This window comes from Crocuta crocuta, unplaced genomic scaffold (assembly GCF_008692635.1).
Source record: "Crocuta crocuta isolate KB4526 unplaced genomic scaffold, BGI_CrCroc_1.0 scaffold271, whole genome shotgun sequence".
NCBI lineage: Eukaryota > Metazoa > Chordata > Mammalia > Carnivora > Hyaenidae > Crocuta > Crocuta crocuta.
The window spans coordinates 5652093-5722383 of NW_027527824.1; the positions used below are offsets into that span (position 1 = coordinate 5652093).

The 70291-nt window shown below is 51.2% G+C and overlaps 1 protein-coding gene across 1 annotated transcript; it reads right to left on the reverse strand.

Annotated features, from left to right (window-relative positions):
* Positions 1 to 1398: 1398 nt before the first annotated feature.
* Positions 1399 to 20044, reverse strand: TMPRSS4 (transmembrane serine protease 4). Its single transcript, XM_077777871.1, has 13 exons — positions 19940 to 20044; positions 18524 to 18557; positions 15008 to 15121; positions 13156 to 13308; positions 11944 to 12073; positions 8990 to 9091; positions 7843 to 7883; positions 5698 to 5857; positions 4434 to 4600; positions 3552 to 3650; positions 3222 to 3364; positions 1969 to 2118; positions 1399 to 1422 (listed from the first exon to the last, which is right to left on the reverse strand). Exons 1-13 carry the CDS (start codon positions 20042 to 20044, stop codon positions 1399 to 1401), a joined length of 1422 nt encoding a protein of 473 aa, XP_077633997.1.
* Positions 20045 to 70291: the final 50247 nt, after the last annotated feature.

Sequence of the window (70291 nt, forward strand, 5' to 3'; positions counted from 1 at the left end):
ACACAGAATCTGAAACAGGCTCCAGGCTCTGAGCTGTCGGAACAGAGCCCAACACAGGGCTCAAACTCAGGAATGGCGAAATGTTGACGTAGGCTGAAGCCAGACGCTTAACTGACTGAGCCACCCAGGCACCCCTCATGGGGTTTTCTTTTTCAAAAATCTTGGCTGATCTTTGATTGTGAGCGCTGGCTCTGGGCTGAGTTCTCATCATCTCAACTTTCATGTGGGTCCTGGTTGCCAGGACAAACCAAGATTTTAGTTAGTTGTTGCTCCCCAATCTCTACCATCGTTTCAGCTCATGATTCTGATGGTTTTGTTTATTTCTTTATGCATTTATTTGGCCTTTGGGGATTTCTATTACTCCTGAGAGCCTAGTGAAGCGTTAACAAGTGTATTTATCTAAGATCTGACGAGGAGGGCCGTCAGATGCCTGGGCCTTCATACAGTGGCCAGAGAAGTCCATGGGGCTTAATTCTCTGACCATTTGAGTGCTTATGGTCATGCTTAGGGTCCCTTAGAAACCCATTGAGGGACCACCTCAGACTTTGCAGGTGATAAATGTCTTTTTTTTTTTTTTTTTAAAGAATGCAAGCAGCCACACCCAGGGCTCTCCAGGGAGGACTCAGAGGTGCAGTACCTCCTTCCAGCCACTGGGGGTGCCATGATTTACTATCAGCCTTGAATCCCTAAATCACCTCCCTCCCAAGTCGTGGGTGTTATCTCTGGCCCATGGTTGGGTATGGTAGGCAGGAGAAATGGGAAGAGGCCTTGTGTGGGGTGGAGCCGTGCTCACCCTGGCTTCCCTAGTCTGCAAGTTCACTGTTGCCATCACTCAGAAGCTCCAGTCTTGGGTCTCCTTTTTCCTTCTTTGAGAATCAGTGGGCTCCCAGGACCTTTCCCCGCCCGGGCCCAGGAATGATGCAGTGGTGGTGCAGCAATCCTAGCTCAGTTCTTATCACGCAGTGCAGTCAGCATGTGTCCAAGGCTTCACAAGCCTCTTTAATAGCAGCAGACACAGGGCTCACCATGACGACAGTAAGTAACAGTAGTTGTGTCAGTAGCAGGACAGTGCATTTACGTTACATTTGGTTTCTTGCTCTGAGTGTGCTTGGGGATGGGTGGGGGAGGGGAGGGCTGGCTCAGACCCTCTCCTCCTTCCATTCCAGCCCTTGGTGATCTGGGCTCTCACCGGAGAGTCTATGTCCATTCAGTAGAGGAGGAATGTTCCTTCCTGGCTTAGCAATGCCTTCTGAGACTTTGGTGGGAAGGGCGGCCTATTCAGTGGGCTGTGTTGTTCTGCTTGGGATGCTTGGAGCCCCAGGGGTGGTGGAGTGGGGGCTGCTGGCTTTCTTCTGGGGGCCTGCGGCCTGTGAGGTCTTTTGTAGGAATGGAGGCCCTTTACTGCACCAAGAAATGTTGAGGCTGTGGGCAGAGAGGGGTGCCTAAGGGGGCTCTTGCTCTGTCTGACTTCTGGGGGATCCCCAGGTGGGTAGGACGGGGGAAGCAGCTCCCAGCAGTACGGAGGGGCGGAAGCATCATGGCCTAGACTACAACAAAAGACCAACAAAGAGTCAGATGATTTGAAACTGGACAAGGTGGTGACGTGTGCAAAATTAGCCTGCCTTTTCTGAAGCCCTTTGCTCCCCTCTCTCTTTTCTAGGGAAGTTTCTCAAGCCTTTCCACCTCCTTCTCAACAGAATCTGTTCTCTGGAAAGTCTCTGATAGTCTCATTCTGCCAGGAAATAGAGAGTGATGAAGCTGGGTGTGTTCCATACCCTAAGCCATTTGCATTTAAGGGGATTGTCTGATCTAGGGACTTTCAGTTCTTAATGGTGGACTCTCTGTCGCTGGTAGGGAAAATTATTTAGGATGTAAGGGGTTATCTCTGAGCCATTTAAGTCAAATCTAAGCAAAGTTTGGTACCTTTAGGGTAGAGTAAGGGAAGGGTAGGCACAACGGGAAGCTCACCTTCCGGACATTGTAGATCCAGTTGAGATAGCCTGTGACCTTGGTGTATACTCCTGGGGTACTCGGGCTCCCACAGCCATGGCCCCAGCTCACGATGCCCACCACTTGCCACTTGTCAGAGTGATACATCAGGGGTCCACCGCTGTCACCCTGTGAGACACCAGAAGGGGCTGCCGGAGAGGGCACGCAGGGGTGGGGTGGAGGAAGGGGCTTCTCTTCCTTGGCCTCCCACCCCTGCATTAACCCATCTATCCTGTGCCTCCCAGTGCTCTGTGCTGTTCTGCCTTCACTGCCTCTGCCCATGCTGTTCCTGCAGCTTGGAATGACCTCCCACTTGCGGCAAAAGGGTTCTGTTTGTGGTCAAGGACGTTGTTGGCTGCCGTTAGCCTTCTCGCAGGGATTCACAACACACACTAGCAAACCGAAGGCTCTAAGGGGTTCTGCGGTGAGAAGCCTGACTGTCTTTGTTTAACCTGGCATTTCCCAAATTGATTTAGCTACTCATGGGGTGCCTACTGCATGCCACCTACTGTTCTGGGACAATGTCCTTGGGGAGCTTAGAGTCAAATGGAGAAGAGAGCAAGAAGAACAAGCAAACAACAAGACAGATTAAGAATATGTCAGATAACAAGAAGTGTACTGTTTGGGTGTCTGTCCCAGATCCTATAGCCCCCCAAGACTCCCTCCCTCCCGATAACACCGTAGACTGACTGCCCCCACCCCCACCACTGTGAGATCCTTGAGGGAAGAAGACACTGTCCTCCAAACCACTCTTTATCTGGCATTCAAGAGATGACTAAGAGACACCTCTTGAGTGGAGGAATTTAATGACCGAGAATGGGGACAGGAGATCCTCTGGGAGCGGAGGGAGTGAGGATGCATCCCGGGACCCATCAGTGCGGTGGGTGGGGAGGCCTTGCGCCAGGGCTTAACCAGCATTAGATTGTTTTCTCTAGTGCAGTTCAGCATCTTGACAGTTCTAGAGAAAATAGACCTGGTGTTCTGCCCTCAAGTGACAGGGAGTAAGATGAAGGGAATCTTTGTATGTGAAATACGCATTTGAAATCTTCCTGCTTGTTTCCATCCTTCCGTCTTTGACCTTGACCTTGACCCTTGACCCTTGCCTTCTCTCTCTCCCTTCCTCACACATGGAGTGCCCACCACATACAAGACTTCAGGTGGGGCAGTCCCCCTCTGGGCTTTGCCTCTCCGAGACTAACCTCCCTAGCCAAGGAACTCCCTCATGATCCCACCTGGCAGGTGTCCACGCCGCCCTCCAGGACGCCCGCGCACAGCATCTTTTCAGTAACCTCCCCCTGGTATGCATCCTCCGCGTTGCACCGAGTGCGGTCAATGACCTGCACGGATGCCTGCAGCAGCGTGTCCGACATCTTTCCTGGGAGGTTGAAAACACACTCACATTCCCAGTTTTGCCTTCTACCCCCAGCCCGGGATAATTCTCAGGGTTGCCTGGCACCTTGGTGCTTGGACTTCCAGGATGGGTTTTTCTGAAGCATGGTCGTCCTTCCCGTCACTTCCGAGAGCTGCTCCCTCAGCCCTGTGGTCCTGAGCTTGGGACTTACCTCCACCCTGCTCCGTAAAGCCCCATCCGATGATCCAGAGTGGGGTGGCTGGAGTGAGCTCCTCATCGAAGAAGGGCAGGCAGATGGGTCTGACGGTGCCTGCCAGGAGCAGAGAGAAAGAGGGAGAGCCTGGTGGTTAAGCCCTCCGAAAAGGTTGACGGCAGGGTTTGTGGGATCTATTTTCTATGGGACCTCAACGAAAGTGGCATGAGAAAAAAAATTCTGTGGTCAAATAAATCGAGGAGCTAGGTGTTAAACATAAGAAAACAAATTAAAAATTTTTTAAACCGTATCTTTAATATACTCGTATGGCCCAAGACGAGAGCTCTACTATAAAAATGTTTCCCAAACTTACTTGGGAATAGAACCCTCATTTCTCCAAGGGACTAGAGTCCTGCACGAGTGGCAGTTGGAAATGCTATCCATAGATATAAATACTATCCAAACATGAGTCCTCTACCAGAGCTGTTCAAAGATTCCGTGGGCTTCCCTAAAAGTAATGAGCAGCCGGTCCCTGGAGGAGACCAGATGGGCACAACCCCTTGGCAGAGATATTGTGCAGGCTCTTGGCATCGGTTGGGGGTGGAGGATGGACTAGATGATCTTTCAGGTCCCTCCCAACTCCAAGATTGGACGCATCTACAATTCTCACTTGAGGCGCTGCGCATGGAGAAAACAGATTTCCCAAGAATCCAGCAGGAGCTGACAGCTCAAGGGGGCCTCATGGCATCACTGACGTTAGGCTGGTAAATTCACTGGAGACAAACGTACAGCCAAGGGCTTGAGAGGACAAATGATGTGCCCGAGGCCACTTAGTGAGCTCGTGGAAGAATGGGAGAATAAGCTGATCCACGGGGTCTATTCCCAGATGCCGCCTCTCACCGGAGAACGTGAGCGGAAACTGAAGCTTCACGAGGGCAATGTCCTTCTCTTTGGGGTACGTGGTGTTGAACTCCATGACGGAGATGCTGGCCACAGGCAGGGATGGGAAGTTGCCCATTTTGTCTGAGCCAGCCCTCACCTTCCAGTTGGATACATCGAGATGCTTCCTAGGGGCAGAGGCAGAGTTGAGACCTGAACCAAGCATGAGGAGACCTTGTCAAAAGCTGGGTCCCCAGGGATCTGGAGACTGGGGTGCTGAATGTCCCCACTTGAGGAGGTAATGATGGTGGGGGCAGGAGTGGCAGAGAAGGAACAGGTCTGAGGAATCCCCTACCAAAGGCCCAATTGCAAAAGGGGATTTGATCCTTTCCCCCGGTGCAATCTATCCAAGGAAGCTTCTAATTGGAGGGCTGAGGAAGGGGCTGTACCCAGTGCCTGAGCTCTGGGGTCCTGGCCCTCTCTCCTACAATGCTTTTTATCCTCTGTGTTACTCATGTGGTACTCGCTCGTGTTGCCAGTTATGTTACATACTTGTCTCTCTTCCCCTTGACTCCAGACATTTCTGCTTGCTTAGTGTGCAGGGCTCGTTCTCCAGGAAAGAACTTAGAGCTTTGTAAGATCCCAGAAAAGGTTAAGACTCACTGGCCGACACCATGAGTTCCTCTAAGGCAATGATGGGATCTAACACACATGGGCACATAATATAGTTCTCATCATCTGAGGACTATATTGAATGAAAGGAAGGAAGGGAACAAAGAAAGGAAAGGAAATAAGTGAAGAGGGCCAAGGAGTAATCCTTCCCCAGAGGTTGGGGCAGGCCTCTCTCCGCTAACCTGTAAGGGAATCTATGCTTTTTTAAAGTTTTTAGCCATGACAAAGGAGTGGCAATGACTCTGGATCCTGGAACCAGTCCGTAGAAGACTGACAGAGGGGGAGTGTTCTCAGGACTGCAGGGAGATGGAGGGGAAGAGCTGTGGCGTGATTGATATGGAGCCAGACTGAGGACACTGGGTATCTGATGGCTTCCCAAATGGAAGGGACCAAGCTGGGTGACCCGCGCCCTCTGCTCAGACCCGGAGTGTCCTAACCAAGGACATCGTGTCCAGCGTCTCCTTGAGGTGGCCACACCCTGGCACACAGTCTGTAGAGGGAAGACAAAGAGGGGCGAGAGCATCGAGACACAGGTTGGGAGACGGGGGAGCCAGGCGCTCCGGTCCCTCCAAGGCTTTGATCCCCCAGGGCTTCTGTGCAGCGCGGGCCTTACCTGAAGCAGTGGGCTGCCGTGAGGATCCAGTAGGGGTCCAGGATGCTCCCTCCGCAGATGTGTTGTTGGTTGTACTGGATGCTGACCTGCCAAGGCCAAGAATCCACGGAGGCCTTCTCCCCGCCCACCACCCGAGGGGCCTTCAGGCTCTCCCCACAGGCTGGAGTCAGGAGGAAGGAGGGAGAAATCAGGAGTCTGGCGCCAGAGGGGATGGCCTTCCCTTGGAGCCCAGAGTCCATCCCCTTAGAGCAGGGGCCTGGAGGGGTGGGGAGGACCAGGCCAGTTTTGAGCTATTTATAGGAAGACCTTGAATATCCCAGACCGTAGGCTTTCCCGCAATCTCCCCCTCCTTTGTTCAGCCTTGGGTGTGTTAGAGTTTCTGTTGTGAATGTGGGTGTGTCCATTGTGCCGGGAATTCATGACCTTCAAGCCAAACAGTGATGCAGAATTATGAAAGTCCTGCCCAAGCAGAGTGTCCCCGGCCATTCCGCTGAGTACTGGCAAGCAGACGCCCACAAACTGCTCTGGGGGAGTGGGAAGAAAGTTCCACAAACTGGATCTTCCTATCTTAAACTCCCCTTTCTCCGATTCCCCCCTCCCCCTCTGTGTGAGTCTCCCTGATTGACAACTTTCTTTCCCATGCTACTGTCCTTGGCTTTTCCATCATGACCCTCAAGCTCTTGTAAAAGCCTCCGTTCCCACCTCCCTGCCCTGCTCTCTGCCTCTCCAGTCCTGGAGGTCACTGCCACAGTGGTGTTTCTCAGAGGAAAAGGCTGCCCTTACCCCCTCAGAGCCCCGAGGTATCTCTCTTTCTAGAGTAGAGTTTAAAGTCCTCCTTCTGGCAGCTGCCTGCAGTCTTCTATCAGGTTTCTGTCTAGCCGAATCGATCTGCTTGTAGCTCCCTAAAAAGTCCTCCTCTTTTTGCTCAAGGAAGTCCCTGTCCCTGAGATGCTATCCGCTGTGCTGTTTATCTAAACCACTGATTCATTCAGCACATTTGAATCAAGTGCCTACTGTGATCAAGGATGCAGGAAAGAGAGCAGAGGACAAGACAGACCAGCAGATGTGATCTCTCCTTTCCGGGAGCCTAAGGCTCGCGATTTAGCCTGGGCACCACCTCCAGGCCACCCAACCCCTGGGGATTTTTCTGGTCTTGGAATTTCCATAGCCTGTCCTGGGTGCTGGCCAGCCGTTCATTTTGGTTGTGCTTCAGTCTTCTCAGTGAGCCTCAGCCTTCTCAGTGAGACTCCGGGGAGGGTCTGTGACCACGTGTTGGCGTCCCCCTCCCAGGAATTGTGGGTGTCACCTGATGGTGACAAAAAGTCTTAACATCCGATGAGGAAGCATATCTACTGCAAAGGCAGTGATGATGACCTCGTTCTACTCAGCCCGTCCAGTTTCTGGCCATCCTTCCAGGCTCTGCTCAGGTCTACCATGGGGCTGGTTGCGTGAGCTGGACCACAGTGCTTGTTTTCTCTTCTCATCTCCTCTATAAGAGCAGGGAGTCTCCCAGAATCCTCTTGGGCAGCTGGACGAAAGGCTTTCTAGGGAAGTGGAACCTCAGAGAGATCAAGTGCATTATTCAAGGTCACGCTGGAAGCCAGGGAGTCTCCTGGCCTCTGAAGATCTCTCTCTGCCATGTCAGCTGTGGCCACTGCTCAGTTTGCACCACACATAGAGCCTTGCGTCTCGCTCCTCAGCTCAGTCATAAGCTCCCGAGGACAGTGGCTGATTCTTTCCCTTGTCGGGTATTTTCTATTGCTAAGCAGCACCTGACTGTGCTAGACACAGTCTAACTGTTCAGTGTCTTTTGGCTAAACTGAACATGGATAATTTGATCTTGGATAACGGGGCAGACTGTGACCCAGTGATGGGGGAGGGAGGGTGTGGAGGCCCAGATCTGTCCTTTCCAGTTTTCTGTTCCCTGTTCTCTGCTTAGGCTGTGGGGCTGTGTGTGGATGGTATGGAAGGGGTCTTAATGTCACCCACTTGAAGGAGCATTGACCTACAAACCCAAGGCCCAAAGAAGGAAGTTTGGGACAAAACAGAAGGAAACTTAGTCTGAGAGATTTAAGAGTGAGGATGAAGGTCTCCCTGCTCATCGCTGGCCCAGGGCCCGCACCCTCAGAGATGAGGCGTACTCACCAAGGCAGTGCAGGGAAACCAGGGAGCCTGAGAGGCAGGGCCTGGAAGGGAGACACAGAGCCTTGTGGTTTCTGAGAGGCAAGGATGCCGGTCCTCTGGCACGGTTGACCCCAGCCCCCTGCCAATACTTGGGAAATCTGGGACCCACATTCTATGGGACTGCATGGAAATGACCTGACCACTCAGCACAGTTCTGCCTGTGTCTGAGCCCCTCTTGGCAGCCTAGAGCGGAAGAGCAGAGTCTGGAACAGTGTCCGTTGTACTGTGGGCTTTCCAAGTGGGGCGGGGTGGGGGCGGGGGGAAGGATTTGACTGGAATTAGAGGCAAACCATCATTCTGCTACCATCTTGGTCCTTTTCAAGATTCACTCTTGGATGAATAGCAGCCCTGAGTGGCACCCCTGAAGGCTAAGAAGCCAGCGTCCTCTCTGAGGCTCTCTGCTCCAATGTGACAGTTTTTCTCTAGCTGCCGGGCTCTATTGCAGGACTGTGACACATAGGAACAGGCCACTGCCAAGGGCCACGCAACCTTTTCCCTGGGGCGCTGGGAGTGTGGAGCCTTCTTCCTCTGGCCTGGGTGAGTGGCTGGGAAGGACAAAGTGGCCTTTGGAGTCTTGCCTATTGGGTTTTTTGTTTTTAATTTTTTAAAAATGTTTTATTTATTTCTAGGAGAGAGAGACAGTGCGAGCAGGGGAGGGTCAGAGAGAGAGAGGGAGTGACAGACTCTGAAACAGGCTCCAGGCTCTGAGCTGGCAGTCAGCACAGAGCCCGACGCGGGGCTCGAACCCACGAACCGCGAGATCATGACCTAAGCAAAAGTCGGACGCTTAACCGACTAAGCCACCCAGGCGCCCCTTGCCTATTGGGTTTAATTGGGAACATAAAGCAGCAGGAAAAATTTTGGTTTTAGCCACCGACACGTGGACCACTGTCCAGCTGTCTGTTATATATCTAAAAAATGGAGTCAACCCAGAAAACCTCTCAGAAATCTGATAATCTGATTCTCTAGCCCTTGGTATCTGACAACCCTCATGGCATGGAGTTCTTCCCGTTGTCTGGCTTACATCCCCCTTGCTGCACCTGTTCAGGGAGGCAGCCAGCCTCGGCACGTGAGCCTCTTACAGGCCAGAAGGCATTTCCTCACTTACCCACTTAGATTTCGCACCTGAAGCTCCTGGCTGTTCTCTGTGATTCCAACAACATCCAGGTCTTGGTCTGGGCCAATCCTCACGGCTTTGAAGGTGGGTTTGCTGTTCATGTCGGGAAGGGGAGACAGAGAGATGTGAGCGGGGGTGGGAGGTTAGAAGAAGATACTGGGGGTAGCCCCCACTGCCAGGACACGGGGGTTAAAGAATCCATCCCAGGACTCGGCTCTGGGCATAGCACGGATATGGTCTTGCTTCTCTGGTAGCGAGGTCTGGTCTAGATCCCGGAGCTCTGGACGAAGGTTAGAGACATGATTTCCTAACGCCCAGCTGTAGCCCTATTTCAAATGTCCTAGCATTTTTTTTTTCCTGGTTCACAGCCAGGAGAACAAGGGGGCAAAGGTTAGCTCCCTCCTCACCTCGAGGGCAACTGGAATGTGGATACTTGATCTTCCAAATAAGGCATTTGGCCTGAATTTGGTAGTGGGGGTACACTTATGGGTCCCGTGGAGATGGGGCAGGATGAGATCAATCTTTATATAAGTCCAGACAAACGCTCTTCCCACCTGGGCCACCCTTACCCTTTCTCTCCGCTAATCTGTTTGCCTTCTTTCAAATGTTGGGTTTAAGTCTTTGCTCCTCCAGGCAGTCTCCCCTGATTAATCCCGTTGTTCTGATTGTTCCTTACAGAATCTCTCCCATCCTTCCCCATCCAGTCCTGCCAGTACTGGCTCTGTGTGCAGGGCTCAGGTTGACGGAGGCACTGGCTGACTGGTCACTGGTGTTCTCACATTCCCAGGCGGGAATCACCCACTCCCTGGTGTGGCCCGATGCTGCACCTGGCTGGACTGGAGTCTGACAGTTCTGGGTTTTTTCTTTTTAATGTTTATTTATTTATTTTGAGAGAGAGAGAGAGCGCACAAGCAGGGGAGGGGCAGAGAGAGAGAGAGAGACAGACAGACAGAATATCCCAAGCAGGCTCTGAGCTGCCAGCACAGAGCCTGAAGTGAGGCTCAGACTCACATACTTGTGGGATCGTGACCTGAGCCAAAATCAAGAGTCGGACATACTTAATTGACTGAGCTACCCAAGTGCCTTGGTGCTGGATTTAAGAGCCCTGGAGATGGAGGTTTTTGTCCTGGCTCCGACACTAGCTTGATGTGTAACCTTGGCAGGTCACACCCTTCTCCGGGTTTCCTTACGCCTCAGTTTCTCCTTCTGTAAAATGATAGGTGGACCTGATGATCTCCAGAGCCCCTCCCCCTTTGAACCCTGTAGGCTCTTATGGCCCTGGGACGAGTCGGGCTTCCTGTCTAGGCGGGGGAAGGAAAGTAGAGAAACCTCGACCCAGAAGGAGGGACAGGGGTGGAAATGGACAGTTCCAGGAAAGTTAACCTCTGGTCACCACTTATATCCTCAAAAAAATATAATATCCTATTATGGTATCAGAATAACTCTGACCAGCTTTGACTTGGTAGCTGGTTTGGTGTGTTAGTGAACTCTGGAAGGACAGAAGCTGCAGGAACCTATGACCTTAAGAAGGCCTGGGGACACCTTGGTTGCATAACCGAGCTGCGGCCCTCCCGCAGGCGGGGCGAGGCGGCGGCGGCTGCTGCGGCGGCTACCATCGCCCCGCTGCGGCTGGGCTGGGCTGCAGGGGGAGGAGGGGCTGGCTGCGGGGGAGGCTGCGCTGGGCGGCTGCTGGGGAAGAGCAGGGGCAGGGTGTGCCTTCCTGGCTCTCCTCAAGCATGAAGGTGGCGGAGGTGTCCAGTCTGGGGTTGTACCCTGTGGGGAGCAGGGAGCAGAGGGGGCGAAAGGGTCTGATGGCGCAGTGATGTTGCCTGGAGCGTTTCTCGAAGAAGGACCCTGAGGCTGCTTTAGGGCTCCACGGGAGAGGGGTTCTGTGATTGATTGATGATGTCTGCTTGGCATTTCTCATTTCAGCCTATACTCTGGGTCTAGTTTCTTAGACTCCTTGGGGCTTTCCGGGGAGGAGGTACCCCACTCTGCAGCTGATTAAATGGGTTCTTCTTCCTCCTCTCTAGTTAGGCTCTCTGAGTGATCGATGGCCTCACCTCTCCTCCCTTTACAGGGAGAGCCTTGGGAGAGGAGAGAATGACCCAACCTAGACACAGATGCTGCTAGAATTCCTGATGCACAGGAATGAAGGGGTCTGGGGCACAAATTTCAGGCCTCTCCCTCCCAGCTCCTACCCAAGCAAGTTACTCATCTTCGCTGAACCTATTTCTAAAACAGATACTGTAAAAACGACCTTTTTGGCTTTTGCCGAGATCAGATGAATATACACACATTGTGCAGGCACCCTTACTATGATTACATAACTCTTCATCCACTGAAGATTTGAAATTGCTTTTGAAATTTGCTGAGACCATGAGAGACTCTTGAATGCTGAGAACAAACTGAAGACTGATGGAGGTGGGGGGGAGGGGAAGGGTGGTGATGGGCATGGAGGGGAGGGTACTTGTGGGGATGAGCACTGGGTGTTATATGGAAACCAACTTGACAATAAACTATTAAAAAAAAATTTTGCTGAGAGAGCCGGGATTGCTGATGGAGCTCAATGAAATCAGGATTGTCTACACCTAGATGTTAACTGATGGGACATTGAATAAGTGAATTATATTCTGGGGCAGGGTGGCTTCCCGCAAAGCCAAGAAGGAAGGAAGCTTGTAAGGAGCCAGAACTGTTGGGGGTCATGGTGGGGCTTATGTTCTCTTGCTGCACCTCACAGCCATCCTATGAAGTTGCTAGTACTTTACCCAATTGACTCCTGGGGAAACTGAGGCTTAGGAGATTGAACTTCATGTTGCTTGTACATGAAAGTGCTTAAATTCAGGAATGGTTCTGACTCCAGAATCTATATTTTTGGGAAAGGAGGAGGAAGGGGGGAGGTCATAGGGGTGAGGGGACAGCCTCTGGAGGCTTGGGCTGGGTACCTGTCGTAGCCCATCTGCCCACAGGCTATCTTGGCCAGAGCTTCTGTAAAGTTGTCGAAACAGACAGAGGCCCAGCTCCTCGTGGCCAGGTCCAGCACCTGCAGAGTGGATCGGTCCCTGGAGAGGCGGACTGAGAAGGGAAGAACCAGGGTCAGCTGCACGTCAGGGGCCCGTCTGGCCCATCTTCCTCAGAATTCATGAGGCTGGCACAGCCTCCCTACACCCAGACCCTGGCACATCACAGAACCCCAACCCTTTCAGCCCCAAGGGAAGTCCTTCCATTTGGCTCCACCCAAGTGAGCCTCATTTTGATGGTAGCTAGGGTGACCAGATGTCTTGGGAACAACCGCCATGTTGCCTGTTGCCCTGGGACAATTACTAAGAACTTTGTCTTTTGCTGCTATAGATACCAGTTTTGGTGATACATGGGGACTCTACCCATGCCCCCACACAGCTTGCCCAGCCTAGGGAACTTCTTAGTGAGGAACCTAGCTCCTTTTCCACATGAGGTCAGAGGGAGGAGGTTGAGAGGGAAATACTATTGGCAGTAGAATTGCAGGTGCCCATAGGCATTTGACTTCTGATTTAAAAAAAGGAGATATGCAAGAAGTCACTTAGTCCTGCGCCTCGAAAGCCCCAACACCCATCTCCTGGGCTATCCTTTCTTTCCAGAGCCCACGTACTAGGTGGAGGAAGCTGGGCGGCCCCATCCAAGAGGGAATACAAGTTTTTGTTTGAAACGTCCCCTATTCCTTTGAAGGACCTAGCTCAGTCTTGTTACATAGCGTGTTACAGTGAGCACTTAACCTAATGGACAGAGGGATCAACAGCTAGTCAGTGGCCATGGCTATTGGCCTTACTTTTCTAGTCCCCTTGAAGGAACAGATTTCCTAGAAAGGAGAGAACTCCCCTGGGTCATCCAATCCAGCCCCCTGCCTCAGCTCCACCCCATGTGCAGCAGGATGGGGCAGGCTCTGTTGGAATTTCCTGTCCCCTCTGGGCCTCTGTTTGTTATCAGATATTCACTGAGTCTTCGATGCATGTTAAGTACTGGCATCTCGTTGGCAAGATCTGGTCCTGTTCTCCAGAACCTTACAGTAGGGATGGAAACTGACCAGTCAGTTGGCAGATGCTATGCAGGGGGCCAAGGGCACTGGAGCTGGTTTCCTGCTGTGCCCGCACCCCTACGCCCCCTCCAGCTCCTGGACTCACCTGCCACTGGGGACTCATCGGGGAAGTTCTTGACACAGAGCTGCTCATCCTCCCCCGAGGCACAGTCCTGCTGGCCGTCGCACACCTGCTTCCTCGGGATGAAGTGGAGAGACTGCCCGCAGAGGAAGTAGTATTTGTCCAGAATCACCTTGACTGGAAGGCAGGGGCAGGGAGGGGGCCGTGAGGGCTGACAGTCCAGCAGGCAGCCAGGGGGGTGGCAGAGGTTGTGTGTCCCTAAAACTATACTGGGCTCTAAGGCAGAGGAGGGTTCCAGACCCCATTATGCCACTTGGTAGCCTGTGTGGAGACCCCAGTTGTTACTCCGGCACCACTGCTTGCCCAGGCCTCCCCTGGATGAATTTGGCCCCTTCTTCTCTCTCCAGTGCGGCAGGACATGTGTGCAGAGAAAGCAAGCTCTCCTTCTTATTAGTCTAAATAGAACAGACCTAGGACCACGTATAAGAGGATTAGGAGGAACTTAACTGAGGACCATGGGGGAGAAGAAGGGGGGAAATAGTGGGGGAGAGGGAGGGAGGCAAACCATGAGAAACTCTTGAATGCTGAGAACAAACTGAGGACTCATGGGTGTGGGGGAGAGGGGGGTGATGGGCATGGAGGAGGGCGCTTGTGGGGATGAGCACTGGGTGTTATATGGAAACCAACTTGACAATAAACTATTTGTAAGAAGAAAAAAACCAAAAGAAAACCAGACCTAGGACCGCGGCAAGTCTACTTCTGCTGCTGCAGACCCATTGCCAAGGCTGGCCAAGTGCAGGAGGCAATCTGCATCTCCCACCTCACTGGGGCTCTGGCTGGTGTTTGTGCTGGGGATCCGCATTCCCATCTCCACAGACAGTCCCCACTCTCAGCTGCCTCTAACTGCCACGCCTCCTCTCTGAGCCTGGGTGCTCTAGTGGAAGATGAGGGTTGGGGCCCCATGATCTCTGAGTGGCCATGGCTGCTGCTGGTGGAAATACCACCATGGTTACAAGCACGGGCCCCCGAAAGGCCCGTCCTACCCAGTTAGCAAATGCATGCCTCTGTTTGTGGCCTTGGTCACCTCTCTGCATGCTGCATGCTGACCCACACTTTTGCACCACCTGATTTTCATCTGGGTATCTTACACACATTATCTCCGATAGCCCTCTGACAGCCCTCTGATAGTTTACAGATGAGGAGTCTGAAGCTGGGAGAGGTCGAAGGACTTACTCAAGGTCACAGCAGCAAGGGGCATGCCAGGGTCCTCACCCAGGTGCCCCGACTCCTAGCCTGGTCCCTCGTGCCCTACCCCCCACCCTGAGAGTGACTATGGGGAGGTGAAGGCAAAGACAGTCACAGGAGTGGGAGCTGAGAGGAGGGACTATGGGCATCACAGGTCATTCAGTTCCCTCGGTTACAGGGTGCTTGCCGGAGATCACACTGGGTCTAGGCACTGGCCGAGAGGAAGACAATGCTAAAGGCAGGGAGGGTGTGCTGTCTGCCCTGGGTGGAGCCTCCCTAGAGCCTTCTCTCTGTGTCTCTGCCTCACAAGCCAGAGGGTTCTCTGCTGCTGCAGCCAGTAAGGCTGCTCAGGTGTCTGCAAACCGCCCGCCCCCCTGCCCCGGCCAGGGGCCTGAGTGGGTTTGTAACACATGCTGCTGTGCCTTCTCTGTGGCAGAGATCATCTGTGGGTAGGTGGGAGCTGAGCTCACCTCCCCCTTTCACTCCCTTCAGTGCAGGGGTGGATGCGTGTCACACAAAGCTTTATGCAGATCACCTGCCTGTGACTGCCGGGTGATAGGGTGGAGGGTAAGGCTGTGCTCAGAGAGGCGGGTGGGAGCTGCCATTTGCTGTGGGGGTGGGGGCCACTTACTGAGGACAGCTGTGACGATGATGGTCGCCAGGCTCAGCAGTGCTGCGATGATGGGGACCCCCACCTTTTTGAAGGTCTCCAGGGGAGTGCAGGATTTGCGCAGAGGGGTGACATCTGTGAGACGGAAAGAGCCTGCAGTCAGCACTTGAAGACCGCCCCTGCCAAGGCTCACAGCCTCCCTGCCAGGGAGCTCTTGTGCCCAGTCACAGATGCTTTGGGGACAGTTTTGCTTAGCCCAGGGGTTTTATTCTGCAGACTGGGCTTAGCTTCAGTGGCACGTGGTCACTCTACCTCCTTCCTTACCGAGGCTTATCCATCTTTCACCTGTGCCCTTCAAATGAGCCTCTAGACCATGGTGTCTTCCTCTTGTTGCGACTTAGCATCTTCTGGGATGTTTCACCTTGTCCTATCTGCCCCAGAAGAGGCAAGGGCTCACTCACTTCACTATCATTTATCCTCTTTTCTGACTTATCTTTTGATGAAACTGTAAGCTTGAGGAGGGCAGGGACCTGTGATGCATTATGAGCTTAGTAGAGCCCTAATAAATACTTGTGAATGAATGTGTCCTAATGGCCTCCATCTCCAACTGAACTCAAGAAACCAGTGAGTCCCTAGAACAGTCCTTGTCTTTAAGGAGATCGAAGTTTGGGGGGGAAGAAGCACACAAGGACATAGTTGCCACTACCACCAGACATCAAAGCACTTAAATGGACCTCTTTAGGTGGACATGGGGTGGGGTGGAGGTCTAGACCGGCTGGGCAAAGGTCTGGGGTCAGGCGACTGTGTGTTCCCCATGTGCCTGGGATGTGACGTGGACAAACGCATGTTGTGGAGGCAGGACTGGCATCGTCAGTTCATGGAGAGTCTTGAATACCTGCCGGAGGGTTGGATTTTATCCTGAAGGCAGAGTGGAGCTATGGGAGGCTTTTGAGCAGCAGAGAGACACGATCACATCAATACTTAGAAAGATGAATCTTTCATCAGGGAGGAGTTGGATGGGAACAAGAGTTTGGGGTCAGGAAGACCAGGTAGGAGCCTGTAGATGCCTAAAACAGAAGTGATAATAACTATATTGTCCATTTCATATGGTTATCCAAGGAGATGGTACAGAGGCAAGGATTTGAAAAAGTTAAATTCTCAGGAAGTATCAGAGATAGACTGATTCTTTCACATCCCCTCATCTGGCAGGTAATAAGCTGGGGGAGATGGGACTTCTCCTCCAGGGCGAGCTAGAGCAGGAAGCAGGGCAACCCTGAGAATCCCTAGAAAACAATAGGTCAACTCTCTTCCCCTTACCTCTCCATGGCTTGCTCTCTCATCTTCTTCAAGTTATTCTTCAAATGTCACCTTCCTTGTGACACCTTCTTGACTTCCCTACTTAAAAGGTAATTTCCCAACTACCTGTCCTCTTCCCTATTGTTTTAGATGCCTATCAGCTCTAATATACTCTATATTTTACATATTTTATATATTTTATATATGTTCTGTCCCCTCCCACACCTGCCTGAAATGAAGGCTCCATGAAGAGAGGGCTTTTTGTCTTTTTCGTTCTCTCCTAACTCCCTGGTGCCTCAACAGGTATTTGCTGAGTGAATACATGCATTGCTCTTTGCTTGATCTTGTGAGTATATCCTTTCTGTCTTTCTTACAGGTCTCGTTTTCTGGCTTGAACAATGGCTAATTATATGTCTGTCTTGATCTCTTTCCTCAGCTTTTCAAAAGCAGAGAATGGCGCCCAGCCAGAGACTGGTGCTCAGTAAGTGCTGATATCATTGAATCTGTTGAAAAGGAAAGCATAGAAAACTTTGTGTTTCCTCAAAAGAGAATTTAAACCTCAGACACAGAGCTCAGGCCCTGGGGGTGTGGGCCGGTATTGCTTGTTATTCCCAGGAGCTGGCACATAGGAGAATGTCAATCTTAGCAGATACTGTTTTAAAGTTCCAGTAGTCAGTGTGCAGAACTGTCCTCTTTCCTATGGCCATGGATATGGTGACATTTTGCTCATCCATTCAGGCATGATTTCTTTACTGAGCACTTACCCCTGGGGACATGAGATGGGCTTGTTTTTTCAGAGGTCAATCATCTATTGGGAGCCCCTTGATGGGTTCCCCTGTCCAGGTCCCCATGTCTCTGCCTCCCTGAGGTTCTCAGGGAGAACATCATCAGGATGGGTAGAGTTTTCCTGGTTTACATTTCATACTTAAGGTTAACAAAGCCACTGTGAGCCTCCTTGCCTGACACTGTTCCTTCCTCCAGCCTGTCCCGCACACTGCTGCCAGACACAGCCCCCCCAAATACTGTTGTCTTGTAATTTCCCTGCTCGAGGACCCTGCATGACTTCTGTCTCCAGACCACACTCTTCTCCAGACTTTCAAAGCCAGTGTGATTTGGCCTCCCTCTCTTCATCACGTGAGCTTCACACTGCTAATCCTTGCCAGCCCCGGGCACCATGTGGACGGTTCGTGCCCTGATCCTTGCACACCTGCTTCATTCTTACCTCTGAGCCTTTGCTCCCGTTCCTCCCTCCACCACTGAAACCCTCATCATTTCCTTCCATCTTGTGGTCCTTTACTCCTGGGGGGACTTCGTCAAAGCTCGCCTGACCCATGGCGCTATTATCTCTGATCACTTGGCGCTGATGCCTCACTCTCGAGCTCCCTTCACACAGGCACTGGTTGCTAATTTAACTTGTTTCTGGGTTGGCAGTTCTCAGGCTTACTCAGCTGGTAGCACTCTTGGAAGTCTGGTATTCTCTGGGGACGCTGTGGTCTATTGATACATCTAATTCCAAAGTATAAACATGCCGCCATCTTCTTGCGGGAGATTATGTGGTTTGTAACCATTATTAACTTGGGACCCTGAAATGGTTGAAGTAAGTGGGATCAGTTATTTCCTTGCTGATCTGTCATAGTAATTTGTTTTTGCTCACTTGTTTTGCTGATTCAGTAGGCTATCAGGAGTAGCTATCAATGGTTTAAGAAAATGGAATGGAGGGGGAAAAAAGCCCTTAAATTTGGGTACACTATATCTCTTAAATTATTCAGGCAAACACGATGATTTTCTAGTCTACCAGGGAAAATACCTTCGTCCAACTTGTTTCGTGACCGCATGGTCAGACTGTAAACTTCATGCGGGCAGGGACTTGGCTGTCTTATTTCCTGCTTAGTCTAGCATCTAGCCTAGAGCCTGGCACAAGGCAAGCACACACAGCGTTGTTGAATGAATAAGAAAAGAACTGAATGAATGCGTTGGAGAATGACTGCTTTTGGGGTTTTAGGTTTGTTGGCCCTATTTCCCCAGAGACCATGCTTCCTACTTCTAGAATTATCCTGGACCTCACAGTTGCTTAATACTTTTTTGTTGAATGATGAATGGGTGGGTGGGTGGATATCTTCCGTAGCATTTAGCCCTCGGTGGTGGCGGTGAGGGCCATGAAAGAGGGATTTAGTATCTAGTTGGTAACTGATTGAAACTTGGAGGCTGAAGTAGACAGGGGAAAGCCAGACCTGAGCTTACCAAGGCTGTTGAGGGGTTGATCGCTGTCAGGATCCTGTAAATGAAGGAAAAACAGTCAGTGAGTTGAGGGAGGGAACTTCTCAGGCTGGGACTAAGAGCCCAGGGGAAGTTCTTGGTTCTTATCTCTATGGCCTTCTCCCTGCTGGATCTAAGTGGAAGGGGGGGTAGGCTCTATGATATCTAATTGGTTCAAAATATAAAATTCAGTTATACGTCTATATTGCCTGGTACAACTACCTTACTAAGGGTAGCAACTAGCTGGCAATTGTGGAAACGACTGGCTGTTGAGTTGCTGTATTGCTGAATTTCTGAGGATGATTCTGCTCTGCTGGTCTGGTCAACCATTCGTCTACTTCGGTAGATGTAGTAGTTCTGTAAATACTTGGATCCCTCACATAAGGGGACACTTCCATGGCCAGTTGATGCCGAAAGATATCCTTACTCATCCAAGCAAATGCAAATTCTTATCACAACGAGGTAGCTCCACATAGACACCAGAATGGCTAACATTAAAAAGACTGACAATACTAAGTGTTGACAAAGATGTGGGATGACTGGAACTCTTATACTCTGTTGTTGGGAGTATAAATTAGCACAGATACTTTAGGAAATGGTTTGGCTGAATCTGCTCGTGCTATATGACTGTTCTATGATTCTATGGCCCAGGAATCAGCCAGGAGAAATGAGGGCGTGTGTCTAGCAAAACATCTGTGTATGAATATTTGTAGTGACTGCACTCATAATAGCTAAAAATTGGCCAAACCCAATGTCAGTCATTGGTGGAATAGATACATAAATTGTGGTATATTTGTATCATGGAATATATTTCAACAATAGACAGGCATCACCTACACTAAATGTAATGAATCTCATAGACATAATGAAGGAAAGAAATGAGACACAAGAGAATATTCTCTTCATGATTTCATATATATGAATTTTAAAAGGTAAAGTTGATCTATGGCAACAAGTCAGAATAGTGATTATCAATGGGGAGGTGGGACAGTTGTTGGAAGCAGCACGATGGAATCTTCTGGAATACTAGAAAACATATAGATCTTAATCTAAGCGCTGGTTACATGGGGGGCACATATGTTGAACATTCTTTGGGGGGTATACGTGAGATCTGAGTATTTTACTGAGTGTATGTTATGCTTAACCGAGTAAACAGACAAAAGCAATACCAGGGTAGCAGGGCACTGTGGCATTTCTGCAAGTGTCATCTTAGGTCACCATTGACGCACATACACAAATACACACAAGCCTCTGTTCTTCCCCTTACACCACCTCACGTGTGCACTCAGCACACACACAGCCACGCAGGGTCAGGCACAGGAGCCATGCACACTGGGGTCACACACCCCCTTTTCTCCAAATCAAAGGGGAAGGGGGGGACTTCCAAGGCTCATACCTCACCCTTGTGCCTCCCAGAAGCCTCTCTTCTCTGCTCCCTTTGCAGCTGGCACAGGATCTAGAGTCGGGCTGGGGGAGCAGCAGGCCTGCCTGAGTCTGGGTCTCCATCCTGGAACTGATCTGTTCATGGTGCTGAGGTCATGGCAGTCCCACTGGTTGGGAGAAGAGTTGCAGGGCCCTGAACACTTCTGCCTGGGAGTTTTCTAGTCCCATCTGGGGGACTGACCCCTGTGTGGGTGTCCCAGATTAGGTCTGGTGTGTGTGTGTGTGTGTGTGTGTGTGTGTGTGTGTCCGTCCCTGGGTGTTTGCTCTCATACCTGAGTGTGGCGGACATAGTCTTTGGGAGAAGGAGCCCCTTCCTTATCTCCCAGACTCTGTAATCTGCTGGAGGGACGTGCTTGGCTTTGACCTTTGGTGACATGGAGCCTTGGGCGGATGTAGCTGATACATCAGGCTCTGGAGTCTGCAGGGCTGAGCTGGAACATAGGTCCTGAGTCTTATTACTTGTGAGCCTTGGGTGTAAGATGGTTAACCTCTCAGAGCTTCATGCTCATCCTCCTCAAAGTGGGGGAAATGACATCTACTTCAAAGTGCTACTGTGAGGCTTAAGTGAGACATGTTGTGAGCACCCTTTCCCCCTAGGCCCCCTGACATTTGCTACAGTACTTTCCCACTGGGCACCCCTTTTTCTTACTGCTTTTGTGCCCTCAGAATTTCACACAGGGCTCATACCCAGCAAAGACCAGATAAATGGCTGTTCGATGGACCTGGGCTCTGGGCTCTGCCCTGTGGAGGACTCCCAGCCACCTCTCCTCCCCCATCTCCGGGGCCCGGGTGGGGACTATTTCCAGGAGAAAGATGAGACCAAATCCTGCAAGACTGCATTGCTGTGGCTGCAGAATTGGGTAATAATAACATCAATAGTACTTAACCTACATATTGTCAGCCGGTAACAGTTCACCAGATTCTTTTGTCTGACTCAGTTCAAGCTCAGGGGTGCAAAGGATACTGACTGTCTGATAACCAGTATGGGTGGCATTACATAGTTAAGTATTCAGTTAAATATTTGACCAGGCCCTGGTCTAAGGGCTGTGGATTCAAAGACAAACAAATAAATAACTGCAATAGGATGGGAGAGGTGCCCAGACAGGCCGGGCCGGGCCCTGCCCTCACCTCCGGGAAATGGGGAGTAGAGGGTGTTGGGAGGTGTGAACAGATGAAGCCTGAGTGACGGATATCATGCAGAGTGAGCGAAGCAGGCAATGGGAGACCACGACTGGTGGATGCTTAGGGCCGGAGGCCTAGGGAAGGGGCCAGGATGGTTAGGGACAGCCTCTGGGCTGAGGTCGGAAGGACAGGGAAGAGCAAGGTTGACGCCGAGGGCCAGAACAAGATCAGCAAGGACAAGAGGCTGGTGGTGGGGAAAGTGACCGTGTGTTTGGAAGAGAAAAGCAGCAGCTGCGGCCAGTGGATTGGATGCTCTTGGTCTTCAGTGAGAGGGTAGGAGGGTAGAAGGGTATTTGCTGCGAGGCAAAGGCTGTGGAGAGGGCAGGTTGGAGGGGTCAAGAACATCCATTTAGTGGCCCTTCCCTCTCAGCTCATTCTTGTTCACTGAGTCTGCCTGTGCTTACATGCCTGAGTTAGTTGGGTGAGTCTCTTTTGTTTGTTATTAATTCAACAGATATCGACTGTATGCCTTTGATGGGCCCGAAATTGTACTAGAGGCAGAGACACAGAGGGAACAAAAGAGGCTTATAGTCTGCACTCTCTTGGTTCCTCATCTGTGAGCAGAAGTGACCTCAGTACCCCTTTAGCGAATACGTGTTCGACAGTGGCCCGCGGAATAGTGGTTGCCCAGTAAACATCCCACACCTTTTTGAAACCAGAGAAAATAAACTAACTCAAAACCACAAGCTAGAATTACAGATGGTGACTAATCGGTAATTATGGCATCCCTGGTGTCTCCTACACCTGGCGTAGAGTGGGCATTTAATCAATATTTGCTGAGTGAAAGAATTAAGGAAAATATCCTGGTTTCAGGGCTCAGTCCCAGGCCAGCCTCGAAGAGGCTGATGGTGGCATATGCATACAGTGGAACATTATACCGCTGTCAAAACAAACCATGCAGCCACAAAATAAAACGGATGGCATTAGTAATTTAACATTAAAGGAAAAAGCAAATCCCAAATGATTACATGTAACACGGAATCTTTTTGGTAAGGAAGCAAGAAAAATGATCAACATGGGGTTTGGGATGATGCCTACTTTCAAGGGGCTTCTAGCACATTTCCTGACCTAGCAAAGATGTATAATCAATATTTGTGGATTATTAAACATAAGACCTGCCCACCTATCTGAGCAGGGGAGGGAATGTGTGAGGTGAGGGGCAGGGGAATCTCACAGCTTTTGTCTAGGGCGGTGGATTTATGGAGGGTTACATTGTTAGAGCCATCTAACCAGCTGGAGAGTTACCAGGGGGTCTGCGTGGACCAATAGTGAAATAAGAAAATGTCATGAGTCAAGGATTAGGGTTCGTCCGGTGGTGTGCACCTGAGGTTCAAAGAGAAAATAAAAAAGCAGTTGCCTGGCCATGCTGAGGGGTTTAAGGAGTCAAACTCCTATCTTCCCATCCTCCCTAGCTCTACTGTGATGCGCATGCTGCCCAAGTTCTTCTATCAAGTGGCCTGCTCTTTCTTTGGCTTTCTAGAAGCTTCTTTGGCAAACATCTCCAACACAGTGAGATTGGAGATGATAGGTTGCTAAACTTCTAGGAAGGGGAGCTGCTGAAGGTCACAAGCATTCAGGGTAACGGGCAGGGAGGTGGCCACACTTAGGTCTGTGAGTGGCAACTGGAGAATATCAATGTCAATGACCTTCCTGAGGAGGGTGGAGATGGGAATGCATAGTAGCGGGGTTGCCCTTCATTCAGAATCCATCCCGAGTTGGGGCTGAGAGATGAGGGCACCAGGTAAGATTCAGGAGCCTGGCCATCTCTCCATCCCTGGGTGAGTCCATGCCATGATCACAGGATGCAGAGCCAAAAGGCAACTCCCTCATTTATGATAACAGGCTGGATGGGGGAAATGTCTAGCCCTGAAGGTGATAGAGGGAAGGAGCTTGAAAGGCTACTGAAGACCAACAGTGCTGCCTTCTGCTTTACTGGAGGTGTCTCAGTTTATCCCCAACTTGAACTCGGCCCCTGACCACAACTGCCACAGCCCAGCCCAGCCCAAGCAAAGGCGCCAGCCTTTCCTGTGTTGTTGGGGCAGCTGGTGGGGCAGCCTGTCTGCTGTGTTGATTCAGTCCGCTGTAGAGCCCTGACTCATGGGTCCAGCCCAACTGTTGTCTGATTTAGGGGTTCTTCTGGGAAGGAAGCTCTTGTGGTCTGGATTACAATGGAAGGGGAGTAATGTCTGGGCCCCCAGAGCCCAGGAGTGCTGGGCTGGACAAGGTGGGGGTGGCGAGTGGGGAAGTAGAAGTTAGAAGGTGGGTGTTAGAAGGCAGAGAATCACTGATTGATTGCCTGATTAGCTCAGAGAATCTTCCTTCCCCGCTTTTCAGGTGGTCACTGGTCACAGAAAGACATTAACCTAAGACCCAAAGGTAGAGGCAGAACAATCAACTACTGCATTTGGGGATTATTACAGAGCTTACACCATCTTTCATAAATGCTGTCCTTTTAAAAAAAATGTTTATTTTGAGAGGGATTACAAGAGGGGAGAGGGGTAGAGAGAGAGAACCCCAGGCAGGCTCTGTGTTGTTAACACAGACCCCGATGCAGGGCTCAGTCCCACATACCGTGAGCTCATGATTTTTAAAAAAAATATTTTTATTTATTTCTGAGAGAGAGAGAGACAGCATGAACAGGAGAGGGGCAGAGAGAGAGGGAGACACAGAATCCGAAGCAGGCTCCAGGCTCTGAGCTGGCTGTCAGCACGGAGCCCGATGCGGGACTCGAACCCATGAACTGTGTGATCATGACCAGAGCCAAAGTCAGACGCCCAACCAACTGAGCCACTCAAGTGCCCCCGTGAGCTCATAATTTGAGCCGAAATTGAAAGTCAGACGCTTAACTGACTAAGCGACCAAGGCGCCCCAGTGCTGTCCCTTTTAATCTTCAGAACAACCCTGAGAAATTATCCCCATTTCCCAGAAGAGAAAACCAAGCCTCATGTAGATTAAGTGGCTGCTATGGGCTCAGAGCAAGTAACCGATCCAGCTCCTGGGGCCAGGGTTTTGGACTCAGTGGACTATTGTTTTCACCCCCACCTCCCCTATCCAGTTGCAGAAACCTATTTCGGGAAGTGCTATTAGCTGGCACTGGGTCCTTTTGATTCTCTACTCTCCGGCATGAAGTCTTTTTTTTTTAGTTTTTAAATTTTTTAAATGTTTTATTTATTTCTAGGAGAGAGAGAGACAGCGTGAGCAGGGGAGGGTCAGAGAGAGAGGGAGTCACAGACTCTGAAACAGGCTCCAGGCTCTGAGCTGGCAGTCAGCACAGAGCCCGACGCGGGGCTCGAACCCACGAACCGCGAGATCATGACCTAAGCGAAAGTCGGACGCTTAACCGACTAAGCCACCCAGGCGCCCCTGGCATGAAGTCTTAGTTGTGTATAGTTAGCATGCAGCTGATATGCAGAGCTTACCCCGGAGTCTCCTCAGCCCTTCATCAGTTTGAAGGCAAACCCATGCTCTGCAAAGTCTTCTAGGAACAACGGTAAGAAGTCCCCTTATCTGGGGAAAGGGGCTGCTGCTGACTTTGGCGCCCAGTAGGGGCTTCACTGTTCCTAGAGCCCTTCCTCCCTCTCTTTCATTAGGTTTGCACATTTCTCCGCTCCTCCTCCTCCTCCCTTTCATTCCCCGCAGCCCCCGGTGTTGCAGATCTTGGAGAATCCCCGTTGGGTTTAGCTCAGCTTTAACCTTCCAGCTCAGAGGTGATGAATCCAGACACCAGGAGGCTCTTATTTTTAAATGAGGAGGAGGATTAAGTGTGTTGCAGAGAAGACCCAGAAGACCAGCTGGGGAGTAGAGTCCTCATATTGTCTTGTCTTTTGACTCGCTGTGTGGCTTTGGGCACACCCCTCAACCTCTCTGAACCTCAAGGTCCTTTGGAGAATTGGAAACTCTCTTTGAGAGCCAGTAAAGAAGAGGGTTAATAACCACACACTGAAACAGGCAAATGCTCCTCCAGCCTAATAATGAGGCGAGAAAGAGGTGACTGCTCTCAGAGGCCAAAGGAACAGAAGGCCTGGCCACCTCTTTTGCCTGCTCTCCTTGCCAGGCAGCCTGCCCCTGGGCCTTATTTCTCTCTTCCTCGCTGCAGTGCTGACTCTGAGCTTCCTTGTTCTGGAAAGAAGTCCATAGGGGCAGGACTCGGATGATTAGGGGTGTAGGGGAAGGGAGAAAGAGAAGCAGAGGCCCGCAGCGAGGGGCTTTCTGGCCCTGCTCGGCTGTGTGACAGTCTCAGGCTCCCTCTGGGGCTACAGCCCCGGCTTCCCTTCCCGCGGCTCCCAGGGATGCTGCTGTTGCTAGGTGACGGGATAAACAGGCCCTCTGCAGCTACAGCAGGTGGCCCCTGGGTAGCTGAGGCCAGGAACACGGCAAGGGGGTGACCCAGGGGACGAGGTGTGCCAGGAGACCCAGAGGCTGCTCTTAGCTCGCAGAGAAGGGCTCGGCCGCTGGCTGCCTCCGGGGCTGCTCCGAGGGTGCCTCGCACTGCTCCCGGACCCCGAAACCGCATTCCGCTCCGGACTTGGCAGCAGGCGGCTGTGAGGCCTCCACGTACGGCGGAGGCAGGGAGCTTTGATGCCTTGACCAGGCTGGGCAGGTACCCTCTGTCTTGGGTGCTTCCACCATGACAGGTGAGGTGGGGAGAGGGGGCTGAGGGCAGAGCGCTCGTGAGTCAGAGGAGGTGGGTACGAGTTTCGGGAGATGGGCCTGGCTGTGACGCAGCGGCCCGGAGTGTATAGAAAGTTCTCAGAGGTGGAAAATCCTGCCGGCTCTCCAGGACCTTTGGAACTATTAGCTTGTCTCCAGATAGGGCCCCTCCCCTCCACCCGGGGCCACACACAGGTGGGGAACCAAGCTCTCCTTTGCAGGGGCCTCAGAGAATGTTCTCACTTGCTCTGCCTCGTGCGAGGTGCCCACGGCAGCGCATTTTCCTTCAGGGCTAACCTCCGACTCGGCTGCTACATTAGAAACCATTGGGCCTTGTTCTAAGCCACATAGGTGCTGACCTGTTGGCAATCTGAGCTGAGCACCCCGACCCCCATGGCAGCACACAATGGCTCCCGGGCGGGGCCTGGGGTGGCCGGGCGGTGTCGGGTGGCTGGCCATTATTCTGCTGCCAGCCTACTGTTCAGCGGCCCTCATTTGAGGATCAGACTTTGTGTTTAGGCGTAGCTTTTAATTCCAGGTAGGGTTACAGGTGAGGTTGGAGGTATAGCAGCTATTCCTGTTTCACAAATGGGGAAACCAAGGCACGGACCCGTCATGTTCTCTCGCCCCAGGTCACCTGGTTAGATGTGAAGGGCCAGAGTGAGGTATTAGCACATGCCTGCTGGGTTGAGTTGAATTTGCCTCCAGGTGATGCTATTGTTAACTGTAGCTTGTACAAATCCCTCCAAGGTCTTTCCAGGTGTGCAGGGGTGGGGACCTGGCCGTTCTCTGCAGCCTTTCTGAATTCTCCACAATTCTACTTCATTCTACTTTCTTTCTGCCCTCTGGTGGTGGGCTGATCCAGCCCCCCTTCCCTTCTAGGAAGGTCCGTTGGAAAGGAGGACCTTGGTACACCTGAGGGCAATGTGTGGGCAGTGGCTGAAAGGGACGTGAGAGCCATCAGGTGTCAGGACATTCAGGTAGAAAGCCACCCTAGGGGTTTGCCTGATGGGGACTCTTGGACATTTGTCTTTACATGGTGCCAATGGACCCTAAAATCTGGGAGAGGGTTGTTTCTAAATGCTGCAGTTGACCTGAACTACAGAGCTGCTGTCCAGGATATAGTCTGACATGGGGCACCTGGGTGGCTCAGCTGGTTGAGCGTCCGACTTCGGCTCAGGTCATGATCTCATGGTTTGTGGGTTCGAGCCCCACTTTGGGCTCTCTGCTCACAGCCAGCTCAGAGCCTGGAAACTTTCGGATTCTGTGTCTCCCTCTCTCTCAGAAATAAAGAAAAAAACATTAAAAAAAAACCCAACATATAGTCTGATGTTTATAAAAGAATCGCATGAATTTTCTACCGCATTCAAAAAATCATGGTCTCTTTTTCTTACTCTAAATTGCCCTTTAAACTTTAAGGAGGAGGGAAGTAGCGGGGTGGAAAGAGGAGCTCTGGGGTTAGAAAGTCGAACTCTATGATTTACCTGCTCAGCAACCTTGGGCAAATCACTTAACATCTCCCTGACCCAGTTTCTGCCTTTGGAAGTGGGTGTGATAAACCCGTGATAAGACCAGAGAGAGAAAGGTTCTGGGAAGGGCTCTACCTGCCAGTGAAGACACACGTTTTCGAGGCCATGGGACCCTGTCTGGTCCTCTCATGATTTCGTGGATTTCCTCATGGTCCCCCTCGGTTGGTCTTTGCATTTCGAGGGGTCTCAGCTGCTCTGGGCAGATGGAGGGTTGAGCCCGTGTCTGCTCCTTCTGAGCTCTGTGTCGGGCTCTGGCCTGAATCCAGCTCTGGCCCTGACCAGTTGTGTGCTTCTGACAAGTTAGCTTCCTCATCTGTAAAATGGGTATGATGTGATCTGCATCCTGGTGTTGTGGGTAAGGACGAACAAGGCGGTGACCCTGGTGTGCTGCTTGGCATATAGACGAGTTTAGTGCTTGGCCGTTGCCCTCAGCTCCAATCACGCTGGAGGAGCTGGGCGGGGGGGGGCTCCTTCCACACAGGGATTGGGGAGCAGCCCTCCACTCGGCGTTCAAGGAGCGTGTGCATGGCGGTGCTGCTCAAGGGCAGGACTGAGTGTTCTTGCTTGTTCGGGATGCTCTGGGGAAGCAGCCCCTAGGGGCTGGCATGGCTGCTGCAGCAAAGGGCCACCACCTCCTGGCAGACGTCTGCAGTGACTCCCGGGTCTGCCCTGTGAACTCCGGACTCGCGATCCCACACACAGTGCTGCCCTGGTGTCCCAGTGACTTCTCTGCAGCCCGTGCTGGGCTGTTACCACTTTCCTGCCCACTCAGTAACTCCATGAGGTTTCATAAGCCTCCAAGAGGTGATCCTCTCTGGGCTGCCATTGCCAAGGGGAGGTTATGGCCAGAGCACAGGACTCAGGTGAGTTATTTAGCCACTGTGTGTGTGTGTGTGTGTGTGTGTGTGTGTGTGTGTGTATGCGCACGCGCAACAGAGAGATTGATTCTAAGTCGTCTTAATGAGACCCAAATATGCATAGCCTATAGCACATTGCCTGGTATACAGTAAGAACGCAATAAATGTCAGCAACTATAAAAATAACAACAATAATAAGACGATCTTATCCATTTGGCGAAGCCCTATTCTGGGGGCGGGTCATACAGCAGTGAATAAAAAAGGCAAAGTCCTTGTGCCCATGAAGCATATGTTCCTTGACTTCTTATTGCTAATTAATAACTGTCACTATAGAATCTAGTAAGGGCTTGGCATAGCACATACTCAAAAATCACTAGTTATTAGTAGGAAGAGCCTGGCAGGAGGCCTCACATGTAACAGGGGCTGAACAGATGGCAGCCATTCCTGTGATTTTACTGGGCCCAGGGGCCTGCCTTCAGGAGGGAATTAATGCATGCAGGGGAGCGCACTAGGTGGAGAGGGGCCAGGGCAGTTAGGGGTCCCAAGGAGATGTCACCTGACCTCTATATGAACAAAGGGAAGAGGCTTCAGGCCAGAGAAGAGAGACCTTTGGTAGCACAAACGTGGTCCTTGAGCATGTGTAGGGCCGTCTCAAGGCAGGGATGCTCAGGATGAATGAGGGACATTACAGAAAGGAAAGACCTCTCTCTCTCTCTCCCTCTTCCTCTCAGTGAAGGGCAGATCATCTAAGCAGCAGAAGGTGTGCGCTTTGAAGCTGGATTGTGAAGATGTCCCCATAGACAGGGCAAGGTCAGATGAGAGCTCTATAGCATCCCTGGGGGCTCCATGGAGACCCTTGAGCTTGTTGCAAGAGGAGGGGGGCAGGGCAGGAGTGGGTGGGGTCTGTTTTCCAAGTGGGGGGTTGTAGGTTAGATTTCAGTGGGCAACAGGCTCTGAGGCTGAAACAAATTTGGGGGAAAACACTGACCAAGAAGACCTTTAAGGTCCTTTCCGAGGTGACTCCGAACAGCTTGCTTGCCGTTAGTCTTCAACTTCCGTTGCCTCCTCCCACAGAGGAGATGAGTCCTAAGCCTGATTTACTTATAATTTCCTCTCTCTAACTTCGCTTTCTATCCTCAAGGATATCATGGTAACTTGTTTTTTTTTTTTCCCCAAGCAGCTTTGAGTATGAAGCTTTTTCTTGGTCTTTGTGAAAGTGTAAGTTAATTTTGTCCACTGGTTTTCTTTGTGTGTTCATTTCCTCCCAGTGACCTTTGGTAGACTAGTGAGGGATGAGGTCTCTGGACAGAAAGGACATCGTCTTTCCTTCACTTGGTCATGCCAGCTGTAGAGTCTTCACTCAATGCACGCTTTATATTATAAAGTTGATCAGCTTCTAGGTAGGGAGGTGGGGCTCCCTGGTTCTGCAGTCTCCACTGCAAGCTCAAGTTCAAGGTCTAGGCTCAAGTTCTGGCCTGTGGGTTCATGTCTGGGAGGAGAAGGAGGGCATCATGAAAAATCTGAGCCCTTGATGTTGAAGTCCCAGAACTTAGAGATCTTGGCGGAGTGACCCTTTCAAGTCATCAGCCTCTTGAGCCTTGGCATTTCCTCATCTCTAGAATGAGGATCATGACGTCTCAGAGAGTTGGTGTAAGATTCAGGGACGTTTTGGTCGTGAATCTTGAGAACAGGCTGTGAAATGCTGCCCTTGCATTCAGGTAGGGATGACGTGGTTCTGTTGTCGTTCTCTTTAGACCGCCAGCGAGTCCTACTCACCGGGAGAGGTGCTCCCGATGGCCTGGCAGTACCCTCCTCCCTGGGTAGGGAGGGTCCCAGAGACGTGATCATGAATGAAGGCCCCGGTGTCAGGGTGAGACTAGGATGGAGGCGAGGTGGGGTGACCTCAGGTGCATTATCCTCTTTGTGTTGAGGGCCGTGGGTAAGTAAGTGGCCTGCTCTGCCTGGGGTGGGGTCAGCACTTGACCCCACCTCCGTTCCATCTGTGTAGAGTATACAGAACCGAGGGCTTCGCTTGTGTGCGTTCTTTGAATCTTCCGGAGTCTTGCCAGTGCCTCACACACCCTTTATGCTTGAGGAACCTTTGCCGAACGAATGAGTGAACACATGTAGAGGAGAACTTGAGATCACAGGAAATGCCTAAGGCTGTGGCGAGCTCAGCCACGCCAGCGGGCAGAGCCCAGCCTGACTGATGCGCAGGACACGTTGTGATGGGGGACCACGGCCACCCTGGACAGGTGCCATCTCGGCCTCTCGCCCCCTCCCTCATGTGTTTCATTCATCCGCTACCTCGTGAGTGTGTCTGGTTGCACGTGGATTATGCCAGGGAGCTGGAAGCTGCTTTGGGAGGTGCAGTAGGGGAGGGGTGTTGCGGTTTTGAGGCTTGTTTACAAATTTCTCTGCTGTAATCATGATTGAGCTGTAGGCTGCGAGGTGGAGTCCAGCACGTCGCAGAGGGATTGCCACATTGGTTCAGCTCAGATTCTCACTCCAAGTCCCTGGGGTTTCCAGGCAGGCTTGGGCCTGTCTCTCTCCAGCCCCCCCACCCCCGGCCCTGACTGTTCGGATGAAAACACCTTGGTAACACCTCTGGTTGATTCTGGCATCCTTTCCAGTCAGACTTGGCTAACTTCATTATCAGAGTCAGATAAATCAGCGGGTTCTGGGAACTCCATCTTTTGTCACTTGTTATTCACTCACAAGCATTCGTCACATGCCTATTGTGTGTCAGGCCCTGTGCTAGGTTCGGGGCTAAAAGTGGGAAAGACCCAGTCCTGAAGAAGCTCCCGGTTGGGTGGCTACAGGTTTAGATGAAAACATAGCAGATGGATGCGTTTTAGGTTGTGGGGAATTCACCGTCGTGGGGATGGCTGCTTGGGCGTTTGAAGGGTTTTGTTGGGTAGACGTTTTTATCTGAGCAAGAAGGAAGGCCTTGTGGGGGCTGCTGGGAAATCTGAAACGCAGGCCTGAGAGCCTCTGTCTCCTGCCATCCCGGGTTGGCTCTGGGGCTTTGGAAAGTTTGTCCAGAGTTCCTGAGTCCTGTTTTTTTGTCTTTCCCCGCTATTTCCCCCCTTACTACACCCCTTCCCCCTGCGCTGCTTCCCACCCTATCTGCCCTGAGAGAACCTATTCATCTTCAAGTTCCAGTGCAAATACTGTTTCTTCTGGGACAACTTCCCAACCACCCGGAGAGAATTCACTGCCTTCTCTGCTCTAGGGGGGCGCTGTAGTCATCTCTGGGCTTGCCACAGTCTCTTTGGATCCTTCACTTAAGGAGCTGTCTTTCCTTGGACTTGGGGAAGCCCCAGGGCGGGACCTAGGCCGTGTACCCTTTTACCCCCATCCCTGCCATCTGGAGGCTGGCCAGTCATAGGGGCTGATTAAATGGTTAGATGGAGGGAGCACTTTGGGGGCCACAGCAGCATCAAGCCCCCCACCCAGGTAGTGAGGGCACCGGAGGAGCAGGCAGGGGCCTTAGCCCTCCTTTGCCGATCTTGCCTTCTTTCCAGAGCCCAGGATGGCATCGCCAGGGCTGAGTGGTGGGTCTGCCCGTGTTCCTGTACCCCTACTGCCACAGGCTGGCCCACTGACCTGCCACATTCCTGAGCCCCAGCCAGGCCTGGCAGACTCCTTGGTCTGAGGCAGCTGGACAAGGAGAGAAGGAAGGAGGGACCTCTTCTCTAGAGCAGCCAGAGGGCTGGGACCGACCTCAGGTGTTTAACACTCTGCTCTGGTGGCTCATGGTCTGTCTGGGGCCTTGTGGGCAGTAAGGAGTCAAGGCCAGGGTGGCCAGTCCCAGGGTCCCAGCCTTCCCTCCAGGCCTCAGCTGTAGCTGAAATATCAAGGGACACATTCCCCCGTCAAGGACAGAGATTGGGCTCAGACCTCTGCCCACTGCTATGAGGTGGTCACTGTGCAGGACTCGAGTCTGTCCAGGGCGGGGCTGGCAGGGGTGAGAAGAAGCAGGGAGGGGAGGGAGGAGTAAGGACTGGGCCCCAGCAGGGGATGTTTCATCTCTCCCCAGGGCTGGGAGCTATGGCCTTCCCAGCCTCAGTAGAGGGAAATGGCTGGGTTTATTAGGCACAGGTGGTTTCAGGCTAGCTCAGGGGCCAGAAAGAAGCTCTCCCATCCTACCCGGGACCCTGGCAACGCCCAGCTCCTTGCCTGGCCCGTGAAGTTCAATGTTAGCCATGCCGCCCACCTGTCACTTCCTCGAGCGGATTGCTCTTTGGTCCCTCGTCCTTACGTTTGTAAGCTACTCCCATTATTAGCTCAATCGTTCCTCTAACTGTGCGCGTGCATAGGGGCGGCATGGATAATATCTCCGTCTCACAGAGGAAGAAAATGGGTCTCAGGGAGACCCAAGTCTCCAGAATAATAACACTACTAAGGGAGCCGGCCATGCGGTTTTTTGATTCTGTAGTCTGTGCTCCAGTTAAGTGCCTAAGAAACTGCCCCCTCCTACGGCACCCAGACCTCCTCGGCGTCACCGTCCAGCAGCTCACAGCTGTGCAGGCAGGGACTGCCTCCTCTTCTCTCCCAGGAGCCCAGCAGGGTGCAGCTTCTCTGCACCTAGGCACGGCTTCTAGGTGCTTCCATCCCGGCTGGATGGCAGAACAGAGCGGGCAAGCCCTTCCCCACTCTGGTCCTCAGCTATCCCAGCTCTGGGGCTAGAGTTTTGCCAGGAGACTGCCACTTGGGGGGGGGGGCAGCGGGTCACCCTTGTTCCCCTTGGAGAGAAATCTTCCCCCTTCCCTCCCCTTTCATTTTCGTGTTGGTTTTTGGGCAACTGCAGCATCTTTGCCAAGAATTAGAGACGGAAGGCTCCCTGAGTTCCACCTCTGACTCAGATATGATCTCCTCCCCTCCGTGTCCTTGGATGTCCTTGAGAGATGGGATTGAGTTTCCCTATCCCAAGACCGTGAAGATGCTCTTGGTGTTCCGAGGAGGAGGAGGAGAAAGGGCAGGAAGCCAAGTGGATCTCCCCAAATGGAGGTGGCAGAGGGCCATTAGAAGAGCCCCTTGCCCTTGGAAAAACAGGGCCAACCTCCAGCCAGCAGATCAGGGGACCTCAGACAAAAGAGCAGGCACGACTGAGGAAAACGACAGTCCGAGAGGGGAGGCCTGGCCTCTGTGCAGGGGCCGCTAGCAGGGAGGGGAGAGGAGGGCAGGTGGATGCTGAGCTTGTAAGGGCTGGAATGTGGGGGTGATTCGCTGTGATCTTTTTTATTTTAACTGGGAAGGTGTTAGAAAATTCTAAGGCTGCCTGAAGGGCCCTTTCTGGGGAGACCTGCCCTCCCCCAGCACTCAGAGCAGGGGACCCCCACACTCACCATGCTGGTTCTCTGATCTTCCGTATTTCTCTACCGGTCGGAGCTGAGGTCGGCGGCCCGTCCGGAGGAGGGCCTCCTTGGGTCGGGCCCTGGCTGGCCGGCAGGTCAGAGCGACCCAGGGCAGCCCTGGCCAGAAGAGGCCTAGGTGCAGGGCAGGCTTTGTTCCCGCGTGTCTGGCATCCCTCTCCCCTCAGCACCCGCCGCCTCCACCGCTGTATTCCAGGAGTGAGTCGGGGACTGCGGGGCCAGTTGATTCGAACAACCCTACAGGTGAAGTTGCCAAACTGGAATGATTAAGTGTCTTGTAACCTGACACCCATTGTAGGGACAGGAACACACCTGGAGTCATTCATGGCCTTTGGCCTTAGAACAGGTGACACACCTAAGATGTTGCAAAAAGCCTTCCCGCCTGAGTGACGTTCCCCGCCCCCCCAAACCAGGTGCCGGCCGATGGAGATGTCAGAAGGTGCTCGCGGTGTGTGGGTGCTTTTGACTGGGGTTGTGGGGAGGTGGAGGAGACTGGGGCGCTCAGCAGAACTGGCTTCTTGCCGTGTGTGAAGCAACCAGATTGGAAAGCCCTTGGGGCGGTGTCTACCTGCAGAAGAGGAGATGTACCCCCTCCCCTGGCCCCCAGGCACGGACCTGGCCCTCGCAGGCCCCGTACACAGTGCACCTGCCAGCATCGCTTCCAAGGGTTTCTCCCCCTCCTCACTGGTTATTACATGTTCGACCATCTTGGCCAGGGGGATATACAAGGTGAAACCTTGAACCACAGAGCCAGAGAGCTGGAAGGAACCTGGGTAACTGTCTTCTCCCATCCCTCCATGTTGTGGGTATGGAAACGAAATTCCAGAGAGGCAAAGCCACATACCTAAGATCACACGGTAAATTAGTGTCAGGTTCGGAACAAATCCAGATGTTCCGTTCCTCCTGGAGACCGGCCCCAGGTGGACATGTGCGTTGGCCCTTCCAGTGAGGACAAGCATGCCATCTCTTTAATTCACGTGCAGCCATGTGAGGGAGAGTCTGTTCCCATCTGACAGTCAGGATATCTGAACTCATGGACCTGAAGCGACTGGCCCCCAAATCACACTGAGTTTTTGGCAGAATTGGGACTTGAATCTGGTTCCCCATGTGAAGAGGCTGAATGCAGTACAAGTGTCTGAAGCCCTAGGTTCACAGTCTGGGGAAACATGGCCCATGGACGGCTATGGTGACGTCCAAGTTGGAGGATAGATTTAACTGAATGTTGGCTTCATTTCGGCTACACAGTGTGGTGTGGCCTTAGACTTGTCTCTGAGCAGCAGAAACCCAAGGCTGGTCTGGAAGGTCTCTTAAGCCAGTATGGCATCAGCCTGTCCCTCATCTAGGGCAGGGGGCTATGTAGGTATGTATGTATGTATGAGTGTTTTATTTCTTTTTTTAAAGTTTTTTTTTTTAATGTTTTATTTATTTCTGAGAGGGAGGGAGAGACAGTGTGAGCAGGGGAGGGTCAGAGAGAGAGGGAGACACAGAATCTGAAACAGTCTCCAGGCCCTGAGCTGGCTGTCAGCACAGAGCCCGACGCGGGGCCCGAACTCACAAACCGTGAGATTGTGACCTGAGCCGAAGTCAGACGCTTAACCGACTGAGCCACCCAGGCGCCCCTAAAGTATTTTTTTTAATGTTTATTTTTGAGAGAGAGACAGAGAGTGAGTGGGGGAGGGGTAGAGAGAGAGAGACAGACAGAGACACAGAATCCAAAGCAGACTCCGGGCTCTGAGGTGTCAGCACAGAGCCTGATGCAAAGCTCGCAACCATAAACTCTGAGACTGTGACCTGAGCTGAAGTCAGACACTTAACTGACTGAGTCACCCAATTCTTACCCCGCTTTATTTATTACAAAAAAAAGTTTAAATTTAAATCCAAGCTAGTTAACATATATTGTAATAATAATTTCAGGAATAGAATTTAGTGATTCGTCACTTACATATAACACCCAGTGCTCATCCCAACAAGTGTCCTCCTTAATGCCCCATCACCGCTTTAGCCCTTCCCCCCCCAATACCCGCCAGCGACACTCAGTTTGTTCTCTGTATTTAAGAGTCTTTTATGGTTTGTCTTTCTCTCTGTTCTTATATTAGTTTTGCTTCCCTTCCCTTCTATTCATCTGTTTTGTATCTTCCATTTCACATACAAGTGAAATCACATGATATTTGTCTTTGACTTATTTTACTGAGCGTAATACCCTCTTAGTTCCATCCACATTGTTGCAAATGGCAAGATTTCATTCTTTTTGATCGCCAAGTAATATTCCACCGTATTTACGTGCAACATCTTTATCCATTCACCAGTTGGCGGGCATTTGGTTTCTTTCCATACTTTGGCTGTTGTGGATAGCGCTGCTTTAAACATCGGGGTGCATGTTTGGGCAGTGGGCTTTAGAAGTGGAAGTTTGGAGTGGAGTGAATTGGCTATGATCTTAGAACAGGTGGCTTCAAGGGACAGGCTGGAAAGACCTAGGCAGGTGCCTCCCATTTAAAAATAGAACTCCCATAGTCATGTAATGAAGGACCAGTGAGCCCTCCTATATGGGCTTTCCCTGGGCTGTTCCTCTATATGCCAGTCTAAACACCTCCCAGGGGTCAGGTGGGAGCTATCACTGGAACTCCCCCCCCCCACATTCATCCAGGAGCAGCCTTAGCTCCCCACTCAACCTCCTCCAATCCTGCCTCTGACTGCTTTCTCTCCTCAACTCTTCTCTTTAGAGTCCCATCTTGGTTTTTCCTGTTTCCTCTTCCTTTTGCTCTCCTCTGATCTCTTCCTCTCTCTCCCTTTTCCTTCTTGTTTCCAGTCAAGATCAGAGGCAGTTTTGCCCATGAAGCTAATGCAGCCTGAGCATAGGGACCCCCACCCTCCCATCCCCTCCCTTGCACAGCCTCTCCAAGGTCAGGAAGGGTCCCAGCGATTTGTTCACACGGACATATGTTATTGGAAATGGTGCAACAGCTTTCTGCTACACTTTTTCTGATAGAAGGTCAGGCCTCACAAACCCTGGCTCTCTCTTGATCAAGAGCTTCGTGTTCCTCGTCTGTAAAGTGGAGGTGATAGTACTGACCTCATGTGGCTGTTAGTAGGGTTAAATGAGATAATCTATGTCCGGCCCTTGTGAATGGAGCAGTCATCCCTATTCGTTTTGCAAAAGATGGATCTGTGGAGCTCCTGCGAGAGTCAGCTCTTGTGCTAGGCCCTGGGGACTCGGAGATAAAGGACACAGGCCTCGCACAGGCGTCCAGAAGGGATTGGACGCGTCCATCAATCGTGGTAAGTTACAGAGGTGTTCGAGGGGAGGTACAAAGAAAAACCCTTGGGGGGTTCAGATTCTTTTTCATCATTTAACTGCTCTCTCTTCAATTTCCTCCCCCCCCATCCCTCCCTTCCTCTCTCCCTTTCTCCCTTCCCCCCTTCCTCCTTCCTTCCTTCCCTCTTCCTTCATTTCCCCCCAGGACATTTTTACTTAGATATGTAATTTTCAGGACAGTGTATTAATTTGCCAGTCGTTCTGATGGTACATTTGACCTTCGTATCAGCAACCATCCACTCATCCATCCAACAGTTATTTTCCGTGGTGTTAGAGAGCACTGTAGTTAGATCTGTAGTTGGAGAAAACACACAGCTTGTGCCTTGGGGAGCTCAGTCTGCCCACGTCCTGCGCATCTGCTATGCAGGCAGGAGTTTCTGAGCGCAGCAAGCCTTCCAGATGCTTCTTGCTCCAGGTGTGTGTGTGTGGGGGGGTGGGGAGCCACCAGCACCCATGCGTCACTTGGGAGCTCGTTAGAGATGCAGAATCCCCCTCCCCCACCTCTTGCCCCGACAGACCTACGGACTCAGGATCCGTATGACAGGATCCCTGGGAGATTCGTGTGCGCCTTAAAGTTTCAGAAATGCTGTTCTCGATCTCCTCCCACGCTCGGGAGTGGGTAGAGGCTGTTATTTCTGGAGGGAGCTGAATTTAGAGACTGGAGCTTGCCACCGATGAACCTCTGGGGCAGAGTCTGTGGCTCTTTGCTCCGAGCCCAAGTAATTCGAGCTCGGTTTCGGCGACAGACCCTCCTGATGGGGTCTCTCCCAGGAAGTCCTGTGGACCAGGGCACAGATGGAGGGTATGTGCTGGCAACAGCCCACGGCACCCAGGCCACGTGGCTCTGATGTGCGGCGGATGGGGGGTGCAGAGCGCGTCTGCGGGGACAGAAGGGACGCCTTGGCTCACTGTGAGGTGTGCAAGTGTGGCTCTCTGTGGATTCGCTAACTTTCGGGAGAAGATTTTCACGGCTCACCAACCCTTCTCCCAGGCATGATTTAGTCCCACAGCTGTGGAATTAAGCCTCACGCGTGTGCACCAAAGAGGACCTGGGGACGTTGAGAATCCCTAACTGTGGCTGATCCCTGTCGGACGGGAGGTGACCTTGTCTTGGGGTCTGTGCTGGGATAAATGGCCCTCAGGCTGGGGGAGGAGTGGGGGCAGACAGGAGTATCTGACGCAATGGGATGCATTTGCTTCAATAAGCCGCACAAGTAGGCCGTCGCTAACACGTAATATGTCTTCCTATATGCCAGGCTTTTACGCCTGTGTAAAGAAATTGTGTTACCTCATTCAGACCTCAACGCCACCCTAGGATGCGGGCTTCCATTACCTCCATTTTATAAAGGGGGAGGGGTGCCTGGGTGGCTCAGTCAGAAGTGTCCAACTTTGGCTCAGGTCATGATCTCACAGTTCATGGGTTCAAGCCCTGCATCAGGCTCTGTGCTGACAGCTCTGAACCTGGAGCCTGCTTCAGTTTCTGTGTCTCCCTCTCTGTCTCTGCTCCTCCCCTGCTCGTGCTCTGTCTCTCTGAAAATAAACATTAAAACATTTTTTACAAAAGGGGAAACTGAGGCCCAGAGAGAGCTGGTCCCCAGGCTTGTATAACCTAGGACATTGGGGCCTCTTCCACTTTTTCATGCATGGGTGTTCGAGAGGACAGTGGCCTCTGGGGTCCTCCAGGGACCTTGAAAAGCCACTCAGAGCTCTGCGTGGGCCGTCCCTGGGGACGATTTCCACATTGCCCATGTATTTGAAACTGATCTCAGAAAAATACCTTGTCATTCAGCCTTCTCCCTGCAAATTAGGCAAAGAATGAATTTCCCATTATTGCTGAGTCCAAGTCCAGCCTTTCTTTTCATGTGTCTCGAGAAGATGCTCTGAACTTCACCCTGGAGCTGTTTGTGGTTGAAACAGGGAGGCTAGTGGGACTGGAAGACTTGCCTCTCATCCTAACAGCTATGGATCTGAGACCATGAACATATGGGACTTGCATGATTTTTTTCTTTTAAAGAACCTGGCTAGGAATTAAATTGTACAGATGAAAACTTTATCACATTTGTATTCCCAGGATCAATAGCTTGTACACGGAATAATCACACGGGGTGTTAGGTCTTCACTTTAATGGCTCTGTCACTTTCCAGCTGTGTCACCTTGGGCACATCATTTAACCCCTCTCTGCCTCACTTTCCAAATCTCTGAAGTGGGTGACAGTAATAAGACCCACCTTCTAGGGCCACTGTGAGGATTAAGTGACTTAACGTCCGGAAAGTGCGGATGGCAGGACCGGGCACACCGTAGGTGCCAGGGAAATCCTGCCGGTGAAGGAAAACGAGGATTCTTTCAGTCGTGGGTTAAACGAACCGTCACCTTCAGAATGTGTGCTTTGATTACCGTGGGCCCCCTGTTCTGGGCACGTCATTCATTCTTGAACGCTTCATCAACAGTGCGTGTTGGTAATTCACGTTCCAGCCCTACCTTCAGCCGGTTGTGGGGGTGAGGGAGGAACTCTTACACTTTTGGGTCTCTCTTATCTGCAGGGTAAGAAGAGCTGCACGGTCTGCCCCGTGGGGTGGCTGGGAACATCGGGGCGCAACGGGGGTGGGGGAGGGGGAAATGGGGGCAGTGCAGCGTGCAGACGAGTAAGGGACAGAGGCCTGCTGATGGCGCCTTGTGAGTTTCGAGGGCCGGATGCAGATCTGCGAAAGGCTGGTCCGTCCTGGCACTGCGCCCGCTCTGGGTTCCGGGAGCTGCCCCGGGCCTCGTTCATCCTGTGCTGGGCTCGTTCTCTGGGCTCGTTCTGCCTTTGTGAGCCAGGCAGAGGCTTACCAGGACGACGCCCCTGATTCCCTCTGGGCCGGCTCCTTAAGGCTGTCGTCTAGAAGCCCTGAATCACGACACGACCTAACTTGGACTTTCTGCAGAGGCTCGTTGGCAAATGCTTGTCGGTGTGATCTGCACAGGTGCTCTCAGGTCACCCAGGGAGCCGAGGCAAGACTCGTGCGAGGCAGGCCTCACAGGTGCAGAGGGCATTCTAGAATGGAGACACCATGGAGCCAGGAAGGAGGCAGAGTATCGGTGTCTTCCCTGGCATTGTGGAGGGAACGTGCCCACGTTGGCGAGGGAACATCACCTGTGTCTCCCCGTACAGAGCTTTGCAGTCATAAAGTACTTTTTCTTATGTGACCTTCAACCTGGTACAATTGATCGGAGAACCTGAGGCTCAGAGAAGCTGAGTGACTTGTCCGGGGCTACTAAGTTATCCACTTGGAACTGACCAGTCCCAAAGCCCTTCACATGGTGCTTTCTTCTTCTACCTTTATTGACAGCTGGGCAGGAGAGCTTTTTGCTGGGTTGAATAGCGCCCTCTGGGAATTCACGTTCACGAGCATCTGCAGAATTCCACCTTATCTGGAAGCAGCGTCTGCATAGGTACATTCGGTTAGTTAAGATTAGGTCATGTTGGACAAGGATGGGCCCTTAATCCAACATGATTGGTGAGAAGAGACAGGGACAGAGAGGCACAGAGGAAAGAAGATGTGAAGGTAGGGGGAGGAGTGAGATGGGGGGGCCGAATTAGGGAGGGGGATCCACAGCCGAAGGACACCTGGGGCCACCAGAAGCTGGATGACGCAAGGAAGGATCCTCCCCTAGAGGCTTCAGAGGGAGCCTGGCCCTGCCAGCATCTTGATCTCAGACCTCCAGCCTCCAGAACTGTGTGACCCTAGGTCTCTGTTGTTTAAGCCACCTCGTGTGGGGGACTTTGTCACTGTAGCACCAGGACAGAAACACAGCAGCAGCTCCCAGGCTTGTGTCTTATTCTTTCCTGTGCTCTTTCTCTTTCCTCCAGAGTTGCCCGGTCTCCTTGAGGATTATACACACAGAACAGCTAAGTCCTGGCAGCCCGAGCCCTCTGTGGACGGGAGTTTTGATCCTTGACCGAGATTACGTTTATTGCAGCCAATTCACTTGTCTACTCCTATTTGGTTCTGGCTTTCTTCCCTCCCCCTCTCCCCCAACATAACTTGTATCAGGTCAGCTACACCAAGTGTGCCCCATTCTGCATCCTGGTGAGATGGTGGCTGGGAGAGCAGGTGGGCGATGTGGCCATCATGTATTGGGAACAGGCTTTTTCTTGCAGCCTGGGACTGGTGGTCTCAGGCCGGAGGCTTGGGGCCCTGCTGGCTCTTGCTCTTGGCCTTCAAGTCCAGGCTGGACCAGTACTGCTCAAGGAAGCTGTCTGTCTGCCTGGGGCCCTCGGCTTGTTTCTCATGGGGTGGACGTGCTGGGTGAGGAAGGCCTCCTGGGTGAGGCTCTGGGCTTGCTCACACTGCCACCTAAAGGGAAATATTGAGCAGGGAAGGGCTCCCCCTGCTCCTCCCCCCTACAAAGCACTTCCTTCACCAAAGCCTTTGAGCCAGATGGTCAGAGATGTTTGAGTCCTAACCTTTGCCTGTTCACTCACTGCCCCCGGACAGCCTTTATTTTACGCTGGGACTTTGTGCTACTAGTTCTTGTGCTGAAGGTGGGCTGGGAGGGAAGGGGGGCAAGCGAGGGGTGGTGAAGAGTTCGAGTCCCAGCTTAGTGACCCTGTAGCTCCAACAGCCTTAAGTACTTATGGACCCTACTCAGTACTTCTGGGAAGGACTGCATACATCTTTATACCTGCAGCCCCAGTATGGTGTGTGTGCATGAAAGGTGCTTAAACGCTGCTTGGGTAAATGTAGCTTCAAACGCAACTCGTGCCACAGGGGAAGAAGATTCTGGCAGCGGCGCAGGGCAGAGGAGGGAGGCGGGAAAGAGGCCGTCGCAGGAGTTCGGGTGAAAGATGGAGAGAGCCTTAATCACCGCGTGGTCCGCAGGCCCAGGAGGATGAAGAAAAGGCAGACACCTGTTCTCTCTGACTTTCCACTCTGTGTTTTGCCCTGTGCTTCCTGCTGTGGGTACTGTAATTGCTTTTGTCCCGAGAGCCTTGCAGACTCCGTCTTCCTGTTCCCATGATGGCTGCAGAATGGAGGTGGCTGGCCCAACACCCCACAGCCTGGACGGGGCGGGCGGCCTGGGACACAAGCTGGTGCAGGACGCTGGGCAGTTGGAGCTTAGATGCTGCTGGCGCAGAACTGGAAGGGGCCCCTGGGGCTGGGATTGCGGGTGGCCGAGGCTTCTGTGTGGCTGTCGGTGTTGACAGTGGGCCACTAACAAATGAGTTCATTGGGTTGACCCAGTTGGAAGCCGGAATGCTTTTAGATTGCCTTTGTCCAGGCCTTGCCAAGTCCCACACACAATCATTTATTGATGGCGCTGGTGCCTCTCGCTTGACTGAGTGCTTTTGGCCACGGAGTGATGCTTGGGAGAGAGGGTGCTTCTTGGCTCCTTGAGGCTACTCAGCCTCCGTGGGGTTGCTGGGTGCCGATTCTCCCTCACCCGGGGCCCTGCTTCTCCAAGTAGGCGTCGTGTCTGTCCTGGAATGCCATCCGTGAGCAGACTTCATGAGGTTCACCGCACAGACACGGTCCTGGGTGTTCCCGACACCATCTCCCTTGGCCTCCATCCTGTCCCTGCCTGTTCCCCTGAACCAAAGCTCTTGAGCCTGGAAGTCTGTGGCCTGGACCATCCCTTGACCACATTCCTGGCTCTGTGAACCTCTGATTCATCAGACATTGACCGAGAGGCTGCGGTGTGCTGTGCACTGAGGACACACAGAGGAACGGAGCGCCTTCCCTGCCTCTGCATCTCTTGACCCAGGTNGGGTGACCCGGCCCAGACCTCCTACTCTGATCTGCAGGCAGATGCTGTATTGAAAGAACAAACAGAGCCTGAGGTTGGGGCAGCCTCTCCAGAGAAGGTAACATTTGAGTTGAGCTTATGAGGCTGAACAAGGACTTGCTAAATCGAAGAGTCGGGGCCGTCAGGGGAAAAGAACATTCACAGCACAGAGCGGAGGGTGTATGTGTTTGGGGAACCAGCTATTAATTCCACAAATATTTACTGAGCACCTGCTAATGTCAGCCTCGTGCTGGGAACATAAATCCTCCATGGCCCCGATTATGAGAAATGTACAAGACATCTTTGCCAGGACTTTTATATAGAAGGAGGAATTTGGACGCAGACCTTATGTATACACTAGAAGTTCCCAAACTAGGGTTCTTGAGCCCTGGGATTTTGCAAGACGATCCACTGGGAGAGGAGGGAAAAGATCTAAACCTCTCTATATATGTATTTTTTAAAAGACTCGGAGCCTCTCTAATATTTAGTGTAGGGGTCGACGCTGGTGCCTGCACTTAACTGCTGTGCTGTGCATGTTGCCTGGTCAGGGAGGGTCCCAGCGAAACGCGGTGAGGATTCCGTGAAATCAGCAGGGGCTCCTTGCATCCTGCTTCACTTTTAGCATATTGTAACATATTTACATCTGTCTCTGCACTGCATTTATGGGGGCTCTTACCTGATTCCAATGAGCTGACCCTCACACCGTGGTCAAGGGCTCAACCAGTTTCCTGGCAAGACCCTGGGGGCTGGAGAGAAGGTGGGTAAGGGAAGCACAGGCAGACAGCAAGAACTCGGCCAGTCTGTTGCTCCCTCATCCTGCCCCCAACCTGCTCTGAGAGGGCTCCTTGTTCTCTTTCCATCCTGAGTTATAAATGGTAACAATTGAGTTGTAACCAGTGGAGGCTGACCAGAAATAGTCAAAATTACCAAGGTAATTGGCAACATAGATTCATATCTCCTGATGTCAGTAATATTCTTCCTGTAAAGGTTTGCTGCCTTTTAGATACTGGCTGAGGATGGTGACATGCGTAAATGCAATATACACATAGATAAAAATACATCATCTCTTAGGGGTGGGTCCCAGCGTTTGGATTAGAGACCGTGGCCACAGTGGTTAGGTAATCATAGCTCTAGGCAATAAGGAGCCAGTGGCAGCTGTTGAAGCTGGAGGTTGACTTGTTTGGTGAATTTCGGAAGCCTTTCCCTGGGAGTCGTGGAATGAGAGACTGGGGTCGAGAGAATAAGAAGGGCTTTTGCGGAAGTCCAGGTGAGCGAGGCTGAGGTCCTGAACTCAGGTTAAGGGGACAGGAGAGGAGAGAGAAATTTTACACATGAATCAGACTGAGTGACTAAGAAGTTTGGAAAACAAAGGCAGAGAGAAGATCCAGGGTTCTCTCTCGGAGGGACTGGGTAAATAGTGGTCATGTTGACCATGGTGGCAGATGGACTGTGGGGTGAATGGGGGAGGGAGATGAAGAGTCTGAATTAGAGCAGGTTGAGTCAGAGATGCCCGTGAGAGCCGTGGGTGGAGCTTGGTCAGGCTTCTGGACGTTTTGGACTGCGGGTCCCCCTTCCCCAGGCAGGGCCCAGGTGAGGGAGGGCTCGAAGGGAATGTGATGAGTTCATACGGCAGTAGTGGTGTCTTCTGTCTAGTCTCTAGCCTGCCCAGGGGTTAGGCCAAGACCACTCCCATATCGCATTTCTGGGAACCACCCTGAGTGTAGGTTCCCCTTGGGTTCTTCCTCTTCTGAGCCATCTTGGGCTGTGAGCAGGCTCCTTACTCATGGTGCTTCAGGCCAAAGTAACTGGGAAAGCCTGATGAGGCTGGGTGCGTCCTTGCTCTCATCTTCTGGTGCTAAGATAAGCAAAGTGAGAGGCAGGGGAGGCGCCGGGTGGGGCAGGATGGGTCGTGGGTGCCACCCAGGTGCCAAGGCAGGGACCGGTGTTGGATCACTAAGGCTCTGCTGGGGGCCACACTCCAGGACAGAGTAATTGCATTCTGCCCTGGTCTGTTGAGTTACAATTTCTGGGCTGCCCCTGGTCAGGATGTGCTTGTCCGAGGGTCCCCCTGGGGCTTGACACGGAGAAGGCTAGCGGTTTTGTTAGTGACGGCTCTGATGCTGGCATGCGGAACTAGCAGATTGCCCCTCTGGTGGGATCCCAGGCGCTGTGTATGGGGGTGGGGCAGGGGGTGTCGTTTGGATGGGAGGCTCGTGGCTGTTGTCTCCCATTTTAGTATTTTTCTTTGGCAGGGAAAATAAGTACAGATAGGAAGGGGCGCCTGGGTGGCTCAGTCAGTTAAGCATCTGACTTCGGCTCAGGTCATGATCTCATGGTTTGTGGGTTTGAGCCCCGCGTCGGGCTCTGTGCTAGCAGCTAGCTCAGAGCCTGGAGCCTGTTTCAGATTCTGTATTTTCCTCTCTCTCTGATCCTATCCTGCTCATGCTCATTCTCTCGGATATGAATAAAACATTAAAAAAAATTTTTTTTAAAGTACAGATAGGGAAAAAAAAAACCCAAGAGAATGAAATAAAGTTAGAAATAAAAGAAGAAAAAGGAACACGAGAGAGGAAGAGAAACAGAAAACAGGAAGGAGAGAAGAAAGGTATCAAGAAAATTTCTTCCCCGCCAGAAGAAACAGATCAGGATTGAGTCAGCAAGTGAGGGAGATGGACAGGAAAACAGACGGAAGGCGATGAGAGGGCAGAAACTCAGAGACTTGGACGAGACCGAGGGCAAAGGTGTTGGGGTGTGGATGGAGGGATGGAGAGAGGCCGGCTGGGATCAAGTACTTGGCCCGGCCTTCCTTCTCCCCCCACCCATCCGCCAGTTTCTCAGTTGCAAAATCCAAGGGGCCTGAGCCCCAGCCAACCGCCTGTCTCCATTCCTGACACCCAGCTGGGTTGCGGGAAGAGGTCAAAGGCGTGTCACCTTTGCTTCAGCTGGGCAGGGGGTCCTCAGGCGGGGTCTGGGGAGGAGCCAGGCTGGCCTGTGGTTCTGGCCCCCCGTGAGGCACCTGCCTTGATGTAGTAGCTCTGGCTGCTTCTCTCGACTTGCTTTTCTCTGCGATGGAACAGAACTGTGAGCCCATGTGATGGGTGGTCACTTAGGGCCTTACCATTCAGAGAGGAAGACTGGGTGGTTGTAAACCGGGACTGAGGCAGTGTGTGGGGTGGAAGCGCTTTGTAACAGTCACACCCTGTGCATGGCAAGTGGCACACGCTTGTGCACCGGCAGCCGGGCCGTGGGCTGCGAAAGCGGGAAGCCTCTGAATAGCGAGGGCTGCTTTTCTGAAAACAACTCATAATGGGAAGAGAAACACCATCTCAGAGGCCCGGGGAGCAACCCTGACTTTGGCTTTAGTGGGTGACAGATCTAGACAAAGAAGTCGTCATCACAGGGGGATCCTGAGTGCACAGGAAATAAGCTGTGTGGATCTGAACAAGCCCGGGGTCAGAAGACAGGGCCTGGGAGCAGGAGATGCTGGAAGTTTCCTTATGGAGAGGACTGTAGTGGAGCCCTAGTGGGGTCTGGGGGGGCCTTTTCAGAGTGAGCTTTCTCTCACACGCTCCCCGTTCCCTTGATCTGCTTGTGTGTTTATTTGCTACTTAGTTACTGATTTGGCTTCCGTGGGACCCTGATGGGTCCTGAGGCCCAGAATAAGGTAACCTGAGGTGGGGACTCGCCACGTTGGTCCCTGGAGTCATTTACTATTTAAAAAAAAATCAATACATTGGCGGAATAGTAGTAAGAGATGCCACGTGTCAAGTGGGCACTTACCAGGCTCTGCTAAATGCTTTGCATGCATATGTCACTGGGCATTGCCCACGGTCTTGCCAGGTGGCGTTCTTTCCTCCACTGTAGACGGGAAACAGGCTCCCATCAGGGGTTTGCAGCAAGCTCTGGGAGGCTGAGAGCCTGGTCTCTTCACCCTTCTCTTCTCGGAGGGGGTGGAGGCGACGCTGGGCTCAGAGCCCAGGACCCAGTGCAGCCTGCGTCACCCCCATGGGGAGTGGGTGGTGTGCGTCTGCCACCGGGAAGGCGGTGAGAGGAGCCCCATCTCTGGACGCGGACAGGCGGGGCTCGGCCCGATGCTGCCTCCGGCGTCTCCGGGAGGCTCTGCTGGCCCGGAGGCCTCCCTGCTGGACCCCCCCGCCCCTGGCTGGCGGCCCTGACCGCTGCGTCTGCAGGACACCGGGCTGGATTTGTAGTGTGCAGGTGCTCACTCCGCCCCTCATTCTGGGATCAGTCAGGAAAATGAAGGGCCAGTGTGAGTGTCGACAGGGATCCAAAGAATGAGGGCAGCTGAGCAGAAGGGGAGGTGAAGTGAGGGCCAGGGTCTGGCTGAAAGGCGATTGGAAGCCAGCTTGGGACCACATTCCAGGGGGCCCCGGAGCTGGCTGGTGGGACCAGAAGGAGAAAGGGGGAAGGGGCTTGCTGGAGGGAAAGAAAAGAGGGACCCCTGTAGACTTAACCTCTTTGGCCAGGGTGCACCAGCCAGCCCATGGCAGCTGCTTTTGCCCCACCTGGGACCCAGGGGCGCATAGGACCCTAACTTGGAAGGGAAGCGAGGCAGCCACGTTTGGGTTTCTGCCAGCCATCCTTCCTGGGGCTGCCGGCTCCCTGTGGGGCCTCCGAGGGCGGCTGGGGAGGGGAGATGGGTGACAGCTTCAGCTGCTGCACACCCCTGACTCATGCCTTCCAGAGCCACCAGATCTTATTTTAGTCTTTCCCAGGGCTGTCATCAGCACCAGGAGTTAATTGCAAGAGGGCTGTAGGGGAGAGGCGGGAGAGGGTGTTCACGCACCGAGCATGGGAAGGGGCTGGGGCTCCTGTTGCTCGAGGAACACCTCGGGCTCCTCCGCACCCCTGCTCTGCAGGGTGGTTAGGAGAGGACTGCTCTGGGCGCAGACTCCAGACAGGCTCCCCGGGGAGAGGCACCGTAGTGGACAGATGAGGTCCTGGCTGCCCTGCCCCTCGTCCCACACGGGTAGGTGTGCAGACTCGGTGGCCAGGCCAGCGCAGCCTCCACCCCTCCCGATAGGCTCCCAGGCTCGGGCGCAGAGATAATCAAATTCGTCTCCACCTTCTGGGCCTTCAGGTTTTTCAGTTGCTTCACAGCACAAGTATTCGCCTTCCACTTTCCCTGCCAGACAGGGAGGGGGCGGGAGGGGGCAGGGCACTGATCATCTCATCCAACAGGGGCTGAGCACCTCAGCCGGCGCCCCCCCAATCCAGAGACTCCCAACGACACTCCAAGGTTCCAGGTAGGGCCAGAGTGAGCAGGGCCGTCCAGACTGCTTTTCCAGGCAGGGCAGCAAAGGAACAGAGCTAGAATGGCATCTAGAAGGGCCGCGGAGCGTGGGGCATCCTGACGGGCCCCAGTGTACCCAAAGGCCCGTCGTTTTGCTTGTCCTGGGAATGGAGCTCCCATGACTTATTTTTATATTTTCTTTGTTTTTTAATGTTTGTTTATTTTTGAGAGAGAGAGAGAGAGACAGAGCACAAGCAGGGGATGAGGCAGAGAGAGAGGGAGACACAGAATCCAAAGCAACCTCCAGGCTCCAAGCTGTCAGCACAGAGCCCGATGTGGGGCTCGAACTCACGAACTATGAGATCATGACCTGAGCTGAAGTTGGATGCTTAACCAACTGAGCCACCCAGGCTCCCCTTTTATATTTTCATTGATGGGGGCAAACGTTGGTGCAGTGCTTGGCCGTTGGCAAAATTCTTCCACGGGTTTTCTGACTTAAGCCTTAAAGCGTTCTGTGAGGTCAGCCCTCTAAGGCCGCTCACTGACCCGGATGAGGGAGGTGAATTCTCCGGAAGTGCCAGAGCCGGGACCCAAACCAGTCTGAGGGCTCAGCGCTCGCTGGAAGGGCCCCACCTCTGAGATAAGGACCTGGCCCAGTGAGAGCAGTCTCACCCCAGCTATGCAGGGGCCTCTGGTGACATGTCTGTTCAACTTGTAACCTGCCCTGTTTTGAACTCTCCTGCTTCCCTACGCAGAAGCACAGCGCTCAGCTCTGGGGACAGGGAAGTGGGGGCTCTGAGCTCATTACTACCTCTTCTGTAGAAGGGCATCCCCACCCCATTGCTTTCCCAGGTCTCCAGGCCTGGGCTTCTGGTCACATCCCAGAGCCCTCTCGCCCAGAGGCAGGACAGGCTGCCCTGGAGTCTGAGGCGGACCCAGCCCCACCCCCACCTGCTTGCGGCTCCCCAGCTCACTCGCTCTCTTTTTAAAAGTTTTATTTATTTATTTTGAGAGAGAGAGAGAGAGAACAGGGGAAGGGCAGATGGAGAGAGAAAGAGAGAGAATCCCCACTCTTGGGTTCCTAACTCTCTCCCTCTTTTTTTTTTTTTTTAAGTTTTATTTATTCATTTATTTATTTAGAGAGAGCAAGTGAGCAGGGTAGGGGCAGATAGAGGGAGAGAGAGAATCCCAAGCAAGCTCCATACTGCAGCACAGAGTCTGATGTGGGGCTCGAACCCACGAGCCATGAGATCATGCCCTGAGCCGAGATCAAGAGTTAAATAAACATTGCTAACACAGCCTTATTAGAAGCCCAGGCCTCAGGATAAGGTTCTGTCCAGACACTTAACTGACTGAGCCCCCCAGGCGCCCCTCCCCAACTCTCTTTAATAGACATGCCTACACCTGAGTTTCCTTGCGGTGTGAGTTTTCCCATGTTCTGCACATGGGTTTCCGGTTTGGTCCCTGTCCCAAACCCTTCTTCCAGAATTCAGCACTCAGGCTGCTCTGATCCCTGACACTTGCCTCTCACCCACGCATTGGGCACCCCATCCTGAGGTCTGTCGTTTCTCTTTGTGCCCATGTCATGGCTGCCGGACCCTCCCCACAGCTGCCCAGGCCTGCGTCACCCCCTCCTTGGGTCCATTTCTAGCCCTGGCCCTGGGGTGAGCACTGAACCCAAGACTGGGCTCGGAGGAGAGAGACCTGAATGGAAGGAGGGGCAGACCTAGGAAAGGGGTAGTGGACCACCCTGGGGGCTGCAGGAAAGCCCTGAGAGGGAGCTGGCTGCCGAAGGGAGCCCAGGAGTGTGGCCCCTCTGCTTCTGGGGCCCTGCTCTCTCGGCCTCCGCCATAACAGCCCCCATAACAGGGTGGCTGGACCCCCAGGGCGTGGGTGCCTGAGATATTTTTAAAAACATTTAGAGGCACCTGGGTGGCTCAGTCGGTTGTGTGTCCAACTTCAGCTCACGTCATGATCTCACGGTTCGTGGGTTCGAGCCCCGCGTCGGGCTCTGTGCTGACAGCTCAGAGCCTGGAGCCTGCTTTGGATTCTGTGTCTCCCTCTCTCTCTGCCCCTCCCCTACTCGTGCTCTGTCTCTCTCTGTCTCAAAAATAAATAAACTATAAAAAAGAAAATTTATGAAAGTTCTAATGAGGGAGAACCAGCCTCCAGCGGGGCCATGGGGTCAGTAGAATTGAATCCCCTGGCTGCGACGCCTCTTACTCTTGTGGCTGTCAAATTATCAGCTTGGGTCAACTGAAGATAGAAATGTAATTATTTATTTTTAAGCCATTCGTGTTTAATTCCCCCAAAATTGTGCCACGAAGCAGACAGTATGGGGGATTACTGGAAAATGGGAAATCGGAGTGACTTTGGGCCCGATTCACAATTGCCTCCATCCAATAGGTTGGCCCCTTCCAATGGACCCTTGGTGTGGACGGATTCTTGCCGTGTAGGCCTTGCCTGTGGATGCTTCCGGTCTCTGTACCTCACGCAGTTGTAAGGCAGGCAGGAGGCCTGAGCCGTGTGCTTGGCCAGGGGGAGTGCTCATCTCATTTTCCTGTCCTTGTTAACCTAGTGACAGCACCCCCTCAGACTGCTGGGAGGGACAGAGGTGGGGAGGGGCTGGTGCCAAGTTGGTTGACTGGAGAGTGTGTGCACGTGCGTGTGTGCATGTGTGGGGTTGGATGGGGAGGGACAGGGCGGAGACGGTCAAGACGCCGTTCAACTTGGAGGTTGTTGAAGACTGATTGGGAGTCCGTTCCCTGGGATGCACAGTCCAGCTGGACAATGACAGCTCCTCCTGGAGTCGTATGGCGGGGGTGGTGCCTGGAGCCTGGGGTCCTGTGACCTGTGACTGGGATCTTGGGGGAGGTGGGTGCCATAACCTCTCACCCACGTTCAGTTTAGAAACCTCTGGGAAAGCTGTGCTGGCTGGCTGGCATTCCCAGGTCTGTCCCCAAGGGCCTCAATCTGTTCTGAAGTTAGAGTTCTGGCCAGCTGTCCCCTGGCCTTCTGTCCCCATCATCCAAAATGAAGTGCTAGATGCAGGCAGACCCCAGCCCTCTTCTCTCTATACTGCTGAGTTTCTCTTCCCCTTCGTCCTCCTCTCCAGGGCTCCCATTCTGGGAGGAAAGACTCTGTGGCCTTGACATTTCCCTGAAAGGCCCCTTTCCCTTCCCACACCCAAGCCCCAGGCCTCTTGGCTTCTTTTCGTCCGCAGCCAGTGGTCAGTCTTCTACTCCCCGTGTTCGAGGAGTAGGAGGGAAGACGAGGGGGCAATAGTCTTCCAGCGTGCTGCCTCAGTATTCCACGTCCAAGTTCATGCGAGATAAAGCCCTTTCACGTCTGGGACTCCAGCCTTCGGGCAGCACCATCCATGACCCTTCCTGTTGTGTCCCCCACTGCTGACCCCATCACTCTTTCAAGGAAGAGTCTGGCGACTCTAAGTCCAGCCCTCCTCCCTGGGTGACGGGAACAGATGCTTCCTTGACCAACACCTTAGCCGCCTCCTCCGTTTCTTTATAAACCTTTTCCTGGGCCTCGGCCCAGCTGGCCGCCGTGTTGCCCGTGGCTCGGTGTCTTCTTGGCCTCAGATTCCAGCTCAGAGACAGCTCAGATTCCAGCTGTCTGTCCTCCACAGCCATGCTCTCTTGTCCACTCCCCACCCCCACCTTGTCTTTGTCATGCCTGCTCCTCAGGGTCCTAAAGATCCAGCTCCCAGACCGTCTAGTCTCTCTCAACCCAGCAGCCCCTTGGCTTTGCCCTCCGTCCGCTCCCTCCCAGCCCCTAAGGCCAATGCCCTCAGCACACCTCTCTCCCGCCTTCGTCGTTCCGCCACACCTGGCCAGCCAAATGCCAACCCTCCACTACTCACGCCTGGGATGCTGGAAAACTTCAGCCTCGTGGCTGTGACCACAGCAACGGCATTATCTCCCACCCGCAGCCGACCTGTCCTCGCCCCCGATGGCCCCGGCGCGTATCCCCGGCGCGTATCCCCGTGGCGGCTCTGCCAAATTTCAGGGCTCTCAGGTCCCCTAGCATGCCGCCCCCCTCCCCCAGTCCTCTCAACAACCGTCGGGACAGCACAGATGACGTGGAGACCCTCAGATGGGAATACATGCGGTTCCTCGCCTCTCTTCACCCCTCCCACAACCACAGACGGATCTGTATCCAAAACCCTCCCTAAGTTTCCTTCGGTTGCAGCAGAAAGTTTGTTCTTCATTCCCTCAAAGCCTTCTGAAGCCCACTCCCCAAGCATTAATTAGCCGTCCAGGTCTTCGGCACCCCTTTCTGTAGCATCATCCAGGCTGCCTCCTCTCAACTCCCTTGACCCTTCCCCCACCTCTAAGCACCATCAGGTGGCTTCCCTTCCCCTCACTGCTCAGCCAGGGAGAGAGGTCACCCGGCGTCACCCCCTCTTCTCGTGGAAGCACGTGCTGTTTCTGTGGTGCCCGGCTCTCAGCACCCCTTCCACCCACATTCGCTGCCACCCGCGTGGTCTGGCCCCACTCTCTTCCTTGCGCTGGGACCGCTCTCGCCAGGGCCAGACATCCTTGGTGTTGTGACCCACTGCCACAAACGTGCGATGGCCTCGCCCGACTTCTCTGGAGTTTGCCTGCTGCCCGGGAGCCTTTCTGCTACCATGATTGCCGTCGCCTCCTGGCTGGATGATCTCGGTCTCCTCCGCCTCGTGGTTGGCATTCCTTAGGGCTCCCACTGTGGCCCTCTCTTTCTTGCTTATTTCCTCCCCCCTGGGGACTTCGTCCACTTCCAAGGTTGCACCTGTCACCTGGGTGCTGCTGTCTCTTGAATTAAGTTGTCTAGTCCAGAGAACTCTCCCAAGCGATAAATCCATATTTCCATTGCCCGGGAGACCTCTCTTGAGGGTCCAAAGGTACCTTAAATCCAACAGGGCAGAACAAATGGTCTCCTGTGAGCTCATTGTGCTCAGTGGTACCGCCGTCCGCCCGGTTGGCCCACGCCAGCATCCCAGGGTCCCCCTTTCCTAACTTGGGGCATGCAGCCGACCACCAGACTGGGCTGCCTCCCCGCCGCCGCTGCCCTAGGCCAGGCTCCCAGTGTCTCTCTCCTGGATGGTGTTTATGGTTCCTAGAGGGTCTTCTTAGCCTGGCCTCACTCCTCACCTGTATGTCCCCACGCTGTGGCTGTAGTGACCCTTCCCGGGAGCCAGTATAATCACAGTCTCCTTGACAGGGCAGTGAGGCCCCCGGTGACCTGCCCTGGGCCGCCACTTGACCTTCAAAGCCCCTGACCACACTGAACCTTCAGTGTCCATCCCTCCTGCTCCTCATTTCCCTCAGCTTAGAGCACCTTCCTTCATCACCTCCTCTGCGTGGCAGCGGACTACTTAGTCATCCTTTCCAACTCAGTGCACATCACCTCATCAGGAACAGTTCTGTGACATCGCCCTCCATTTGGGTCTGTGAGCCCCTCATGCTCACCTCGTAAAGCACCAGCTGCCCTGTAATAACCGCCATAATATCATCTCGGCCCCTCTGTCTCCCCCACCCGGGTCTGGGGCTGTCTCTCTTGTTCCTGAATGCACAGCCTGTTCATCAAAACAATGCTATGTGATTATGGAATCAATAATCAAGGAGGACTTCCTGAGAGAGGCGATTATTATGTGGTATTTTGTAGGCAGCCATGAGATGGTGTGAAAAGGAGGAGATGAATGAACTGGGTAGAGTGTGTGTGTGTGTGGGGGGGAGTAGTCTCTGACTCCGATTTCTTCAGGACTAGGGGAGACAGAGAAGTGACTATATTTAGTTGCAGGGAGGAAGGGCGGGGGGCACCTGCATAAGGCATGCCTCACTGACTGGGCTCATAGTCCAAAGAAAGCACAATGGTCTGCGTCACTGGTTCTCAGGGGTGAGATGAGTCTTTGTAGTCCTCTCCAGGCCAAGGAATTACAGACTTGCGCCTCCGTGTGGATAAGACGCTGGTAAACACAGGGCTCTGGGTGGGTGGGGATCAAGCATCTGTGCAGGACTCGGACTTTCGCCTCTGGTTCTGGTAGAAGAGATGCTGGTGGTCATTTTAGCCACAAGAGGGCGCACACGTTCCAGGAACGACTTCCCGGGAAGAACTGAATGAGGTGTCCAGGAAGGGTGAGAGCGTGAGAGCAGTGGCTGCAGGTGGGACCCCAGGACTCAACTCTGACCTTTCAAAGTCACTCTGTCATTGTCCCTAGCACGGGGGCCATTCATGGGTTCATGTATGTAAGAAGCATTTGCCCAGAACCTGGGATGAGGGTGGGGCCAGCTCTGAGCTGCAGGCTCCTGGGGGGGGGAGGGGGGGCAGAGTCAGATAAACCCACCTGAATGTTGAAGGCAGAGCACCCATGGGATGGAGCGACCATCGAAACTGAAGCTTCCGTGTGGCGTTTTTGTGCTGCGACAGGGGAACGTGCTGAGTGCAGTGGGGGCAAGTTTTGATTCTGCCTGTGACTTGGGCAAAGGCTCATCGGTAGTATTTGCTGTGGGCCTTGAAGAGTGAGTAGGGGTTCAACAGGCCCAGAAGTTAGGGACGATGCAGTCCCGGCCAGGGAATGTCATGAGCCCGGGGCCTGGAAGCTGAGCTGGCTAGGCAGGTGAATGTCCCGGGGGGAGGAGGCTGGCTGCCAGAGGGTGACGGCTACCGGGTTGGGGGAGAGAGGGGTCTGGGCAGATCTGGGCTGTGTGGGGCGGGAATCTTCTAAGATTTCGGAGATTTCTTAGAACATGAATACGCAACTGGGTAGGGGGACTTGGAAGGGTGCACGTAGTGAGTGATCTGACGCTGAAGCTTATGAGCGGCGCGGAAAATCCCCCTGTGCATGGGGGACATATCTGTGACATCTTCCCTGCTTCCTTTTAGATTTCCTGCCTGCCCTCAGCAGCTGGCTTCCTGCCAGCAGCCAAGAGCTTCTGCTTTCTCCCTCCCTTTCTCGGGTGCGCTGGGGCCTCTGGCTGTGGTACGAGACCAGGTTCAGGAAACCAGAGTCCGGGTCTCCTGTGGAGGCAGGGAGGCTGCCTGGGGGGTGGGGGCAGACTGGGAGATGGCGGTGGCCGGGGATGACTTTTCACACCGAGTCTGTGCAAATAGGGTGTTTGTGAGTCTGTCCAGCAAAACTGTTACTGCCTTAAATAATTCACGGGTGTGGAGGATTTTCTGTTGACCAAGCGCTTCTTACACCTCACCGCATCCCAGTGATGGCAGGTAAACTGTTCCCGCCACAGGAGGCTCCTGATTGGCCTACGGGTACCTGGCGTGCTGCGCCCTGGCAGGTGGACTTGACACACAGTGCCCTGCGGCTTGGTCCTGTTGCCTCTTGTTTGTTTGCGATCAGCTCAACAAATATTTAACCCCGAGATCGCCTTTCTGGGGCACCTGCACAGGGGCAGTGATTCACCATAGAAGTGAAGCCACAAATGATGGGGGTGGCTTTGAGATCCTCCCGTCCTGCCGTGTTTTGATGGTAAAGGCATCGATGCCCGGCCCAGGTAGGGTGGCGCTGGCAGCCTTTCTGACCCCGTCTGTGTGTCCAGAGTGGTGAGGGAGGGTTGTTACCTTTACCCCCTTCCTGGGCTGCTGGGAATGCTCACAGCCGGGTAAAATCTCCATCTCTAGGGCTGTCACCCGTGCAACAGATCTCTGAGACTCAGCACTGATTTGCGAGATTTTCTAGGTTGCTTGAAGCCTGTGTTTAATCTGGGCATTTCAGCCAGGGCGAGGAGAGGGGCGGCCGCTAATCCCAGCAGCTCTGGTCACGGAAGCATTACTAAGCATCTGCTGTGTTGGACGCCATGCTGGCCCCGTGAGGATAGAGCCGGATCGGCCACACCCTTGTCCTCACTTGGCGTCTGCCTGTGCCGGGTACTGAGCTGGGCGGGGAGACGTGGCGACGGATGGGCAACCGTGTGCCTGTGCATGAGCAGCTCACGGTCGACTTCCGGATGTCAGCAGAGAACAGGAGAAGGCATAGCGTGGTCTGTATAAAACTGGGAAGCACAGTTTCTCTGCTTCTTGTGCCCTCAGCTTTCATGAGAAGCAATGGTTTTGACCTCCCCTGACTCTTTCTGGGCCCCAGACACAGGCAGAGATGAGCCTTTGACCATCTTCACCAAAAACGTATAGTAGAACCTTCTCTCTGTCACCCTCCTGCTTCCCCTAATGGCAGGAATCAGAAATGGTGGAGGGCACGGAGTCAAAGCCAAGTTCTGCTCCTGGAGAAGTTCTGTGGCAGTGACTTAAGGAAATAGGTTGGGGACGGTCAGGGGAGGTCAGTGGAGACATTTCCTCCAAACGTTGCACAAAGGTCTGGGGTTCAGTACACATCAGGGTGCCTAGGGCGACAGGAGAGAGAAGGGGGGGAATCGCCCCAGGGTTCAGGTGTTTCTAGATGCTTCAAGGCCGGATCCAGAAAACCGCAACGGCTCTGAGCCTGCAGCCATACCAAACAGCCCTAGTTTGTTGTGTTTTCTGCCACGTGCATGAATCATGTTCACGTTCAGCTCCTGTGCTGTGGCCGGGAAGCAAGAGGCTTGGGTGGAAAGGATTCTGTGAGGCTAGAGAGCCGCTGAGGGTGTGCAGAACAAGTACCTGCCACCGTGTGTGTCGCCTGCGTCGCCTGCGTCTCAGCTGTCTCCCCTCCTCCCTCCTCCCCCCTGAACATTTGGCAGATATCAGTAAGAAGAGTCAAAGAGCGAACGCCGTCTTGCCTTGAACTTTCTCAGAGGCTGCGGGAGCCTGGAGACGGCAGAGGTGCCCGATGGTTGGTGTGAGTGGCTGGGAGCCTGGGCTCCAGCTCGCCTGGGCTGTGCATGACTCCTGGTCCCCTCGAGCAGAGGTGTGGCTTTGTCTGGGCAGGGGCCTCAGCACGGATCTTCCTGGCTGGCCCTGTGGCACCCGNATTCCCCAAAGCCCTTTCGTCTTACCTCATGTGAGTCTTGCAACAAGGCCGTAAGGTATCAGTTATTAGCTCTTCATTTGACAGAAGACGAGCTTGAAGTTCAGAATGGCTCACCCAGGATTGCACACTAGTGTGTGCTGGGGCTGGGGCCCCAGGCACGTCCCTCTGAAGACAAGCTCTGGGCTCCATCTGGGACTCTGAATAGACTTTACAGAGCCTCCCTAAACCCTCTCCTCCTGAGAAGCCCGGGCCCTCCAGCTCCTAGAGATGCCGATGCAGCAGGAGGTGGTGTGAATTCAGCGGGACGGGCACCCCCAACAACTCCTTAGACCCCCCCTCCCTCAGCATCTGGTGCGGGAGGTACAGTTTACACAGAGGAAGTGCTGACGGCAATCCGGGCAGGTGGAGGTAGTGACTACTGTCGTAGTCATGGAGTTGCCGAACGCTTTTGATCCTGCCTCCCGTCCGTAAGCCCTTTTGAGTGTGCTCTCAGATATTTATGCATTTATAAATTCTATTTGTGTTATGCTCTAGTATAAGTGGCCATTAATAACACACACACACACACACAAGAACACAGGACTACAGCTTCCTTCAAAACGTTCCCGGAGGGCGTCTTACCTTCACCCTTTGGGCCGCCATCTTGGCTGCCCCCGGGCCGAGCCGTTCCCCTTCTGTGGCTCACCATGGCATCGCCTCTGCTGCCGGGGCAGCGGCCACACTCCTGCACTCGAGGGAGGGCCTTCGTGGCTGCAGACCCCCCGTGCCCAGAGCCTGCTGCCCGTGTAAGGGCCTGCGTGTCTCCCTGCCCCAGCAGCTCATGCGTGCAACGTCCTGTGGAAAGCTGAGTGAAGCAGCACTTTTAAAAAATGTTTTCGCTAAAACAGACTTGTTACAGAAGTAGCACGTTATGATTGTTGACAAAACTGTTGTGGTTTTTACTTGTTCTTTTCCGCAGCCCTTTGCCTTGGCAGCAGGCATGAGTTGTGGGAGGAAGGAAATAGGGGGGTGGTTTCGCCGCCCTCCCCGGACCTGGGGCCTGTGCTGTGTTGTGCCTTTAGGACCTTTCCCTTCCCAGAAGGCATCTCCATCTCTCCTGGGGTGGCCTTGTGTTTGGCCGTTGCTCAGACGCTTAATCCAGAGCTTTGGTCACCACTTTGTCACCTGAGCCTTACCCCCAAACCACTTGTGCTGTTATTTAATATTTTTCTTAAACGTGGCTCACTTTTACAAATCCCTGGTTTCTTTAAACGGGTCCTAAGCCATGACGTCCTCAGAATCCAGATCTGTTGTGCTAATTGCTCTTCTTAAACACGTTAAGATACATGCATGACTATTAAAAACATGGCGCCAGGTGCCACCATAATCACCTCCTGATCACCAGTGGGTGCACCCACGCTCTGGGGAAGACTGGTGTGGAGGGATGGTGGGGGAGTCCTTGGCCGGCTTCCACCTAAACCCGAAAGCCACCTCTTAAAACACCGTTGACAAGACTTGACACACTCAGGGATGCCTTCTCCATTCCACACGTTCCAAGATGCAGACCCTGTCCGGCAAACCATAGGCACTAAAACTGGTGCCGTGGGGGTGAGGGGTGGAGGGCTATAGTGATCCCCAGCTCACAACAGTCATTTGCTTAAGCTGATGTCATGGAAACTTGGCCTTGACTCCCCTAAGGTGAGTGACCACAGCTCATACCCCAAACTGGTGTCAGACCAAGTGTTTTATTTGCTTTTCCTGTTCACGGGGGCCAGGCTCCTCACGGAGACACAGCATCTTACCATCTCATCCAACCCTTGGTCTCCAAGCAGGACAGTCTAAGGTCCAGGGTTTTCTGAGATGCCCGGGACTGGCTGCAGATGCACTATGTCCCCCTCCCCCTGGATGATGTCTTGGCTCTACCGAGATACCACCAAGGCTCCGTTCAGAGGACGAGAGCTTCTGGGTGTCATTTGCCAGGAAGGCCCTAGAATGTCAGCCTCAACACCCTGGCTCAGGGCCAGGGCTCTGTGTGTGTATGTTTTCTCTGTCCCTGTCGTCAGACACTCAGTGGATCACTTCTCTCAAGATCAGCACATCAGGGAGGGGGGGCAGGCTCCCAGTAGTTCATGTCCTCCTGAGGTTTACTTATTGGAAATGGGGCTGGCTTCTAATTTTCTCACTGGCTTTCTCTTGCTCAGAGAAGTATGAAAGCCAAGTATTCTCGGGACTAGAATCTACCAAGAAACCTAAACTGTTCGTTTAGCTTAAAGGCTTACTCAAAGCAATACATTTGCCAACCTAAACATCTTTGTGCCTAACCTTAAGGACACTCGCTATGACTCTCTTCCCTTCTTCTTCAGTGTGAAGTAACTGGAACTATTTTCTTTGGGAACCCCCCAGGTCCTCACATAATAGACTTTGGTGGACCTATCGCTCTATCCTTCACTCCCAAATGGTGGCAGTCTGCCCTCAAGAGAGTTCCCTTGGGGGCTTATTAAAAATTACTGATTCCTGGGCTCCCACTCTGCAGAGTTCAAGTAGACCGGTGTGGGATGGGTTCCGGGTGGTTCCGTTCTTTGAAGGGTCCTGAGGGGACTCTGAAGCATCTGGGAACACCTGCTCTCCACTTGCCCTGACTTGACTAAATTTCAGAGAAAGCTTGAGTCAAGCCTCAAGCTGGGATCTGTGTACTGACACAAGGGTGTATTTAGGCCCAGGGCTGAGAAGGCAGGGAAGCAGCTGATACCAAGATCACATTTCTGCCTGGGCAGCTGGTTACCAGGACTAAGAAGTTCTTGAGGTTTCCTCCTCCATAAACCCTACTATTAGCATAAAAGGTGATGGTTATCTTTCTCTGTGCTTTGGAAAGAGACTGTATCCATCTAATCTAAAAATGGCATCAGGTCATGTGGCATCACTTAAAGAGCAAGAGGCCCAACACCCAGCCTTGTTTTATGGCTTGTGAGATGGTAATCCATCTGCAGACCACTTCTGCCCACCCTCATTCTTACATTAGAATCAAAGGCAGACTTTTGAACAACGGCGGATGGTGATTGCTGAGTGGGCTCCGTGGCTTGGTGCCTAGCTGATTTCTGTCCTGGGGGTCAAGTGCAAAGCTAGATCAATGCACAGCTGCTCACTCTAATGCTCTTCTAGAAGATTTGACCTTTTGTGAAGGAAAGTAACACACTGAATATCTACTATGTATCAGTGCGTATATTTACCCTACTACCCACCCTTTTCTCCACGTACCTCCATTCAATCTCCACGATAGCAGTGGGAAGTTCGTATTTTTATCTCCATTTTGATATGGGCAAGAATTGAAACTCAATCTCGTTCAAAGTAACAATATTTCACTCTGCAGACGGCCTGGCACTCTCATTCCGTAATGTCATATCACTAAAGTGAGTACTCTGGTGGCTTTAGTGAGTACTCTGGTGGCCAGGAATTAGGAAGATCTGTCTGAAATCTGCTGTCTGCTCATTCATGCCACTGGATCAAAAGAATGGGAGAGAGGTTAAAATTTGAGGGACAGTAGGCAAATCATTGTGCCATCTTTTTTTTTTTTTAATTAAATTTTAAGAGCAATTTTACGTTCCCAGCAAAATTGAGAGGAAGATACATAGATTTCTCATAACCCCCTGTGGGACCATGCACAGCTTCTTGCATAGTAACAGCTCTCCCAGAATGCTACATTTGTTACCGCCAATATAGCATCGTCACACAAAGTCCAGAGTTTATACTCCATAAACATTTCTATTGCAAAAAATAAAAATGGTATGAAATATGGATATCTGTTCTTGATGTACAAAAATGGCAATTTTATGTGGTTCAATGAATACAAAGGCAAAGTTGAAAATATCTCTTCATTCCTACCCCTACCCCACGCCCACACAATTACAGTGTCCTTTCTGTGTGTGCACCCGCGAGTGTGTGCATAAATGGGATCATACTGTATGCTTCTGCAACTTGGATTGGTCATTTAAAAATGGGGGGGGGGATTGGAGAGAGAAGGAGGCAAACTATGAGACACTCTTGAATACCAAAAACAAAATGAGGGCTGATGGGGGTGGGGGAGGGGGAAGAGGGGTGATGGGCATGGAGGAGGGCACTTGTTGGGATGAGCACTGGATGTTATATGGAAACCAACTTGACAATAAACTAAAAAAAAAAATGGAATTGACTATATTTTTAATTTGGCTTATAATTGAGGAGTAACTGAAGTTAAAAAGAAATACAGTTGACCCTTGAACAAGGTTTGAACTGCCTGGGTCCACTTACATGCAGATTTTTTTCCTCCTGCAAAAAGCTATACTGTTTCCATTTGGTTTATGGCTTGGGCAGGGCTAAAAAGCTGCCTAGGGGCTGCCGGGAGAGGCTCAGGCAGAAGCCCTCGTACCAGGGGGTCAGAAGGGCCCCTCAAAAATCCCTGGGCTCTGGGGGCGCCCGGGGGGCTTAGTTGGTTAAGCGTCCGACTTTCACTTAGGTCAAGATTTCACGGTTCATGGGTTCGAGCCCCACGTCGGGCTCTGTGCTGACTGCCGGCTCAGGGCCTGGAGCCTGTTTCAGTCTGTTACTCCCTCTCTCTCTGACCCTCCCCTGCTCACGCTGTCTCTCTCTCTGTCTCTCTCCTAGAAATAAATAAAACATTAAAAAAAAATCCCTGGGCTCTGGAGGCTGCTAGTGAGTTGGAAGATGAGCCCCCGGAGCTCAGGCAGGTGCACCCCATCTTCTTGACGAGTTTCACCTGCTCCTCTAGGACACGGTTCTCGGGCAAGTCCGAGAATGCGCGGGCAGAGCCCAGGGCTTGCAGATCCCGAAGCACCTGCTTCAGGTTCTTCTCCTGGGCCGGGGTGGCTTCCATGGAATTCAGGGTTTTGCCCCGTCCGCTCTGGGAGGCTTCTGCTCGTCCTGGAAGAGGGCGCGGCCGCAGTGCGGGTTTTGCATCAAGGGACTCTGTGCCTTGGCCCTGGTCCTCCGCCCACTGCTGGAGGGAAGGTCCCAGCTGACCAGAGCCACACACCATGGGCAGTGGGAACAGACGCTCAGAGAGGTAGGGCAGGAGGCCCGCGGTTGCAGGTTGACTGGGGCTGACCATGGCTCGCATGTGGGTGGAACAATTCTGCAAGTCTGGGAGCCCTTGTCGCTGGTGCAAATAAGGGGCAAAGTTCAAAAGCTGGTGTTGGCTGGTCCTGGAGGCAGGGAGTGGCGGAGAAGATGGTGGGGAAGGTTGCTGCTATAGAGGAGACTGGAGGGTGGTTGGAGGCTGGAAGAAGGGGTGTCCTTGGGTGTGTTCTATCCAGACACTGTTGTAGCAAGAGGCAGACCTGAGGGACCTAGGGTCACACTGTCCGTATAGGGTGTTTTTGCAGTACACTGCTGCAAACGTATTTTCCTTATGCTTTTCTTAATATTTTTTCCCCAAGCCGAGTTGACTGTAGGAATACGATATATACAATGTTGTATACAACGTAAGCATATAGGTATGCTTATGTACATATGTATGTATGTAATACATATACAAAATATGTGTTAGTTGTTTACGTTATCAGTAAAGCTTCTGGTCAGCTATAGGCTATTAAATTTTGGGGGAGTCAAAAATTATACGTGGCACCCCTAGCCCGGAGGGTGTTCAAGGGTCAAGTGTAAATTTTAGGGTTCACCATTCAGAACGAATTTAAACAGTCTGAGAGGAAAGACCTGAAGTTTGCATCATTTTATAGCATTGTTTGATAACAGGGACAGTAAAAAAGGGGGGCACACTCTGGGTTCCAGCGAAAACTTGATGTATGGGGGAAGAAAAGGGGACCAGAGTTACCGGCAGCCCACGGAGGGCTGAACATCTGGTTTTCTGTTGCCAAAGCTGGACCCTGGGCCATGTTGTTTCCGTGGCTGTCTTCACCATTAATCCGCATACTTAAGCCTGGGGCTTCCCACTAGGGTTTGTTATGCTGAAATTTAGAATTTTAACACTTTCTTCTGATTTTGTTTGATGTGGTTGCTAGTTTTACTGTTTGTTTTTAAGCCCCTGGCAGTATGAAGCTAAAACCTAGAGAGACCTAACTACCTGTTGGAGCTTCTCTTTAACTGGTCAAACTGGATTTATTTATTTATTTAAGGTCAAAACAAACTAGTAACTGGGAGTTGGAGGGGCATCTGGAGGGAAGTCACGGTGCAGGTGGGTGGGCTAACCGTTTGCAGACTTCCGTGGTTTGGGGTCAATTCATCCGCATGGTTTAGGAAGCACCGTGTTGGATGAAGGTCATGGCTGCATCTGGTCAATCCTGGCGGATTTCTCAGTGACCAGGACACCTCTTCCGGGAATGTGAACAGATAGGACCCTAACCATAAGGATTTTGGCGCCTCAGCTTTTTGCACGGGCTTTAAATGTTCTTTCTATGCCTACCCGATACCTGGATCCTACAAAAGTACATTTTAGTGCATTTCTTCGACTTTAAGGATTTAAACTCCACCCAGCTGTAAGTGGGGATAGTTAGAGATCAGTATAAGTTGGCTTTTTTTTTTTTAAACCAGCTTTATTTAGGTGTAATTTACATAATACACAAGTCACTCTTTTGGAATCTATCATTCAGTGATGTTTAGTATATTCACATGTATCTGCAAATATCTCAGTCAACTTCAGAACATTTTCATCACTTCAAAAGAACCCCCCACCCCCACCACCAAATCCCAGACCCTTTATAAACCCCCTTACCTTCCCATCCCTCCCACCTCCTACCCCTAAGCAACCGATAACGGGTTTCGGCCTCTGTGGATTTCCCTTTACAAGACTTCTGTATGAATGGAATAGTATAATATGTGGACTTTGGTGACTGACCTCTTTCACTTGGTCCATCCAAGTAGTAGCATGTATCAGTACTTCATTCCTTTTTATGGCCAAGTAGTATTCCATTGCATGAGATACCACATTATGTTTATCCATTTGTTGTTGATGGACATTTGGGTTGTTTCTGTCTGTCAGCTATTAGAAACAGTGCTGCTATAAACTTTCACGTACATATTTTTGTGTGGGTGGTGTTATGTTTTCATTTTGGGCTTCTGCCTAGACGTGGAATTGCTAGGTCATATCGTAACTCTGAAGGACTGCCAGATTATTTTCCAGAGTGGCTGCACCATTTTATTTCTACCAGCATAGTATGAGATTTCTAATTTCTCCAGCATAGTATGAGATTTCTAATTTCTCCACATACTCACCAACACTTATTATCTGATTTTTTGATTCTAGCTATCCTGGTGGATGTGAAGTGGTATCTCACTGTGATTTTGATTTGCATTTCCCTAGTGACTGATGATGTGGAGAGCATCTTTTCTTGTGCTAATTAGCCGTGTGTATATCTTCATTATAGGAATATTTATTCAGTTCATTTGCTCATTTTTTAAATTGGTTTATTTGCCTTTTTATATTTGAGTTGTAAGAGTTTTTTAATATTTATTCATTTTTCAGAGAGAGAATATGAGCAGGGGAAGGGCAGGGAGACAGGACAGAGGATCTGAAGTGGGCTCTGAGCTGACATAGAGCCTGATGTGTGGCTTGAACTCACTGTGAGATCACGACCTGAGCCCAAGTCAGATGCTCAACCAACTGAGCCACTCAGGGGCCCCTGAGTTGTAAGAGTGCTTCATATATTTTGGATACAAATTCCTTATCAGATAGATGATTTGCAAATAATTTCTCCCAATTTGTCCGGAGTCTCACTTTATTGACGGAGTCCTTTGCAGCACAGTTTTTCATTTTGATGAGGTCCAGTTATTTTCTTCCATTGCTCATGAAATGCTCGCTCACACTTTGGGTGTCTTATTTAAGAATCTTTGGGGCACCTGGTTGGCTTGGTCAGTTAAGCCTCAGACTCTGGCTCAGGTCATGATCTCATGGTCCATGAGTTTGAGCCCCGCATCAGGCTCTGTGCTACCAGCTCACAGCCTGGAGCCTGCTTCAGATTCTGTGTCTCCCTCTCTCTCTGCCCCTCCCCTGCTCATGTTCTGTCTCTCTCTGTCTCTCAAAAATAAATAAACGTAAAAAATAATTAAAAAAAAAAAGAATCTTTAACCAAATCCAGGGTAGTATTTACCCCTTCATTTTGTTCTAAAAGTTTTGTAGCATTAGCTCTTACCGTTAGGTCTTTGACCCATTTTTGAGTTAATTTTTGTATATGGCGGGAGGTAAGGGTCCAACCGTGTCCTTTTGCATGTGGCTCCAAGTCGTCCCAGTACCATTTGCTGAAAAGAGTTCTTTTCCCATTAGATTTTCTTGGCATCTCTGTAAAAAATGAGTTGATTATGGTTGCGTGGATTTATTTCTGGATTCTCAGTTGTATTCCACTGATCTATATACTTATCCTTGTGCAAGGCCACATTGCTTTGTAGTAAGTTTTGAAATTAGGAAGTATGCATCTCATTATTTCTTCTTTTTCAGGACTTTTTTTTTTTTTTTTAGCTATTCTGGGCCCCTTGCAATTCCATGTGACTATTAAAATCCACTTGTCAACTTCTACAGAGGTCAGCTGGAATTCTGATAGGGTGGATTGAATCTGTAGATCTGTTTGGGGAGTATTGTCATCACATGCTATTAACAATGAATTGAATTGTCTTATCCTTGAATGTGAGATGTTTCTCATCTATTTAGATTTTTTCTTTTTTTTCCAACAATGGTTTGGAATACTCAGAGTTTGGTTTAACACTATATTTATTAAGTTTATTCCTAAGTACATTATTTTTGATGCTATTGTGAATGACTGGTTTTGGAATTTTGGTTTTGTTTTTAAATTTTAATGTTTATTTTTTGAGAGAGAGCATGAGTTGAGTGAGGGACAGAGAGAGAGGGAGACACAGAATCCGAAGCAGGCTCCAGGCTCCGAGCTGTCAGCACAGAGCCTGACGTGGGGCTCAAACCCACCAACCGTGAGATCATGACTTGAGCTGAAATTGGATGCTTAACTGACCAAGCCACCAAGGCGCCCCTGTAATTTTGTTTTTGGATTGTTCATTGCAAGTGTATAAAATTACAACAGAGTTTTATATGTTGATCTTGTATCCTGTACCCTTGCAGAATTTGTTTATGCTAATAAGTTTTTAGTCAATTCCTTAGGATTTTTCATATGTAAGATGATATCATCTGTGAAGAGAGATAGTTTCATTTCTTCCTTTCCATTCTGGACGCCTTATATTTCTTTTTCTTGTCTTTACTGCCCTGGCCAGTAAAATGGTGAATAGAAGTGGTAAGAATGGACCACTTTGTCTTGTTCCTGATCTTAGGAGGAAAGCATGCAATGTTTTTACCATTAAATCTGATGTTAGCTGTGGGTTTCTCATAAAGGCTTTTTTCAAGCTGAGGAAGTTCCCATTTATTCCTAGTTTGTTGAGTGCTCTTATCATGAAATGGTGTTGGATTTTGTCGGATGCTTTTTCTGCATGTATTAGATAATCCCGTAATTTAAAAAATTCTACTGATATGTATTGTATTATATTAATTGATTTTCAGATGTTGAACCAACTTTGCATTCATGGGATACATTTCACTTGGATATGGTATATAATCCTTTTTATAGGTTGCTGGATTCAGTTTACCAATGTTTTGTTGGGGCTTTTTGTTTCCATGTTTATAAGGAATATTTGTCATTTTCTTGTGATATCTTTGTCTAGTTTTGGTATTAGGGTATACTGGCCTTAAAAAATGAGGGGCATCTGGGTGGCTCAGCCAGTTAAACGTCTGACTTCAGCTCAGGTCATGATCTCACAGTTTGTGGGTTCGAGCCCCACATCTGGCTCTGTGCTGACAGCTCAGAGCCTGGAGCCTGCTTCACATTCTATGTCTCCTTTTCTCTCTGCCCCTCCCCAACTCATACTCTGTCTGTCTGTGTCTCAAAAATAAATAGAAACATTAAAAAAATATAAAAAATGGGAGTATTCCCTTCTATTTTCTAGGGAAGAGTTGGTGAAGAACTGGTATTAACTCAGAAGTGAAGATATTTGACTTTGGGCTTTTCTTTGTGGGTAGGTTTTTGGGTACTAATTTAATCTCTTCACTTGTCATGTCTACCTAGATGTCAGTGTCTACTCAGGTAGTCTATTTCTTCTTTTTTTTTTTTTTTTTTTTTTTTATTTTCAAATTAGTTTTTATTATNCTGAAATAAGTCAGGTAGTCTATTTCTTCTTGAGTCAGTTTTAGAAGTTTGTGTCTTTCTAGGAATTTGTCCATTCCATCTAAGTTATCTAATTTGTGGGTATTCATAGTATTCCTTTATAATGCTTTATTTCTGTAATATCAGTAGTAATGTCCCTTTGCTGTTTCTGATTTAGTAATTTGAGTTTTCTGTCTTTTTTTCCCCCCTTGGTTAACCTAGCTAAAGGTTTATCAATTTTGTTGAACTTTTCAAAGAACCAACTTCTGGTTTCCTTTATAATCTCTATTTTTATATTTTCTATTTCATTAATTTCCTTCTTCTGCTTGATCTAGGTTTAGTTTGTCCTTCATTTCCAGTGTGTTAAAGTGGAAGATTAAGCTGTTAATTTGAGATCTTTCTTCTTTCTTAAAGTATGCACTTATGACTACAAATTACCCTCTAATCACTGATTCAGCTGCACCTCCATAAGTTTTGGTATGTTGTATCTTTATTTTCATAAATGTTCTATCCAATATTGGAAGTAGGACATTGAAGTTTTCAACTATTATTGTTTAGTTGTCCATTTCTCCTTTAACTTTTTCCAATGTTTATGTATCTTGGTGCTTTGTTATAATTGTTAATATGGATTGACCCTTTTATCATTACAAAATGTCCCTCTTTATCTATAGTAACATTTTTTAAAAGTCGATTTTATCTGATGTAAGTATAGCCTCTCCAGCTTTCTTTTAGTTGGTGTTTGCATGATGTGTTTTCTATCCTTCTGTATTCAACTGTTTGTTTCTCCAGATCTAAATGGTATCTCCTGCAGACCACATTTAGTTGAAACATGTTATATTTTTAACTCAGTCTCACAGTTACTGCCTTTTTATTTGATTGTTTAATCCATTCCTATTTAATGCTATTATTGGTACAGTTGGATTTACATCTGCCATTTTACTTTTTGTTTTCTGTGTGGTTTGTATCTCTTTGTTTATCTAGTCCTCCTTTACCGGTTTCTTTTGCATGAAATGGATATTTTCTAATGTAGCATTTTAGTTTCTTTACTTTTTTTCACTGGTTTTTAAATGTTTTTAAATGTTTGTTTATTTTTGAGAGAGAGAGAGAGACAGAGTGCAAGTGGGGGAGGGGTTGAGACAGCAAGAGGGAGACACAGAATCTGAAGCTGCCCGTACAATGCCTGACACGGGGCTTGAACTCACGAGCTGTGAGATCATGACCTGAGCTGAAGCTGGATGCTTAACTGAGCCACCCAGGAGTCTGTGTTTTTTCACTGTTGTTTAAAGCAGCTGCTCTGGTGTTTACCATACACAGTTTAGCTCACCACAATCAGCTTCAGATTTATACTAGCTTAAGTGTAGTGACATATAGAGACATGGTTTCTATATAGCTCTATTCCATTTCCACCACTTTTGTGTACTAATGTTACAACCCTCATATCTATTAATGTTATAAACCCAAATATATGTTGTTATGGTACTTTATAAGTGTAGTCATTTCCTTAGCCCGTTATAAGGAAATGACTCTCCGCCACCTCCTTTGTGTTGTTATTGACAAATATTACATTTCTATATATTATAGGCCCAATTTTATAGAAAGAAGGAAGGAAAGAGAGAAAGAAAGAAGGAAAGAGAAAGAAAGAAAAAAAGAGAAAGAAAAAAGAAAGAAAAGAAAGTTAGGCCCAACATGTTAACTTATACAATTGCTTTTCAATTAGTTATAAGAAGGAAGGAGAGAAATATGCATTTATACTTTAAACACAGTTACCTATATTGGTGCATAATTACCTCTGTTTTCTTTGTGCGAGTTCACATAATCATCTAGGATCATTTTCTTACAGCCTGAAGAACATCCTTTAATACTTCTTGTAAGGTGGGTTTGCTAACGACAGATGGTCTTAGCTTTTGTCTATCTGGGAAAGTCCTTATTTCACTTTTATTTCTGGAAGATAATTTACCAAATATAGGATCCTTGGTTGATGCTTTTTCTGCTTTGAACAATTTGAAGATTGTCATCCCACCGCTTCTGCCGAGAAGCCAGCTGCCAGTCTTTCTGGAGGGTTTTTTGTAATTGACAAGTCAGTTTTCTCTGATGCTTTCAAGATTTTCTCCTTGTTTTTGACTTCCGGCTTTTTTAAAATCATGACATATTTGTGGATCACTTTGTGTTTTTCATACTGGGGTTTGTTGAGTTTCTTGGCTGTATAGATTCTTTTTCAATAAATTTGGGAAGTTTTTCTGCCATTATTTAAAAAGTTTTTTTCTCTACTCTTTCTCCCCTTTCATTCTTGTATTTCTGTTACACGTATATTGGTGTGTTCCATTTCTCTGGGCTTCATTCCCTTTTCTTCATTCTTCTTGTTTTTCAACTTGCATAATCTCTACCAATCTAGTGATTCAAGGTCTTTCATTCTTCTACTGGTTTAAGCCTGCTGAGCCCTCCTAGTGAATTTTTAAGTTCAGTTTTTGTACTTTTCACCCCTATAATCTCCCATCCAAGTACTAATCAGGCCCGACCCTGCTTAGCTTCCGAGATCAGATGAGATTGGATGCGTTCAGGGTGGTATGGCCCTAGACTCACCTCCATCATCTCAATTGGACTCTTTTTTATAATTTCTATTGCCCTATTAGAATTCTCTATATTATGTGACATGGTTATCATATCTTCCTTTACTTGTTATTTTTGAAGTTTTATTTATTTATTTAGAAAGATGGGGGAGGTGCAGAGTTGGGGGGAGAGAGAGACAGAGAGACAGAGAGACAGAGAGAGAGAGAGAGAGAATATCCCAAGCAGGCTCTTTGCCATCAGCAAGGATCCCCATGCAGGGCTTGAACTCACGAACTGGGAGATCATGGCCTGAGCTGAAACCAAGAGTTGGATGCTTAACCAACAGGAACCTCTGTTTCTTGTTTATTTTGTAGTGATTGGCTGGATTATTTGAGTGAAGTCTATTTTTCCCTGCTGGCGTTCAGCCTCTGATGCTGTTTGCTCCTCAGGGAGCTGGGGCTTTGAGTATGCCCAGCTACCCCGGGATGTCTGTGGCATTCATAGTGCTCCTCTTGCTCGTTTTTTCTTGACCCCACCCAGCTGTTCAACTCCACTCGTGGCTGGTTGATTGCTCTGTTGTTTTCAACACGCTCTGAGGTATAACTTGCTCCACAAATGAATCCAATCAAATTGTGGCTCCTTTGAAGGGAGAGTTTCTGAGGTCTGTGTCTGAAATATGTTTTGGCCCCGCTAAGGTTTCTCTCGGCTCTCTTATTCTCCTTCTAGAGAGTCTGCTTCTCTCCTGCAGACTCGCTAGCCTACAGTTGAGCTGTACGTACCTTCAGCAAGTCCCTGAATC

Coding starts and splice junctions, on each gene's coding strand:
- TMPRSS4 (XM_077777871.1), bottom strand. CDS start 20,044: ATGGAGACCCAGACTCAGGCAGGCCTGCTGCTCCCCCAGCCCGACTCT. Junction 7,884..8,989: donor CAGGTGCGAAATCTAAGTGG/GTAAGTGAGGAA, acceptor TCTCCCTTCCAG/GCCCTGCCTCTCAGGCTCCC. Junction 3,651..4,433: donor GTTTCCGCTCACGTTCTCCG/GTGAGAGGCGGC, acceptor TGCTCCTGGCAG/GCACCGTCAGACCCATCTGC.